We start from the raw sequence: 69,315 nt of genomic DNA, 5'->3' as shown, positions 1-69,315 counted from the left end.
CCCTACTGCAGTACCTGCACCCACCCCACCCCCCCTCCTTTTTTTTTTTTTTTTTTTTTTGCAATTTAAATCTCTGTGGTTGGCCCTGACAAATGTCAGTAATGATTTTTGCTCAGAGAACTAGAAATAAAGTGGCACCTGGGAAAAAGAAACATCCTAAGGGCGTATAGCCATGAGATACCCTGGAGCCCCACATGTTCTCTGACCAAGCCTGGCTGAATTGTCTTTCTTAAATTTTTTAAATTAAAAAAAGTTTTTAAATGCTTGAAAAAAAATTGGAAAAAAAAAACACCCAGAAAAATTAACATCCATATACTGCTCTCCTAGATTTAAAGCTAGCAGCATCTTCACACACACACACACACACACACACACACACTCACTCACTCACACATTTCCTTTCATAAGCCATCTGAAAGTAGTATGCAGGCATCATGACACATCACTCCCATATAATGTTCTTATTCAACAATCACAATTGAATAGGGACATTTCACATCTAAGGAACATTAATTCAAAAATACCCAACACATAGTCAATAAATAAATTTCCTAAATTGTTTTCAGAATGTCATTAGAGTCAAGGTTAATGCATTACATTTGCCTGCTATGTTTCTTTCATAGCCTTTAGTCTAGAGCAGCTTTCCCTTCTCCCTCTGTTCTTTCTCATGGAACCTTTTAAGTGTCCAAGCCAGGTACCTTGCAAAGCACTCCGTGGATTCCAGTCACTGTTTCCTGGTTAGATTGCATTTCTGAGCCAGCTTTTCTACCTATGGTGCTGTGGGTCATGGGGTTGGCTTTGATGCTGTGGCCTGAGGATCTTGCTAGGTATTTGGGGTTAGACTTAGAGAACAAAGAGCAAATTTTGTATAGGTTTGAAGACTCAAACTTATTAATACGTCTCTGAAGGACTCTAGGTTTATTCAGTCCTTACTCACCACCACCTTAACTTATACAAAATCAGTCAGACTCACTACAGAATGACCTCTGAGATCATTTCTAAAATTCACAGCAGAAAAGGAACTGAAGTGTTTGATTCATTTTTCTTCTGCACTGATGATGTGGGCTAACTCTCAAGGCACCAAAAGTAAAATAGAGGTTGATCGTAGACTTGGAAGAAGAGGATTTGTTGTTTCTGTCTTGAGTATTTATGAAGAAATCTCCTCAGCCTCCAGCTTCCCCATAACAGACTGACCAGGCTATAAATTGGGCTAAGACTTTGAAGTGTGAAATGTTGGGGGGTGGGTAGACAGAAAAATGGGCTATCATTGCCACAAGCCACCCAGCACTCAGACAGCTCCTCTCATTTCTCAAGAAATCTATAATCATGGAGCGAGAAGAGATCATTTTGGAGATGATGAAATGGAGGCTCAGAGAGACAGAGATTTGTTCAATGCCACCCAGTTCGTTGGTGGGCATGACATTAAAGCCTGTGTCTTAAATTCAGCCTGGTGATTTGTCTATGATCCACAATGATGGAATCTTTAGATTTTGTATTTAAATGCCTAAAGAAACAGTTTTGAAATGACTAGTGCTGAGGAAGAAAAGAACACAATCAATCCAGGAGATACAAGAGACTCGTAAAACAGTTAAAATCAGAACAGAGTGTTCCATTGTCATATTCTTGAATCTGAAGGAATGGCAATGTGCTGTTCTGTGTGAAAGGGCAGAACACTTTGCTTCTTGAAAACTCTTTCCTTTCTGACCTGACAAAAATCAGTTTATTCTGACCTTCAGAGTTTGAGTCAAGATACCATGTGTGGGGATGAGTAACATTTTCTTGGTTTTTCATAATGGATTGTTTATCTTTTAAGTTGCAAACAGTTCATTTTTTGAACTATATCTGTTTTACTGGCATTTTCCTTCTGAAGCAATTTTGCAAAAATCTCTTTCTTCCTCCTCCACAGGCATATAAATACCCTTTGCAATTACCAGGTGTCTGACTTTACCTGTTTATTACAGAGGGAGCTTTCAGAAGTTCCAATTATACATCAAATTCATGGCCTAGATTGTACTTTGATTCTAAAAGTATAATTTAAGATAATTTTTGTCAAACAGTTACACAAATTATTGTGGTCTTAATTATTATTTTTTGTACATAAAATATATTTGTTTAGCTAGGTCCCCTTTTTAAGAAAATGTATTATTGGTGCCCCATAGAAGAAAGAAAAGAAAGAAAGGAAGAAGAAAGGAAAAGAAAACTTACCATCAGCCACCACCTGCTCTTAGTTAGAGTTCAGTTTTTTTGTCTGGGTTGTGAATTTCTCAATATTTTTTGAATGTTTATAAAAATCTCCAGAAGCAGTATAGGAAGGAAGAGTCAGTGAGATGCACACCTGTATCAGTCAGATGTTTTGGCTGTAAGTAGCAGAAACAGACAAAAAAGAGACCCCTAGTTTGCTTCAAATAATAAAGAAATTTATTGGTCTACATAATGAGAAGTCTAAAAATGGGGTGGCCTTCAGGGTGCATTGATCTTGCAACTCAGCATCATTAAGAACTCAGGTTTTTTCCATCTCTCCATTCTGTTAATCACAGTATAATCTTTGTTCTGAGACTGGTTGTTTTGGGGGTCAAAATATGTTTGTCAGCAGCTATGGAAGCTGCAGGAGTTCTTGTTCAGATTTAACTTCAAGGAGAGATGATCTCTTCCTATGGTTTTCTCTAGTGTCAGGAAAATTTCCCAGAAGATCCCAGAACAAACCTCTGCATACTGTATTTACCTAAATCAAGTTACTTGCCCATTACTGAACCCATTCCTGTCACAAATACCATGCTTAGACCTAGTATATAAGGTTGTCCCCAGGAAGCAAACTCTGGGACAATTTGTGTGCAGGAGGTTAATTGGCCAGTACCCTCCTATCAACACTTGTGGAGGAATAAAGGAAGTGGGATTGGACAAAGGAAGGCGTTAAACTAAAGACTTAGTCAGTTCCACAGGGAATCCTGGCCTTTCAGAGTGGTCCTTCCTTGCATTAATTCTGCCCCAGCTTTATGCTCGGCTTTGAACAGTCACTGAATGTGAGCTGACTCCAGGGATACGGTGTGGTCTTGGGTAAGGTAGCCTTTGGCTTGGCTCTCCAGGGTAATGCCTAGAGAGGGGCTCAGCTGAGACCCATTAGTTACCAACACTTTTAGCATGGAGGCATTGTTGGGGAATGAGTATTTCAGACCTAAGGTGAAGGCATCTGAGAAGTACACCACAGCATACATTACATTTCACCTCTTGAGTCATTTGGATCTGCAGTCTTTGTATGTTTTCTGGGAATAGCTCCTCTAGAATTCTTAGTGATCTGTGTTCCTGGAGCTTACAAAAGTAAGGTTAGCAGTCAGGATGAATGACTGCCCCTGTGAGGGTTGAAGGATGAAACAAAGTCAACCTGCTATCAAGTGGCTGGTTCCTCTCTTCAGAGGATGGTGCTACTGCCCCTCTACCTGCGGTCATAGGCAGATGCGGAAGAATAGAAAAATTTCAAGTAGCACCAAACTAGCAGTTAGTTTACAATATTTTTCCTCCAGGATCTCCAGCTGGCTCTCAACATGGTCAAAATCTAGAAGTACCACTGTGGAACAGAAAGGAAGCCAAGGAAATACATTTAGCTCTGGCTTGAGGAACTCTTAAAAGAGAACTCTTGGCTGGGCACGGTGGTTCATGCCCGTAATCTCAGCATTTTGGGAAGTCAAGGTGGGTGCATCACTTGAGGCCAGGAGTTCAAGACCAGCCTGGGCAACATGGTAAAACTCTGTCTATACTAAAAATACAAAAACTTAGCTGGGCCTGGTGGTGGCACATGCCTATAATCCAAGCTAGTTGGGAGGCTGAGGCAAGAGAATCACTTGAACTCAGGATGTGGAGGTTGCAGTGAGTCAAGATTGTGCCACTGCACTCCAGCCTGGGCAACAGAGCAAGACTCTGTCTCAAAAAAAAAAAAAAAAAAAAGAACTCTAAAGATCAGAAAGAGTAGAGAGGGATTTACCTGAGTTTCCCCCCCCCACCCCTCCTTTTTCTCCATTCTCTTTTATCCCAGCCCTACACAACCTTATGGGGATGGCAGTGTTCATCATGGAAAACTACATGAATTAAAACTCTAAGGGAGGGGAGCCTTCATTTTTCATTTGGTGGAGCTGCAGTTCCAACCTCCAACCCTCTTTATAATGTCCCCTCTCTCCCTAGTCATTTGGTCCCCAAATGTAGCTCAACCACAGAAGTGGGTGGATTTTTGCTGATGGACTGAACACAAGAAGACCCAGGGAACTAGAAACTACTAGGAAGATAGCAGAGAGGGAAGTGCACAGGAAATGGATCACATAAAACTGTTTATTAACATGTGTACTGATCTCCAACCTGCCTATAGGTGGATCTGCTTCTAATTAGCATTCCAAAAATGATGAGAACTGAGCCACCAGATAGACTTCTTCCTAGGGCCCAGACAGATCCCTGGGTAACATTCTCCACAAAATTGATCTCTATAGCACTTAAAGCCTTTGAAACCTGAACTGACATTGTAATCACAGCACCCAGAAAGTGGGCTGGAACCTAACCAGGCAAGTGCCTGCTAAAACCCAAATATCAACATTCTCTTCTGGGATTTAAACATGATTCACAGTCTTATAAAGTAATATTCAAAATATCCAGGATACATACTCTTGTTTCTCTTCCAATTATATAAATCTTTTGCTTTTTACAAAAGATCCAGGTTACAATCCAAAATTACTTGGCATACAAAGACATACTCTTGTTTCTCTTCCAATTGTATAAATCTTTTGCTTTTTACAAAAGATCCAGGATACAATCCAAAATTACTTGGCATACAAAGAACCATGAAATTCTCAACTTGTGCAAGAATGGATGCTAATGATGAGACAATACAAATGTTAGACTTATTTGACAAAGAGTTTAAAATGACTATCATACAAATGGCCAAAGAAGCAATTGTGAACACTTTTGGAATGAAGTTACAATAGAAATAGAAAATATAAAAATAATCAAATGGAAAGTTTAGAACTGAAAAACATAGTACCTAAAATTAAAAATTCACTGGAAAGACTCACTAGCAGGATGAAGACAACATAGGAAAGAAATAGTGAACTTGATAGATCAATGAAAGGTCATCCAATCTCAACAACAGAGAGAAAAAAATATGTAAAAAAAGAACAGAATCTCATGGTCCTGTGGAATAACAACAAAAGGTCTAATATTTGTGTCATGAGTTTTCTGTAAGGAAAGAAGAAAGAATGTGGTACTGAAAAGAAGATTTGAAGAAATAGTGGCTAAAAACTTCATTCATTTTGAGAAAGACGTATATGTACATATTCAAGAAGTGGAGTAAACTCCAAATAGGATAAAATCAAGGAAATGCATGCCCAACACACCATACTCAAGTTTCTGAAACACTAAAGACAAGGAAAAATTCTTGACACATCCAGAGAGAAACAATACAAAATCTACAGGAGAACAATGATTTGATGACAAGTAACACAACATTTTCAAGTGCTGAAAAAAAAAACTGTTACCTCAGAATTTCATATAAGGGAAAATAGCTTTCAGAAATGAAAGTTAAATAAAATATGGGTAAAGAAGCATGAAGACCCAATTTTAACCCAGCAGTCCTGCTCTAAAAGCAGTGCTAAAGTTGGTACCAATGTTATTAAAAGAAAATAAGAAAAGAATTGCTAAAGGGAGATCTTTAGACAGAAGTGAAATAATTCTAGAAAGAAATGGGAACTTCAAGAATGAAGAGGGTGACAGAATGGGGAATGTTCAAGTAAATATAACAGACTATTCTTTTCCTCTCTAGTGCTTAAAATGTTTTATGGAGCAAAAGTATAACATTGATGAAGTTTTCAGTACATATAGATGTGATATTTAAGACAACTCTAACATAAAGAAGGAAAGGTGAGACTTTATGGTGTTAAGGTTTCTGTTTTTAGATAGATGTGAAAAGTTAAGTATATATTTTGTAATTCCTAGAGCAACCATTAAAAAAAATTATGTGAACATATACTGTTAAAATCACAATAGATATATGAGAATAGGATAGGCATGCTGGCTCAAGCCTGTAATCCTAGCACTTTGGGAAGCCAAGGTGGGAGGATCGCTGGAGCCCAGGAGTTTGAGACCAGCCTGGGCAACATAGTGAGACTCCATCTCTACAAAAAATAAAATAAAATAAATTAGCTAGGTGTTGGCGTGCACATGTAGTCCCAGCTACTCAGGAGGCTGAGGTGGGAGGATCACTTGAGCCCAGGAGTTCAAGGCTGCAGTGATCCATGATCACACCACCATACTCCAGCATGGGTTACAGAGCAAGATCCTGTTTCCAAGCCCCGGTCTCCAACCCAAAAAAGTTGAAACAACACAAACAAGCAAAAAGAATAGGATGAAAGAGATACCCAATAATCCCTTCAAAAAGGCAGAAAAGGGTGAAGAGAATGAAAGAAATGAAAAACAGAAGAAACAAACAGAAAACAATAATCAAATGGTAAACATAAATCCAAACATATAAAAATTTTACTAAATGTAAGTCATTTTAATACACCAATTAATAAACAGAGATTGTTAGAAGGAATAAAAAACACATCTTAACCATATGCTGTTTGCAAGAAACTTACTTCAAATGTAATAAAATAGTTAAAAGTTAAAGAATGAGAAAAGATATGCCATGCAAAAACTAATAAAAAGGAAGCTGGAGTGATTTTATTATTGTCAAAGTATACTTCAGAGGAAAGAGATGAAAAGGGACATTACATATTGATTACATAAAGATAAAATGGTCAATTCACCTAGAAGACATAAAAATTATAAATGTGTATGTCCTAATAGCAGGGCTTCGAAATACCTGAAACAAAAACTGACAGAGGTAAAGAAAAGAAACAGAAACAGACAAATCTGAAATTATAGTTGGAGAGATGAACACTCCTCATCCAGGAATAGATTGAACCAACAGGTAGAGAATCAGCAAGAATATAGAACTAAATATCACCATCAACCAACTGAATCTAATTGACATTTATAAACACTCTATCCAACAGCAGAACATGGATTATTTTTAAGCGCATATAGAATATTCTGCAAGGAAGACCATATTCTGGGTCATAAATATTAACAATTTAATTAAAATTATGCTAAACATATTCTTTTACAAAATAAAGTGGATGCCGGGTGCGGTGGCTCATGCCTGTAATCCCAGCACTTTGGGAGGCCAAGGTGGGTTGATCACAAGGTCAGGAGTTCGAGGCCAGCCTGGCCAAGATGGTGAAACCTCGACTCTACTAAAAATACAAAAATTAGCCAGGTGCAGTGGCAGGCATCTGTAATCCCAGCTACTAGGGAGGCTGAGGCAGGAGAATCACTTGAACCTGGGAGGCGGAGGGTGCAGTGAGCCGAGATCATGCCACTGTACTCCAGCCTGGGCAACAGAGTGAGACTCCATCTCAAAAAAAAAAAAAAAAAAAAAGTGGAGAGACATACTGTGCTCATGGATTGGAAGATTCAACACAGAAAAAGTATCAATTCTCTCCTAATTGATCTATAGGCACTATACCAAAGAGAGTACAAAGATAGAAATAAGCACATGGAAAGATGTTCTGCCTCATTAGCCCTTGGGAAATGCAAATTAAACTACAATAGATACCACTATACACCTATTAGAATGGCTAAAATTAAAAATACTGATAATAGCAAGTGCCATAAAAAATGTGGAACAATTAGAACTCATACGCTGTGGGGCTGGGCGCAGTGGCTTATGCTTGTAATCCCAGCACTTTGGGAGGCCAAGGCGGGCGGATCACCTGAGGTCAGGAGTTCAAGACCAGCCTGGTCCACATGGTGAAACCCCGTCTCTACTAAAAATACAAAAATTAGCTGGGCGTGGTGGCAAGTAAAAAAAAAACAAAACAAACAAACAAAAAAAGAACTCATATGTTGTGGGAAGAAAATGGGTTTCACAATTTCTTATAAAGTTAAGCATACACTTAAAATTCAACAGTTCCTTTCCTGCGTATTTACTCTAGAGAAAAGTACACAAATATAAATAGCAGCTCTATTCATAATTGCTAAAATCTGAAAACAACTCAGATGTCCTTCAATGGGTGAATGGATAAACTTCAGTACATTTAGACAATGGAAACTACCCAGCAATATTAAAGAATAGACTATTGATCCAATGAACGATTTCGGTGGCTCTCAAAGGCATTACACTGAGTTAAAGGTACTGGTCTCAAAAATGTTACATACCACACTTTGGGAGGCCGAGGCAGGCGGATCACGAGGTCAGGAGATCGAGACCACAGTGAAACCCCACCTCTACTAAAAATACAAAAAATTAGCCGGGCGCGGTGGCGGGCGCCTGTAGTCCCAGCTACTCGGGAGGCTGAGGCAGTAGAATGGCGTGAACCCAGGAGGCGGAGCTTGAAGTGAGGGGAGATCACGCCACTGCACTCCAGCCTGGGCGACAGAGCGAGACTCCGTCTCAAAAAAAAAAAAAAAAGTTACATACCAGATGGTTCCATTTATATGACATTCTCGAAATGACAAAACTAGCTGGACACGGTGGCTCATGCCTGTAATCCCAGCACTTTGGGAGGCCAAGGTAGGCAGATTGCTTGAGCTAAGGAGTTTGAGACCAGCCTGGGGAACATGGTGAAACCCAGTTTCTACTAAAAAATACAAAAAAAATTAGCCAGGCCTGGTGGCATGTGCCTGTATTCTCATTTACTGGGGAGGCTGAGATGGGAGGATCACCTGAGGCTGAGAGAGGTCGAGGTTGCAGTGAGCCGTGATTGTACCACAGCCTGGTTGACAGAGCGAGACCCTGTCTCAAAAAAAGATCAGAAAAGAAAAGAGAAAACCATGGTGATGGAGAATAGATTCATGATTGTTAAGGGAAAAAGGTTGGGAAAGGGTGTGACTATAAAGAGATAGTATGAGGGCATTTTGGTGCTGATGGAACTGTCTTGTATAGTGATTGAGATGGTGGCAACATCTTGGAATCTACTTGGAATCTACTTGGAATATGGAAGGGTAGGGAAGGAGATGGTTTTTTTTTTTTTTTTTTTTTTTGCTGTTGTTATAATCATTTGCAAGGAAAAAACCTTGTAAAGTCAGTTTATTAAGTTCAATGATGAAAGTTATCAGAAGAATATTCTCCTGAAAATTATTTTTTCTAAGGAAAAAATAAAACCCCAGCTCCCTCAGAGTAGCCACAGATGCTGAGGCATTCAGTCTCTGCAGACCTTCTTTCTCATACCTGCATCTCTCCCCTTAAAACCTGCCTCAACAGAGGTTGCAGTGAGCCATGATTGTGCCATTGCACTCCAGCCTGGGCAACAAGAGCAAAACTCTTGTCTCAAAACAAAAACAAAACAAAACAAAATGGAAAAAAAAAAAAAGCCTGCCTCGTAAGTTCCCTAAAGCCTCTCCCAAGACCTGGAGCAAGTTCCCAAACTTGTTGGGGACTAGGGATGACAGGGGATAATTGGTATAAGAGATATGAGTTGAGTGAATCCTCAAAGAATAAGTGGATCTGAGAGAGATGAAAAGAACAGGGAAGGGTGGGAAGGGGACCGTGTGAGCCGTATCAGGGAATGAGGGACACAGGATATGTGGGAGAAGCAACAGCTCCTCAGTGCTCTGGAGGATAAAATGTGAGCCCAGGAGTGGTGAAAGATGACACCAGCATGGCAAGCAGGGGCCAGAGCAAGGACCTTCCCCTGCCCTGTTAAGAGGTTTGCATTTTAAGAGGTAGCATTTCCACCATTGCCAGTTAGAAGCCCAGGAGCATTTGAAACTTCTGAGAAGCAAAATGATGTGGTCTGATTTGAACTTGAGTATCTAACCCAAATTTCCCTGGCCTCTCCAGCCTGGAGCACAGATGACTTAGTCATTGTATGAAGAGTTAGGAGACTTTCCTTCTGCCTTCATTTAGGCAACATTCATCGAACCACTATGTTTCTGAAAGTGTTCTAAGTGCTATAAATAAATAAATGATAGACCCTGCTCTAGTGGGGAAAGCATACAATAAACAAGCAAACAAATCCATGAAGCATTTTCAGGTAGAGAGGAGTTGCCCCAGTATGTAGCAAATGACGGTGGGCTTGAGAACCAGGGTGCTGGTTGTAGCGATGCAGCAGAGCCAACTGGGTCACTTGTCTTCTGCCCTGGGAACATGTCATGTCAACCTGTGCTGGCTAGGGGCAAAACCTCACACCTATCATGGTTATTTCTGGAAGACTCTGTGCCCACAAGAGCAGCATTAGCCAATGTAGGTGATCTGTAGGAGAGGGCTCAACTTGCAAGAGAAACATAAAATCCTCCCTCTATAAATATTTCTTCTCTTTTAAGTTCCTCCTCAGCCTCACCCACCAGGATGAGGTGATGACAGACTGGAATTGTATGGTCAAATGGGAAGTCACCAAAGCAGGGAGAGAAAAGAACACCATGGGCAGGAGAACACAGGAGCCACAGTTGCTGAAGCCTCAGGGATCATGTCAAGTTTGAAGAAGGGGAGCGAGTTCAAGATGTTTATGCTTTGCTAAGATTTTGGGGAGCAGTATGAGCAGAGGTAATTTTAGATACATCCTCTGATGGCAGGGTGGAGAATGATTTGAATTTCAGAGACACTGAAAACAGGGAGACCAATTAGGAAACTGGGGCAGTAGCAAGGAATGGAGGAGATCCAGGAGGGAAAAGATGAATGGAAATAAATGGAGGATTGAAGTCCCCATGTCTGTATGGGGTGGAAGGGAAGGTCCTATGGGAGTGAGGAAATGAGATGGATGAAAGTTAGGAGTTTGCCAGAGTGGGATATTGGGTATCTTACAGAAAACTCATGAGGAGGAAGAGTCCTGAGTAGTGGAAGATGAAAGATGTGGTTTTCAAGGTGGGAACCAAAGATGATGATGATGATGATGATGATGATGTGTGTGTCTGTGTGTGAGAGAGAGACACTTGCTTTTAGTACCACCAAGACGAAAGGCATGCTGGAAAATGAGATCATCACTTAGAACATGATCTGGCACGTAGAGGATAGTAAATCAACAAATATTCAACAAACATTTGTCAAATGAATAAATGAAGTGCTGGATCTCATATACCTACCTTTGGTAGAAGTTGTTGTGTTGCCAGAACAGGCTGCAAGTCGCAGGCTGTGTCTGATCTTGTTTAATATGGGCAGGGAGGCTCTCTGATCCAGGTGCGGGCTGTCTCACTCCACTGAAATGTTTCCTACCCTCAGGGATGTGGCCTCAGGGGGTCCATCTCCTGTGGAATCCATTAGCTGCCCCTGTCCTTCCCATGTGCTTGTAGAGCACATCATTTGTCCCATCCACACAGCGTGTATCATGGGCTGACACATTCTCTAACTTGTTTTTCTAGGACTCAAAGGACTGGAAAAAAGCAAAATGGTCTGTGAAACCTGGGGCTTGCCCTGCTTGTAGGTGTATAGTCCTGCTATAATTAAAGGGGCATTTGCATTTGCACATTTTTGCTGTGTCAGTTAGGGCCCCAGACAGAAACAGAATAGGATAACTTAAGAAGGGTTTAATCACTCCTTGCCTTTTCCTACAATGGCTAAAACCGCAAATCACAGGCAATAATGGGTAATGCATAAATGAACATATCACAGTCAGTGTCAGGGGGACTCTTAAGGTATTTCTATGCAAGGGAATATTATGCTGTCATTATGTTTCAAAAAAGTTTTTAATGTCATGGGAAAGTAAGTATGATCTATTACACAAAAAAGCCCAAAGTTTCTATTTAATTTTGATCCCAAATTAAAAAGAGGTAGGCTAGGCTTTGCACAATAAACAGGCATTGTTTTAGAATTAAAAAGGAACAACATAGAAAAAAAGGTCTGAGCAAGAAGGGCCCGGGCTTGGGTTTTCCCCTTAGTACATTTTTATCAGCATTCTAGCCAGGATGAGATTAGGAAGTTGTCACCGGGGCTCTTTGGAAGTGATGAAGCTCCAGATGACATGGGACATGCTGAAGGTGGTTCCTAAGCTGGGATTCGATCTAGAGTAGGGGGAGAATGAGGATGGGGCATGGGTCATGTGTGTGTAGCCTGTAACCCTCTGAGGGGAGAGGAGCCCTACCTGGCTCGCTACAGGGTGCTCCCTGCCTCTCAGAGGCACCCTGGGTCAGTGGTGCTGTGAGGTGCATTTTCATATTCCCCACAAAGGGGCTGAATGGGCTGGTGGTTTCTCTGTGAAGGAGTTTCTTGCTGAAGAGAACAAGTGGATAAAGTTGTGTTGGAGTGGGCAGTTCAGGTGGAGAAAGGCCAGAAAGCAGGAGGGATTTTGGAGGTTGTCTGCAGAGAGCAGGGCTTCCCCAGCCCCCAGATTTCCCCAAGTCAGAATCAGGGTTGGGCCACAGAGGAGACATTGTCTGGTTAGAGTTGGGGCAGCTGTCCATCCTGGACTTTGCACAGGCATATCAAGTATTAACTTATTAAAACAAACGCACCCTTAGAAAAAGGAAGTTTTCAAACGTTAAACCACTTGGCTTTTAGCCTCACCTTTCTTCTGATTTGAGGCAAAGATGTGTGTGGTTTTTCCCTTAACAATAACTGATGTTTGTTTTTCTCTGCAAAGCTTTGTGGCTCCCCAGATCAGCTCTGTTTATTTTGAATTCATAGCCACAAGCTTGAATTGGACTGAAAAAACATTGAGTGCAATGACATTTTATAAATTAGCATCTGGAGGGATGTATTGTTTTATCTTAGAGAAACAAAATGAAATTTCCTCTTGTAACTTGGTGTGAGTTTTCTCTGTACCCAATCAGGACTGACACCTGTGATTCCCTTCCATCAACTTGGAAGCACAAACGAGCTCCTGTCTTCTGGTTTCTGAGAGCCCTTCAGCTAGGTTTGCAGTAAGATCTCTCCGGGCTGATACAAGCAAAAGACAGAGTGAAGTACCTGAGTTTATAGGATTCACTCAGATTATACTGTGACTCAGCTTCATTGCCCATGATTTTTAGGTCTAAGATTCATACAAATTCCGGAAGATTGAATGAAAATCCTGCCTCCGTCTGGGAGTATTATTTATTTGCATAGCATAGACAGGCCTCACACCCGATTTCCTGAAGCACTGCCAGCCAGCTTGACTCACCGCCCCCACAGTGATGCCCGATTCTTCCATCAAGGCTGGAACACAGGAGCAAATAGCTTGAACATACAAGGATTATATTGTTCCTTCTCTTAAAGTTACCTCTGTCATGCACGTCCGTGTGAAGAGACCACCAAACAGGCTTTGTGTGAGCAACAAGACTGTTTATTTCACTTGGGTGCAGGCGGGCTGAGTCCGAAAAGAGAGTCAGCCAAGTGTGGGATTATCATCAGTTCTTACATGTTTTGGGATAGGCGGTGGAGTTAGGAGCAATGTTTTGCAGGCAGGGGGTGGATCTCACAAAGTACATTCTCAAGCATGGGGAGAATTACAAAGAACTTTCTTAAGGGTGGGGGAGATTACAAAGTACATTGGTCAGTTAGGGTGGGGCAGAAAAAAATCACAATGGTGGAATGTCATCAGTTAAGGCTATTTTCACTTCTTTTGTAGATCTTCAGTTGCTTCAGGCCATCTGGATGTATACGTCAGGTCACAGGGGATATGATGGCTTAGCTTGGGCTCAGAGGCCTGACAACCTCCAGATTCAGAGTTCTTAACCTCTTTTTCCTGGTACGTTGATAAAAGGTGCTCTAAGAACACACAGCCTCTCTTTGTTAGGTCCCTATTATCTTTCTTTTAAAACAAAAGTGGTTTAAGGGTAACATAAGCCATGCTATTTCCTAAAGCTGGGTCCCCACCTGCTTTGACTTCTTTGACTTCATTCACCAGCCTTAGAAGTGGTCCGCAAGATTCATTCATTTAGGCAACAGCACGTGTGTCAAAACCGTGGAGTAAGGGCTTTACATTAAGCTGATTTGCCTTTTACCTGGACAAACACCTGAGCACCAACATTACCCACCTTGAATTAGTAACAGGTCATACCTGTTTAAAGGCTTTAAATGCTCATTTCAAAGCCACATACAACCAGGGAGTCAGCTGAACTAACTTCATGTCTTAAGACATTCCAGAGTGCTAATTTACATACCCAGTCGTATTTCCTGAGGATATGATTCACTCATACCCAGCAGAGAGGGAAAGAGTAACATTTGAAAACATACTTAATGAAGGGTGGGTAAAACTCTATTCTTTCTGGCAAACAGTCTTATGGTGTGAAGTGGATATTTTTACCATTTCTCTTTGTGCCAAGAGATAGAGATGATGTTTTAGGGGCTGCAACTGGAGGTGTGAGAATAGCTTGTTCCTGCCCAGGCTGAGACTTTGAGGAAAGCAGAGACTTGCTGTTCAGTGAAGTCAGGGAGGCAGGCTCTTTTTGGAGTTGGAGATGTACATTCCTTGAATGTGACGATTCACAGCTAAAGCCACGTCTCTGTGCCTTGTTACAAGGCTGGCCATGGGGGTCTAGTGAAGCAGGAAGGGGACTTGCTTCAGTGACAGGCATCTGGTCTGCTGGCCTTCTCTTTCCTTGTCAAAGGCATGACACTCTAGTCTTCTTTACCAAGGACCCTTCCCTGGCTCCTGGCTCTAGCTTTGCTTTTCCTTCACAGGCATGGTGTTTTATTCTTTTGTTTAGAAAACATTCCAGCCTGTAGGTAACCTCTGTGCCATATAACCTTTTATTTCCTATGATTAGGAAGTTTGCTGAGGAGCCAGATGCCTTGTGCTGACTTGTCTATTTTGAAAGAGGCTGCAGAAACACTTGATTCCACCTCAACCCGGAATTCAGCTTTCTTAGGTAATACACATGACGAGGCTCCAATTGTTCATGTATTCATTCTCTCCCTTGCATATTCCACCAATATTTGGTAAGTGCCAGCTACGTGCCAGGTGCTTACTGAATTATTCATTTGTGTGGAGACATCTTATTCACTAGAATTCTGGAAAGGACTGGAAAGGACAAGGGCTGGCCCATGGGAGAGAAGCAGGCTGAGGAGGACAGGGCTGGACAGGCCTTCCCAAAGTTGCTGTGCAGTGGACAGGGTGATGGCTGGGCTAGGGCTTTTGGAGACCAGGGCCCGGGTATGGGGCTGGCTCTGCAAGAAAAATAGCAGAGCTGGGTCCTGGGTTGTCCTGTGGGAAGTACCCTTACCCCCAAAGTCACTCATCTTCAACCCAACAACCATGATTATGATGTGCTCACGAGACTGGCTTTCTTCTTGTGGAAAATGAGGGGTAGATCTTGCTTCTGGGTTGGCCTACAGTGGAACCCCTGTACAGAAGCTAGAGCAAATGAAGGTATCTTGATGTTACATCTTTCACAGGGAGAATACAAGGCTCATTCAAGATGGTGCAATTGGGAGACTTGAGCCAGGTTCACCTAATTCTCTGTGCCTTCTCAGGACAGAGGAACTAGAGAAAGTTTCCTCCTGTAAGCAGCACAGCCCCCTGGACCATGGCCTTGGCCCCTAGAGGCTTTTTCATGCAAAGAAAACTGAGGCTGTGGTGGTAGTCACAGAAGCAGGGTTTTGTCCTGGGGCAAGATGGGGCCTGGGTTTCAGCCTGTGTTGTCCCCTCCTCTGGGTGACTTTGAGCACATGTTGCCTATTTCACCAGTCTGGTTCCTATTAACCATTGGTAGACACTAATAATCAAGGATGTGGCTCCAAATGTTTCCTGTTTGTCTGCCAACCAGCTGTAAAGTTGACCTTGTCAGGAATTCTGGTTTCAGTGTCTCAAAGAACATTATCTGTTATAGTTGTAGTCTGATGGCAAATAATAACATTTAATTAGTATTCAGTATCCCCTAAGTTCTATTTACAACAGTAGGAAAGTGGATTTCAGTTCCAGGTGGGAGTCACAGGGCATTTTCCTAACCTCCAGGAAGTTCTTCCTCTAGGAAGATACTGCTAATGAAGGAAGCAAATACAAATAGTAATGACAATGAATAAAAGCAGTTGTTTATTTAGCACTTACACTGCACTGTCAAAAGAAAACTCTCATGACACGCACACTAGGGTCCTCATTGGTAGAGAAATGGTTCTCAGTTAACTGGCAATTAAGGGGAGTCAGGCTCCCTCAGAGACTGGAAAGTCTGGGTGAGCAACTGACTCAGCCCCTTCCCTCTAGGTGTATCTAGTCTGAAAGTCCTCCAGGCTGGGATTGTTTGGAGGGGTTCACTTTCTTTTCCTGTATGTTTCAGTTCAGTCCCCAGCTAGGCTGTAACCACTTTGAGAGCAAGGACAGAAATGACTTCCTGTTTGCCCCCGAGGAAATAGAAAAGGACCCACAAGGTGAAAGTCTGCTGTGTGTAAGGGTCTGAGTCTATTCAGTGCAATATATACTATTTTATTCCTGAAGCAGCTGTGAACATATTTTTTTTAGTGGCCACAATTTATATTTTTAAACCTTTCAAAGGTCCTCACAGTTGCTGAGGATCACTCAAAACTCCCACTTGGATAGCGCTCAGGCCTTCCTGAGTCTGCATCTGGTACTAAACTTTGTTTTTGTTTTACTCTCTTTGTGCTCTCAGGTCCTCCTCCCTCTCTCTTCTGCTTCTTAAAAATGTACACAACCAAAAGGCCTGAGCTTGCTGGTTTCATGTGGCTTCAAAAATTCTGTTCTTGGAAGGTAGCTGTAAAACTTGGGTACTGAGAATATTTGGCGCTACTCAGGCTGTTTTATATTTGTGAATAAAATTGGTAGGAGATCACAGTTTACCTAAATAAAGCTTAGTGCCCTAATCCAGTTTTTTTTTTTGAAAGAAACATTTTAGGCAGGAACAATTAAAAATTTTAATCCCAAGGAAACTTCAGACCTTTATTTTGTCCTGGAACAGTTGCTCATTGGAGATTGTCATTTTTGGTTTAGTTGTCAGTCTTGAGAATATACACAATCTTCCCAGAGTTGTTCCTATTTATTAAGCCCTCTTTCTGAGTAGGGCTCTGCACTAAGCTCTGGTCAAATTTTAATGCTTCATTGAAGATTCTGAGCCTGATCTGGGAAAGTTTGCTCTAATTTAAGGTGTTAAAGACATTGCAAAACAACATGACTGGAATTGATAAGAATTAATAAGCAATTCTGGCTTCTATTACTGCTCTTACCTTTTTTATTAGTTGATTTTAGGCTAATCTTATCATTATTAATGTGGAAAAATGTAAGATGCAAAGGTTGCCATTCCCCCAAGAAATTCCTGTGTGAATTCTGTAGCCTGATTAAAAATATTACATGTTGGCATTAAAATTATGGGCCTTTACTTTTACCACCCACGGTGTTTGGGAAGAGCAGTGAGGGAAAAAGAGAAGTTATTTAGAATCACAGAGTTGTTTGTACTACCCGTGGTTCTCCTGGAATAACAGCTCTGTGGAAACATAAAGTCATGGTATTTGCAGGAGTAAAGAAAACACGATAGAAGCACAGATGGAATGGTAAGTTAGGTGGAGGGTCCCGGATGTGGGCTGTGTGAGTGGTTAATTACCTGCCTTTCTTGATTGGGCTTTTGGAAAACTTGACAAATTCCAAGTTGTTTTTCCAGCCTGAGGACTGACTTACTATTTAAACCTGGACAAGTCACTCTATGTTTTGTAAAGAATATTTGAGAAATGTTTGAGAAAGCTTCTTGATAGCTATTTGCTACATTGCCTTTTGTCTTTTACAGCAATACCCAGGGATTTCGACAGTCTCCCAAACAGAACCAGGGAGCAAAATAGCCATGATCTGTATTCTAGAACATTCCAGAATTGGTCCTTAAACACTGTGTAGTAAACGGGTTAAATAGAATAGTGGTATAAAAAGAAACAGGTGTAACTCTTCCAGATATGTGACTTTGTGTTGAGAAATAAGCAGTGTTTCTGAAATATTTATTTTTTCCAGTCATTCAATACTAACTAGATTTTTATTGAACTCTACAGTAGATGGCATGGATAACCAACCCTAAGTTCACCTGCAGCTACAGCAGAGAGCTCTAGGGTGCACTGGTAGATTCCCCTCTTACCTGTCCATGGCTCTCTGTTTCTCTCCCTGCAACAAAAAGAGCTCCCTCAGCCATGTTCAGGGCTGCTGGCAATGCTGGAAATGGATGCTCCAGGGGCAACACTTAATCAATGAGGTATGAGAGTTTGTGAATAAATACTGCAGCTTCTGTATCCCTTGGTGGAACAGTTCTGAAGGATGCTTCCCATAGGGTCCTCATCTGCCCACAGTGGCCATCGACTCACTGATGCACACACTATTGGCCTTCCTCCCTTCTTTGCCTTGATCTCCCCACTTGCACTTCCTGGGATCATGTTCCCAATAAACTGCCTAATCCAGGGTTGCCTTGGGGTTCACTTTCAGAGGAACTCAGAGGCAGGCAAACTGTGACTAAGGCACCATGCTAGACCAGTGAAACTCTCAAAGATCTAGTAGTAGAGACAGAAGAGACTAAGAAAAATGGACCGCTAGCAGAACATGGCGTGTACTGTGAATGGTACGAAAATGACAGCTATAGAGGGATTCAAAGAAAGGGGAGATAGTTTCAGTTTGGAAAAAAACAGGACAATGGAATAAGAAAATTATGTGAGTCCATTGAAATTATCAGGCCCAGAGAGGCATTAAAATGAAACAGCAATCATGTCCTACTCTCCTCTTTTTTGGGCTATGTTTTCAGCTTTTGAAACTGCTTGTTATTGCCACAAGTAACTAAAAATTAACCTAATAATGCCACCCAGTACACTATAACCGACGTTCTACAGCTTAACAATGCGTAGCCAATCAATAATGTCATTATAATGTGAATTTTTGGTAAACAACTCTGGAACTGCCTCTTCTTTCCCTTTAAAAATCCACTTGTAACTGCTGCTAATCAGAGTGTATACTCAGGGCAATTTGAAACTGTGCTCCTGGATTGCAGTCCTCAAGCTTGGCCCAGATAAACTCTCTACATTTTTTTTCCCCTTTCCTTTCCTTTTCTTTCTTTCTTTTTTTTTTTTTTTAACTTTTATTTCTGTTTAGGGGTACATGTGCGGGTTTGTTATATGGGTAAATTGTGTGTCACAGGGGTTTGGTGTACAGACTATTTCATCACTCAGGTGATAAGCATAGTACCTGACAGGTGGTTTTTTAATCTTCTCCCTCCTCTCACCCTTCACCCTCCACCCTCAGGTAGGCCTCAGTGTCTGTTGTGCTCTTCTTTGTGTCCATGTTCTCAATGTTTAGATCCCATTTATAAGTGAAAACCTGTGGTATTTGGTTTTCTGTTCCTGCATTAGTTTGCTTAGGATAACAGCTTGCAGCTCTATTCATGTTGCTCTAAAGGACATGATCTTGTCTCTATTTATGGCTGTATAGTATTCCATAGTTTATTTGTACCACATTTTCTTTATCTAATCTGCCATTGATAAGCACTTAAGTTGATTTCACATCTTTGCTATTGTGAATAGTGCTGCGATGAACATTTGCATGCATGTATCTTTATGGTAGAATTATTTATATTTCTTTGGGTATATACTCAGTAACGGAATTGCTGAGTTGAATGGTACTTCTGTTTTAAGTTCTTTGGGAAACTGCCACACTGCTTTTCACAATGGCTGAACCAATTTACATTCCCACCAGCAGTGTATAAGAATTCCCTCTTCTCTACAACCTTGCCAGTACCTGTTTTTTTTTTTATTTTTTAATAATAGCCGTTCTGACTAATGTGAGATGGTATCTCATTGTAGTTTTGATTTGCATTCTCCAATATTTAGTTATTTTGAGCATCTTTTTCATGGCTGCATATATGTCTTTCTTTGAAAACCATTCATATTCTTTGCCCACTTTTTAATGGGGTTGTTTTCTGCTTGTAAATTCATTTATATTCCTTATATATTCTGGATATTAGACCTTTGTCAAATGCATAGTTTGCAAATATTTTCTTCCACTCTGTAGGTTGTCTGTTTACTCCATTGATAGTTTCTTTTGCTTTGTAGAAGCTCTTTAGTTAGGCCTCGTTTGTCAATTTTTGTTTCTGTTGGAATTACTTTTTGTATCTTTGTTATGAAATCTTTGCCAGGGCCTATGTCCAGAATGATATTGCCTAGGTTATCTTCTAGGATTTTATAGTTTTGGGTTTTACATATAATTCTTTAATCCATCTTGAATTGATTTTTGTATATGATGTAAGGAAGGGGTTCCAGTTTTAATCTTCTGCATATGACTAGCCAGTTATCCCAGCACCATTTATTAAATAGGGACTGCTTTCCCCATTGCTTGTTTTTGTTGACTGTTGAAGATAAGATGGTTGTAGGTGTGTAGCATTATTTTTGCAGTCTCTATTCTGTTCCATTGGTCTATGTGTCTGTTTTTGTACCAGTACCATGCTGTTTTGATTATTATAGCCTTGTAGTATAGTTTGAAGTTGGATAACGTGATGCTTCCAACTTTGTTCTTTTTGCTGAAGATTGCTTTGGCTATTTGGGCCCTTTTTTGGTTCCATACAAATTTTAAAATTGCTTTTTCTGGCTGGGTATGGTGGCTCATGCCCTTAATCCCAACACTTTGGGAGGCTGAGGTGGGCGGATCACTTGAACCCAGGAGTTTGAGACCAGACTGGGCAACATGGTAAAACCCCATCTCTACAAAAAATACAAAAATTAGCCATGCATAGTGGTGTGTGCTTGTAGTCTAAGCTATTCAGGAGGCTGAGGTGGGAGGATTGATTTAGCTTGGGAGGTCGAGGCTGTAGCGAGCCAATTGCACCACTGTACTTCAGCCTAGGTGACAGAGTGAGAGCCTATCTCAAAAAAAATTGCTTTTGCTAATTCTGTGAAGAATGTCGTTGGTAGTTGATAGGAATCGCACTGAATCTATAAATTGCTTTGGGTAGTCTGGCCATTTTAACAATGTTGATTCTTTCTATTCATGAGCACGGCATGTTTTTTCATTTGTTTGTGTCATCTCTGATTTATTTGAGAAGTGTTTTGTAATTCTTGTAGAGATCTTTCATCTCCCTGGTTAGCTGTATTCCTAGGTATTTTATTCTTTTTGTGGCTATTGTGAATGTGATTGTATTCTTGATTTGGCTCTCAGCTTGGATGTTGTTGGGGTATAGAAATGCTACTGATTTTAAACTCTGTATATTAATTTTGCCTTAGCTTCTTCCTTTTAGGTTGACAGGAAGAAGTAGGATAAAGTGAGGATCCGAAGAATGAGTTGGAATTAAATTATTTTTCTACAGAGTTGGGAAGATAGCATTGGATCTGTGGTCTGGGGCTGACAAATAGAGCCTTTATCTGGAGGGGGAGGTAGAGGGAAGGGAAACAATGTTTGCTGAAGTGAGGCTATGAGTCATACAGGTTATATAGGACTAAAGTGGGCACAATGATTGGGAACACAGTTTACACACACTATCATATTTAATCCCCCAAATAATAACCATCTGAGAAAGGTATCATCATCCATAGTTTATAGAATAGAAATCTGAGGCCAGAGAGCTTAATTGGTTGGCTCAAATTGACATAGTTAGTAAATGGCAGATATAGGATCGAAATCTCTATGGGGCCAATCCTAGAAAGTGAATGTAAACACAGCTGGCTGAAAAGTGAAAGATTAAACAGTCTTCTGTTGGACTATAGCACCAAAAATGATATTCATTATTCATCTGCTGCACCCTTTTGCCGTGATCTGACTTATTATTTACCCATATCAAATCTGGGGACAATTTTAATCATGATTAAGTCTAGGATGCTGCATTATTTTGAGATGGAAAGACAGTTCATTTCTGTCTCAGTAGACACTATAAAAGGCATTAGAACTTTGATTTATATTTAGCTTAAACAAAGATAAATAGTTTGCATTTGATCAATCAATGTAGATCTTTAAAAATACTCTACCTAATATGCTAGTTTATCAATTGTTAGAGTTGATTTGATTAGGGTGATTTATTTAACTGAACTTTGCCCCCAGATCTGATCTTAGCCTAGTAACAGAAAAGAATGATGACTGTTACACATTTGGAGAGCAATTAGAGTAACTCTCCTGCTGGGGATGTGGTTGGTTCTTAAAAGCCATGTAAATTGTTAAATAAGTATTAAATAGACATGAAAGGCTAAGCCTTTCTCTTTTAATTCAGAAACTGCCAATAAAAGAAAAAGATAAAGAGGGAAAACAATAAGTATTAAACAGGGATAATAACCAGAGGCCTTCTCTCTACTGCAATTTGGAATTTCATGCTTCTTTAGGTTTTCAAATTATTTCCCTTTGCTTTTAAATGAATTTAATCTGGATAATAATTTGTCTACAGACCTTGCAATTCAAATGATTCTACTTAGTTTAAAAAATGAAAGAGACTTGAAACAATTCTCCAATCTCCATTGGCAAAATGGAGATGAAGGTGAAAAAAATAAAATAATAGCCAACACTTATTAAATTCTTATGTGGGCTAGCAATTCTTCTAAACAACTTTACTTAGAGGAAGCTAAGGAACAGGAAAAGTGATTTTGCCAAAAGTGGATCTGGGATGAAAGCCAGGCATTTGGGTTCAGAGTGTATGCACCAAACTTCTTTACTTTCTTGCTTCAATTGTAGTAATAAGAGCACTTAACGACTCTTCAGTTGTGCTCTCTGTGGAAGATATTATCTCCCTATTATAGACAAGGACATTGAGTCTTGGAAAAATTAACCAACCAATTAGCTCAAGATCAGACAACACAGATGAAGTAGTCTGGAATTTAGCAGAGGTCTGTGTAATTTCAAAGTCTGTGCTTTGAGTGTTTTGATGCTTAATGTTCAAGGTCAAAGGGTTTACCAAATGGGTTTACAGAAAGAAGTTTCACCTTTCTGTCCCAAGAGTTGGCCTTAAAGCACAGTGCCATGGCCAGGAGACCTGGCTAACAGAGCACCTGCAGTCCCAGCGGGCAGCTTCTGTGCATTCCTGTTCAGAGGGTAGGCCAGTCTCAAAGAGATGCTGATGAGTATGGTGTTCCAGGAGGACTGGACTGCCTTGCCACTATTAAGGTCAAGTGCTAAATAAACATCTTGTGAGTTTTACACCTGAGAAATACAAATAAAATCCTAAACCCTCCAACTGACTGAATCCACCCCCTCTTAGCCAAGGAGACCCCAGAGAAGCCATAAAAACTGAGTTTTGGCCCATTATGGGGGAGGTTGGATATGCTTCATTATACTTTCTCCCTCAGTAGCTGCCATTAAACCTTCTTTCCTAAGGATTTAACAGAAACCAGCCATTTCAAAAGACTCAGTGGACTCCCCTCCATTTTTGCAGTTTTGACCCAACAATCAACCAGCATGTTTTCCTGATAAGAGACCACTAACCATGAACTGGTTTTGGCCAGTTTATGGAGTCTATGTACTGGATGCCTCTGTGTCCTCCATTTCACCTTATAATGTGTATAGCCTAATTTTAATGCATTTAAATGTTAAGTATCCACCAAAAAGTGAACCTCGGATGTATGTGACATGCATGTTAGTTTACTATGCATGCATACATGCATGCCCTCTTTCATGAATATTTATTGCTCCTCCTGTAATCTGATGAATATGTATGCTTAGCCAACCCATTTGGCCTAAATTCCTGTGTCACCATTTCCTCTCTGCTTCTACTGGAGGTTATGCTTCCCAGGCTGTGGATTGTTACCCTGGAGGCTGCAACCTTTTATAAGAAATAAAGTTCTCCTGTCCAAATGTGGAAACCTCATGATTCTTTGGTTGACACAACTCAAGAATATTTCCTCATGGACTTGTGGCAACATTGGTTGACACGCTTCCTCATGTTGCTCATCTTCTCGAAATGTAATCGCCAAAAAAGATAAGGCCTCATCTCTCAGTTTCCTGGGAGAAAATGGGCCTAATTTCAACTCTCCCCGACTTGAAATGGCAAACCCCTACCTCTAGTTATAATGATACAATAAACTTAGGGATTTTTTTCTTGAAAACATGGGTGTAATGGATTATATCCACTTTGCTCTATGAAAGATTTCTTTTCACCATTGCAATCTCTCCAGTGAATTGTTTGTGATACGCGTTACGTTCTGGTTTAATGTTTATTCAATAGTAAAATTGTTTTCTTTCTTGATTATGTTTGTGGAGAGGTTTTCTGGGCTGGGAGGGGGTTTTGCTTTTAATTATATTTCCTCAACACTACCTTAGGAAGCTTCTTCTGGGAGATTCCAAAAAGGCAAAGCTGCTTCTGGGAAAGGTCTAGGGAGCAGGGGAGGGGAAGGTACCAGACTCACCAGGAGGGCTTCTAGGATTGATAGATTTGATTAAGGCATTAATTAATTCCAAAAATATTTATTGAGTACTTACTATGTGCCTGGCCCTGTGCTAGAGTCAAAATGTCAGAGAGGTACTTTTCCTAATTATAGCCCGAAGAGAGCATAGTAATTGGAAACACACCTGCCTCCTGGGTGCTTAGGAACAGGAATTGGCTGTGGATTTCCTGCCTGGGAACCTGGGGGCTGTATAAAGAGATAAAGAATTGAAGAACCTAAGATCTCTAAAGGAGGTTTAAGTGTGTCTTGGGATTGGACCTTTAGGGAGGCTTTTAAAGAGAACTCCTTTTTCTAGACTGACATTCTTAGATAGCACAGCTCCTGTGTTGATCATCTTTGCACAGCCAGGCTGTAGCCTAGTGTCTAAGATGTAGGAGGCAGCCTATAAATGGTTGTTGATGAAATAAGTGAAAGAAAGAAAACTTTTCCCTCTGGCAAGGAAAGACTCAGATAAAATTCCCCATGACTTCTAAAGGTGCTCCTGGGCATTACTTTTCATTGTTTTTCCTGGGGATGCTGTGTCCTCAGAATGTCGTTGTATTATAGTACATTCCTTAAGGGATATGGTTTTCATTTTCCTGAATGTTGCTCCTTTCTCTCATTTTACCAGCAACTTGTTACTCCCTTTCACTTTCAGACTCTTTTCTCTCTTTCCCTTCTCCTTCAGCAACTTCTCTCCCCATTGAAGTTAGAAGTAAAATGTAACAATTAATCAACCATTTTAATAGGGACTATTTTCCCTTTGGGATATAAGATAATGTCTCTTTATCACACAGGTCATCCTTCACAATGTTTTCTTGCTTTTCAGATGTGCCAGTTAACTGTATTAGTCTATTCTCACATTGCTATGAAGAAATACCATAGACTGGGTAATCTGTAAAGGAAAGAGGTTTGATTGACTCACAGTTCTGCATTGCTGGATAGGCCCCAGGAAACTTACGATCATGGCGGAAGGCAAAGGAGAAACAGGCACCTTCTTCACAGGGCATCAGGATGGAGTGAGTGCAAGCAGGGAAAATGCCAGATGCTTATAAAACCATCAGATCTCGTGATAATTCACTCACTATCAGGAGAACAGCATGGGGGAAACCTCCCCTATGATCCAATCACCTCCACGTGGTCCCGCCATTGACATGTGGGGATTATGGGGATTACAATTCATGGTGAGATTTGGGTAGGGACACAGAACAAAACTATATCATTAACCATGGAGGTACATGTATTAGTCTGCCAGGACTGCCATAACAAAGTACTGCAGACTGAGTGGCTTAAACAACAGAATTTTACTTTCTGAGTTCTGGAGGTTGGAAGCCCATTATCAAGAGTCCGGCAGGGTTGGTCTCTTCTGAGGCTTTTCTTCTTGGCTTGCAGATGGCCACCTTCTCCCTGTTTTCATACAACCTTCCCACTGTATCGCTCTGTGTCCTAATTTTCTCTTTTTATAAGGTCACCAGTCATATTGGATTAGGGCCCACTTTAATCGCCTCATTTTAACTTAATTAGCTCTTTAGAACCCTGTCTCCAAACACAGTCACATTCTGAGGTATTGGAGGTTAGAATTTCAACATATGAATTTTAGGGCAACACAATTCAGCCCCTATCAGTATATCTTACAATTTTTTTTTCTTTTTAAAAATCACTGGTATTTGCTAAGTGGCTGATCACTAGAATTACCTGGAGATATTTTAAAATACAGATTCCTGGCCCCTCCTTAGTAGACTCTCATTTAGTGGGTCTGAAATGGGGCTGGAAATCTTTACGTTTAAAAAATATTTTAAGACCTGGGTATGGTAGTTCACACCAATAGTCCCAGTGATTTGGGAGACTGAGATGGGAGGGTCACTTGAGCCCAGGGGTTGGAGGCTACAGTGAGCTATGATCACACCACTATACTCCAACCTGGGCAACAGAGTAAGACCATGACTCAAAATAAAAAACCTTAGATAATTGAGATAATTAGTGAGGTTTGAGAACGACCCTTATAAGGAACTCCTGGCATTATTTATTACCATACCAGGGAAGATCAAATTGAATGAAACAATGGTAGTTGCTCAGAGGAACCTCAGAAAGATTACACCTAGTAAGCACCACTTTGAAACTTTACTGTTTCCTTTTATTTGGTTCCATGTGGTTTTCTGTCTTCTTCATTGCTTTTCATTTCTGCATGTATATATAAGCTCTTAAAGCATCCGACACACTTTGCTCCACATTTATAATTTAATTAGCTGTGTCTATTGGACTTAGGTTCCAAATAATTTCTGACACACATGCTCCTATCTGAAATACAAATATTTATCAGGCATTGAATGTTGTATGAGTGCAGCTGTCATGTTTGATGATGATGACATAAAGAAGAGTGCAATAAGGTCTCTCCCAAGGAGTTCAGGGACTTTCTTTGTTAGATTGTCAAAAGCATTAGCTCTTCATGCTACCATATTATTATTTGAAAGAAAATCTGATCGTTGGAAATTTGTAGTGGGATTGTTGTTCCCCTTTGCTCCATGGAAATTTATCATATTTTTTGGTTGTTTTGACTGTTATGACCGATTTACTAGTGATAACTGAACTCGGGGTCAGTTACCTCAGTTCTATGGCTCTAATGCCTGCTTTGTGGCTGCCATCTTGAGAGACTGGCATAAGTTCCCCAGCATTCTTTCCCTTAGCACAACTTAACCATGACTTAGCACATTCCAAAGGTTTAGCTAAGCATAACTGCCCCTAGATAAGTTTTAATACTTGATTGTAAACAACTTCATCAGTGTGCTTGCAGAATTACAATGAAAGTATGTTTCATTTCAATTGAAGTAAACCCAATGGCAATTGTCAAAATGGGAGATAATATTGCTGTGTGTCCTAAGAAGAGATAATTTAGGCATTTGAACATGAAATGTAATCTCTTGTTTTTTTTTTAAAAGAGATTATGCAAAGGTAAGAATGGGGAGCTTTCTTTTTCTAGAAAGTCATTGATCTATGATCCCTTGAGGGTAATATAAAAAAAGTTAATTATAGATTTTAAAATTTGCTTCAGATCTGTTAGAATAAGAAAGTGAGGGAGGCAGAAACAAAGTGGAATGGATTCAGTCATTGAGAGGAGAGGCAGAGTTCAGTTTGCACTGTAAGCTTCAAAGTGTTAGCGTAAGCTGTCTACTGCTCTTTGGCTTGTTATTCATTTACTTTTTCTTCCAGTCATTTCTTAAATCATTTATCAAACTGATGGAGAATTTATCTAGAGTTATAGAGATAAATACAAAGCTATATCTATTCTCAGTCGCAGGGGCTCAAAGTCCTGGGAGAGATGGACACATCAACCAATAGTAATAGCAGGTGTGATGGGTGTATATGGAGATATGCCCAGGGTTACGAAGAGCCTGGAAAATAGATGACCAACCAGCAGGCTGGGTTAGGGTGTGGTTTCAGAGAGGAAGCACTGGACTAAGACTTGAAGAATGCATTGGAAGAGCAAATCAGGCAGAAAAGAGGACAGAGTCATTTTGCTCAGAAGAAATAGCATGTGCAAATGTGCCACAACCATTCAAAGCAAGTTGCTGCTTAAGTCTTGCCCACAACTTTTCATCTGAAAAGTGGAGTAGCTGAAGCAGCCAATGCTGGTGGTTATAATTCTTGAGGATGCAACAGTAAGAACGGTAAGAAATATTCTGCATGTCAAGGGTATAATGAAGCCTCCTGGGTTGGGCTGGGCCAGGCACGGGGAAAGAGGTACACACCTTTTTTCAGTGTAATTTTTATTTTCAGGGACTATGTTCCTGGCACCAAATAGACATTATATACATATTTATTGAATTGATTTGACAGATTTTTTTGTTTACTTATGAAGATAAGAAAGTAACAATCTCACCTCTAGTATTTCTCTTATAGAGACGTAACTGTCATTTTAAAGATGTTATTATGGGGTCGACATTCCATGTCAGTATGTTTTATATCCATGGAGCAAAGGAGAATGACAGAGCTACTGCAAAACAAAAGCAAACCCTGCCGCCCGCGCACACCCTCCCTGGTGTACCAGAATTTGTACTCAATGGTGACTCAATTGATTTTCCATTAGTAAGACCTTTGATCTGTGTCATTGTTCCTCTCTTCTAGGAGAGGAAATAACCCCCGAAGCCTTTGCAACTAAGGACATGTATCCTTCAGACAAGTGTTTACTGGGCAACTTCTTCGTGCTGTAATTGAGTGTGGCCGATTGCTCACAAAGATGTTTGCAAAATCCCTCCTGTCCCCTAACTCACTTCTCCTTGCAGTGTCACTCTGCCAACTTCTCCTGTCGATTGGTGAAGACTGTTTCTCCTCCCCCTTGAATATGGGCTGGGCTTGTAACTTGCTTGACCAATAGAATGCAGAGAAATGAAATGCAGCCTTCAACATTCAAGGCTATGCTCAAGGAGTCTAACCCTGTGGATATGCTGTTGTCAAATGAGGGAGCTTCGATTAGCCTGTTGAAGACACACAGACGACCCGACAGGCAATACCAACATTCGGATATGCAAGTTATGCTGTCTTAGACCATGCTGCCCAGGTGAACTTTTAGACGACTGCAATTTGTGAGTGACTCTAGGCAAGACCAGAAGAAACTTCTAGCTAAATCTAAACCAAATGTCAACTCAGAATTGTCAGCAAATAAAACGGTTGTTGTTTAAAGACACTAACTTTTGGGGTGTTTTGCCACACCTCAATACATAACTGTTACACTAATTATTTTTCATTGTGAAATCTTCAGCGTCTTATTCTGTAATCAAACCAGAATGTCCTTGCCTTCTTAGCACTTTGCCACAGTCCAGTGGGGTGAATAGACAGCAGCTGCTCATTTATGCTCATGCTCATGTTCATAATTTGCATTTGGACTAAAAGGAGCTCTGTTCTCCAGGACAGAACTATTCTAAAGCTCTTCAGGAACAGGAACAGGAGTCCATCACAGACAGCGAAATCAAAAGCGCCCTACATAGAGGCATCCAGACTGAGAGCTGAAAGGGATCTGGGAAATCATTTAGTCTCACTCCCTCATTTTCCATTCAGACCACAGAGATGAAAGAACTTGCTGAAGTTCTCACAGCTCTGTAGTGGCACAGTCAGAACAAGGATCCCAATCTCCTAACTACTAACATAAAATGCTTTCAGCATGCAAGTTGAGCATACAATGGGACAGTTTAAATTTAAATGGTGTTTTGAGCAAGGGGAGAGTCTAATTAATTACTTCAAAGTATAATTTTGGAGTCACCAGAAAGGCGTTAAAGACAAAAAAATGCTTTGGAACCTAGGTGCTTCATATCTGAAATTGGGGCAGGTACAGGTGTATTCCTACCACTAAAGGGTCATTAGTTGGTTGGGTAGTCCTTTAGTGTTCTTGGTACTAAGCACAAAACATGGGTAAGATGGTTCAAGGCTGGTTGTGGTGGCTCATGCCTATAGCCCCAGCATTTTAGGAGGCCAAGGCTGGAGGATAGCTTGAACCCAGGAATTCGAGACTAGCCTGGGCAATATTGCAAGACCTTGTCTCTACAAATAATAATTTCTTAAGAATTGGCTGGGCATGGTGGCACACACCTGTAGGCCCAGCTATTTGAGAGGTTGAGGTGGGAGGATTGCTTTAGTGTGGGAGGCTGAGGCTGCAATGAGGTGATCACACTATGGTACTACAGCCTGAGAAACAGTGTAAGATCCTGCCTCAAAAAAAAAAAAGTTTATGTTCTCAAAGTGCTCATAATCTAGTGGTAGTACAGTATTTGAGATATTAGAGCAGTTTCTCCTCCTTTTGCAACTAAGGACATGTATCCTTAAAGCAGAAGGAATGGCAGAGTCGTGTAATAAACCCTCAAGTACCATTACTTAGCTTCAACAACTATCGACACTCTACTGTTCTTGTTTCATTTATGCCTCACCTCCTTCCCATCCTCCACTTGAATATTCTCATCCTTTTTTTTACAGTTTTTAAGATAACATTTACATAACTGAAATGCACAAATCTTAGCTGTACAGTTTTGACATATGGATACACCTGTGTAACCAATGACTGTATCACAACATAGAGCATTTCATCTCCCCAGCAAGATCCATGTGTCTTTTCCTAGTTAATGCCTCTTTATTTCTGAGGTGGTTATTGCTCTGCTTTTGTTTTTCATGTTAGGCTAGTCTTGCCTGTTCTAGAATTTCATATAACTGAGAACATACAGAATGTACTCACTAGTAGTGTCTGACTTTTTCACAAAGGATAATGTCTGTGGTATTCATTCATGCTGTTGTGTGCATCAGTAGTTTATTTTCTTTTTACTATTAAGTAGTGTTCTAAGGACTATTTTAATAGCATCCCACAAATTATGATATGTTCTATTTACATTTATTTGGTTTGTAATATTTTATATTTTCTCTTGTGATTTCTCCTTTCACTCATGAATTATTATAATAAAATTTTTAAAGTGTATTATAATATATTTAGTGAAACTGTATTATTTGATTTACTAATGTCTGGTGCTTTTGTATCTGGTGTTGTTGGTTTCTAATTTAATTACATGGTTTTCAGAGAATATACTCTGAAAGATTTTAATCTTTTGAAATTTATATATATACTTTATAGCCTAGCATATGGTATAGCTTGGTGAATGCTCTATGTGTTCATGAAAGGAATTCTGAAGCTACTGGGTATAGTTTTCTACAAATGTCAATTAGGCCAAGTTGCTTGATAATTTTTTTCAAATATTTTATATCTGTATTGATGGTTTTTCTGGATGGTCTTTCAGCTACTGAGTGAAAAATGTTAAAATCTCTAGTTTTGATTGTGGACATGTCTAATTTTTCCTTTAGTTTTATCTGTTTTTGTTTTACGTATTTTGAAGCTATTATTAGATTAATAACATTCATAATTGTTATACTTTCTTTTTTATTTCTCTTTTGTTATTCCCATTTTTTCATTCTCTCTTATCATTAAGAAATGTCCCTGCTTATCTCTAGTGATAGTTTTTGCTTTGAAGTCTATTGTGTTCCATTGCAATATAACCATACTAGCTTCTTTGTGATTGGCGTTTTTTGAGAAATCTCCATTCTGTTTTCCATAAGGGTTACATTCCCATAAACAGTGCATAAGAGTTCCTTTTTCTTTACATTGTCACCAAAATTTGTTACTATTTGACTCTTTAGTAATTGACATTCTGACTGGAGTAAGATGATACCTCATTGTGGTTTTAATTTTCATTTCTCTGATTAGTGATGTTGAACATTTTTTTATATACCTGTTGGCCATTTGTAAGTTTTCTCTTGAAAAATGGCTATTTGTGTTCTTTGCTCACTTTTTAATAGGATTATTATTATTATTATTGTTATTGAGTTGTTTGAGTTCCTTGCATACTCTGAATATTAGTCCACTGTCAAATAGATAGTTTGCAAATATTTTATCCCATTCAGCAGGTTGTCTGTTCATTCTATTGATCATTTGCTGTGCAAAAGCTTTTGAGTTTAATTGAGTCCCATTTGCCTATTTTTGTTTTTCTTTGCCTGTGCCTTACTCATTTCCTTTTCGTGGAAGTATGTCCTTCAGTAGGTTTTGTTCAGTGAGGGTCTGTGGACAGTTATGTCATTGTCTTTGTATGTCCTAAAATGCCTTTTTCCCTTTACTTTAACTTCTTGGAGTATAATTAAGCTAGATATAGAATTCTAGACTGACAATTATTTTCCCTCCTTCCTTTAAGATACTCACCTGTTGTCTCTGGCATACATTGTTGATGATGAGAAGCATTCTGTCAGTCTTCTTGTTGCTCCTTTTTAGGTAACCTGCCTTTCCTCACTGATAGCTTCCAAGGTTTCCTGTTTATTCTGGATGGTTCTCTAGTTTTAGTTTCATAATGAGGTGTATACGCAAGCCTTTGTTACTCTGTTACTATGTCGTTTAATTTTGGGTATTTTCTTTTCTTTTTGTTTTTTGAGATGGGATCTCACTCTGTCACCCAGCCTGGAGTGCAGTGGCATGATCTCGACTCACTGCAACCTCTGCTGCCCAGGTTCAAGCAATTCTCCTGCCTCAGACTCCTGAGGGATTACAGATGCCTGCCACCGCTCCCAGCTAATTTTTGTATTTTTAGTAGAGGTGGGTTTTCACCATCTTAGCCAGGCTGGTCTTGAACTCCTGACCTCGTGATCCACCCACCTCGGCCTCCCAAAATGCTGGGATTAACAGGCATGAGTCACCATGCCTGGCCAATTTTGTGTATTTTCATATGACATCTCATAGCTTTCTTCAAATCTGAAAAATTCTCCACTATTGCCTCAAAGTTCCGTCTTCCCAATTCTCTTTAGTTTTTTCTTCTAGGGCACCTACTAAACATGTCAGGGCCTTTCATTCCAGCTGCCATGCATCTAACTTCTCTTTCATATTTTCCGTTTCTTTACTGATCTGAGCTGTGTTCTGAGTGATTTCCTCAGATCCATATTCCCATTCATGAATTATTTTTTTATCTGAGTCTATTGTTTAACCTGTTTATTGTTCTTTCTATTTTGGCTACATGTTTCACTTCTGGATGTTTCCACTTGGTTCATTTTGAAATCAATCTGTTCTTATTTATTTTGTATCTTATAAAAATTAGATTGTACATTTTCTTTTCTTTTTGTACAGTTAAAATATTCATTAAAAAATCTATTTAACAATACTCATATTTTTGGTTTCCCAGACATAAATTCTTTGTCCAAATTTCCCTTTTTGTTTTGTATTTCTTCATGTGTTTCATAGTTTAGGTCTACAAGCTTATCTTCAGGAGGAATTACCTTTAGAGGGAGTCTTGTCCATGTCCAGATATTGCGGAGGCCTCTTCATGGCAGAGGTTCACCATTGCCCTTGCCCAAGTCCTACTGAGTTAGTTCACTGATTCCAAACCATTGTTTATACTAGGCTCTCAGCTCCTGATTCCCATGGTGCATGGGCAATAAAAAGGTGGTTGATTTTGTGATAGTGCATGATGCGGGTTCAAGATTCAAGCTTCTCAGTGTGTGGTAGGACAGCTGTTGGAATCTCTGCTTCTGAGAGCCCCAGGAAGTCAGCTTACTTTTTCCTGTAACTCTTGGCCTGCTGGAGAAAATTTCCAGGTGATGTTCATAAGATTTTCAGCACATTTTTGGGCAATTAGTGCTAAGCAGGATTCCCCTTTTCTACTTCTTGATGTATTTGGGGCCTGAGGAATCAATTCCTTTTCCACAAAGGTATGAACACACCAGCCCTTAAAATTATGTCTGGTCCAATTTCTCTCAAGGTCTGGGTGGTTTCGAAAACTGCTTATCTTTGTAATTTTGAGTCCCTCATTAATTCTTGGCATATAGAGATGTCCTTTTTTTTTTGAGCGCAACTGTGCCTTAATGTGGAACAATATATGTATCTCCATGGGAGTGGAGATTCTCGCACCTAATCAGCTGCCTTCTTGAAAGAAGTGCCATGGGACCTTTGTTTATACTGTTTAGTTTCCCTGAAATGTCCTTCTTGTCCTTTGTGTATAACCATTCCCCAGTTATATCTCTTCTTGTGATTTCAATTCAAACAAAACTGCCTCCAGGCTCCCTAAGATCAGAGATGTGTCAGTTGTTCACCATAGCATCCTACTACTATCAGAATGGCTGTCACACAGTAGGTGCTCAAAAAATATTTGTTGAGTGAATCAATGAACAAATGAGTATTTTGCTATTGTAATCAGAAGAAAATGCATGTAGAAAAAATTCAGTTCTAATTTATCACAGTCCTACTTCTTGTTGTATGTTCCTACATACAACTCCTAGGAGAAGAAATAGTCCAAATGTCAAGGGCTGAGATAAACGAATAAAACTCAATGTCAGTAAATCTAAGCCCCCATTTAGAGTTTTTGTTTTTAAGTCTTTACAACTATAAAATAACTTTGTAATGTTTATGACATGGTGTTATCAACATATTTTTATAATTAGATTTAATTGTGGTACTTAGGAGAATTACATGTAATTAAAATCTTACAGTTTCTAGCTCTCAAACCTGAAATCAAAGAGTGGAAACCCATTCTAGCTTGAAGCTAGGTGCCCACTAGGAAATGTGAAAGAATGAGGGAAGAGGGATTAGTCCAGATCTAGCTCATATAATAAAAACATTAACAAGTCTGTGAACATTCTTATGTGGTTCCAAAAGCCTTTTTAAAAATTAAACAGCAGGGTCAACGGGCCTAGATAAGGCACTGGTAGAGTAGATTAGTTGAAATTTAGATTTAGAGTTGCACAAAAGCAACCCGAGTTGACAAACACGTTTTACATGGAGTCATAAAAAGTTATTTTAGCTTTGTAGCAAGGAAAGATGCTGCAACCATCTCCTGGGATATACTTGAGTAGTCTAATTAGGTTGTTAAGTACCCATTGCTCCAATTAAGCAATTTTGCTGAGGTAATTGGACTGAACCTTCAGGACTGCTATTCCCACCTTCTCCACTAAAATGCCCTTTTACCTTCTTCGACTGCAGTTTCTCTCAATAAGCATCGATTGAGCAGCTATTCAACCCTTAACAGAGGACTGCATCTATCTAGTGCTATGGAAGGGCAGGATGAGAGCAGAGCTCAATTCCAGCCCTCAAAGACTTATAAGGTAGTCTGGAGATAAGCCACAGGCAGAAGCAGGATGAAAAGGTATACATTATGAACATGACAAGCACAGAGAAGCAATACAAGAGAAGCTGCAAGGCTGCTTGTGGTTAAGAGCCAAGTATTTCAGATAGTGTTATGGATTTTATTACCTTGGGAGTCATACATTTCTTCCACCTTGAGATGAGACACCATTTTCTTTTCTACGTTGCATAGCACTAAGCTTAATGCCCCATCCTACAAGGATATGTTTTTCATTTCTTTAATTCTCTACCGAGAGTTTGAGATAATACGTGGAAGTGCATGGCCTCCTGGCTGGCACATAATATATCCTTAGTATATATTCGTTCATGTCTCTGAAACCTCCTTTCTTTGCATTCTTTCAAAAGTGAGGTCACTACAACTGGTGGCCCATAGCAAGGAATTTCCTGGGTAGATGAGTTGAGTTGATGTCTACAGTCCAAGAGAGAGAGAAAGGTTGAAACCCAGAAAGGAGAGGCGGTAGAACTGAGGGTCAAGTAGCAGAAAGAAAGTGAGTTTGGCGTGCAAATAACTAACTGGCAAACTGATCAGTAAACTAGTGCAATTTTGTTTGTTTGTTTGTTTTGAGACAGGTTCTTGCTCTGTTGCTGAGGCTGGAGTGCAGTAGTGTGATCATGGCTCACTGTAGCCTTGACCTCCTGGGCTCAGGCAATCCTCCCACCTCAGCCTCCTGAGTAGCTGGGACTAAAGGTGCTAGCCACCACACCTGGCTAATTTTTGTATTTTTTGTAGAGACAGGGTTTTGCCATGTTGCCAAGGATGGTCTCAAACTCCTGGACTCAAGCAATCTGCCCATCTTGGCTTCCCAAATTATTGGGATTACAGGCGTGAACCACCGCGCCTGGCCACCTAGTGCAAATTTATAAACATCAATCACATGAGGACTATGGCATAAGTTTAAAGCCAGTGAATTAAGTTAATGGCTAGATTATGTGAAAATCAGGCTAGGATGCTTTTAGGCTACAAGTTTGTCACTGAGATTGAACCAATTAAAATAAAATCTTACCTTTAAACAAGTCTGTTGACTAAGTATGTAAATTGGAGCTTGGAGGCTTAAATGTAGAGAATTCATTTACTAATATTTCAAGGTCATGCCCAAAATAACGGTAATGTTGCTCTTTTAATTTTGTCTTTGATGTCAGTTCTCACTTACATAAAAATATTTCTAGGTAGGCCAGAACTAGAGGTCTAATGACTGTCTACCTTTGAGGAGTTTCCTCTTCCTTTTCTTTTATTCTAAATTCAGGCAAAAAAATCATTTTTTCAACATATTTTAATTTCTCAAGTACCAGTTTTCTTGAATTGTTTGAAGCAATCTAAGAGTAAATGAATGAACCCAGTAAAATACAAGAAGTACAAAAATAAGTTACTTCAGTCAAGTTACTTTGTCTTTCTGGGCCTTGATTCAAACATTGATAAAAAGAAGAGATTGGATTAGATGATACCCAAGTTTCATTCTCTTTCTTTTTTTTTTTTTTTACCTAGTCACTTTTTTTTTTCCAAACACACTTCTTTTTTTAATTTTTTAATTTTCTTTTTTTAAGTTTTGGGATACACATGCAGAACATGCGGGTTTGTTACATAGGTATAGATGTGCCATAGTGGTTTGCTGCACCTGTCAACCCATTATCTAGGTTTTAAGCCCCACATGCATTATGTATCTGTCCTAATGTTCTCCCTCCCCTTACTCCCAACCCCTGACAGGCCCTGGTGTGTGTTGTTCCCCTCCCTGTGTCCATATGTTCTCATTGTTCAGCTCCCACTTATGAGTGAGAACATGCGGTGTTTGGTTTTCTGTTCCTGTGGTTTTCTTTTTTTTTTTTTTTTATACTTTAAGTTCTAGGGTACACGTACACAACGTGCAGGTTTGTTACATATGTATAAATGTGCCATGTTGGTGTGCTGCACCCATTAACTCGTCATTTACATTAGGTGTATCTCCTAATGCTATCCCTCCACCCTCACCCCACCCCATGACAGGCCCCAGTGTATGATGTTCCCTTTCCTGTGTCCAAGTGTTCTCATTGTTCAATTCCCACCTATGAGTGAGAACATGCAGTGTTTGGTTTTCTGTCCTTGCAATAGTTTGCTGAGAATGATGGTTTCCTGCTGCATCCATGTCCCTACAAAGGACATGAACTCATCCTTTGTTATGGCTGCATAGTATTCCATGGTGTATATGTGCCACATTTTCTTAATCCAGTCTATCATTGATGGACATTTGGGTTGGTTCCAAGTCTTTGCTATTGTGAATAGTGCTGCAAAAAACATACGTGTGCACTTGTTTTTATAGCAGCATGATTTATAATCCCTTGGGTATATACCCAGTAACGGGATGGCTGGGTCAAATGGTATTTCTGGTTCTAGATCCTTGAGGAATTGCCACACTGTCTTCCACAATGGTTGAACTAGTTTACAGTCCCACCAACAGTGTAAAAGTGTTCCTATTTCTCCACATCCTCTCCAGCACCTGTTGTTTCCTGACTTTTTAATGATCGCCATTTGAACTGCTGTGAGATGGTATCTCACTGTGGTTTTGATTTGCATTTCTCTGATGACCAGTTATGATGAGCATTTTTTCATGTGTCTGTTGGCTGCATAAATGTCTTGAGAAGTGTTTGAGTTCTTTGTAGATTCTGGATATTATATCTGGATATAAAAACTGGAGCAGTTTTGAGTGAGTTTCTTAATCCTGAGTTCTAGTTTGATTGCACTGTGGTCTGAAAGACAGTTTGTTATAATTTCTGTTCTTTTACATTTGCTGAGGAGTGCTTTACTTCCAACTATGTGGTCAATTTTGGAATAAGTGTGATGCGGTGCTGAGAAGAATGTATATTCTGTTGATTTGGGGTGGAGAGTTCTGTAGATGTCTATCAGGTCTGCTTGGTGCAGAGCTGAGTTCAATTCCTGGATATCCTTTTTAACTTTCTGTCTCATTGATCTGTCTAATGTTGACAATGGGGTGTTAAAGTCTCCTATTATTATTGTGTGGGAGTCTAAGTCTCTTTGTAAGTCTCTAAGGACTTGCTTTATGAATCTGGGTGCTCTTGTATTGGGTGCATATATATTTAGGATAGTTAGCTCTTCTTGTTGAATTTATCCCTTTACCATTATGTAATGCCTTCTTTGTCTCTTTTGATCTTTGTTGGTTTAAAGTCTGTTTTATCAGAGACTAGGATTGCAACCCCTGCCTTGTTTTGTTTTCCATTTGCTTGGTAGATCTTCCTCCATCCCTTTATTTTGAGCCTATGTGTGTCTCTGCATGTGAGATGGGTCTCCTGAATACAGCACACTGATGGGTCTTGACTCTTTATCCAATTTGCCAGTCTGTGTCTTTTAATTGGAGCATTTAGCCTATTTACATTTAAGGTTAATATTGTTATGTGTGAATTTGATCCTGTCATTATGATGTTAGCTGGTTATTTTGCTTGTTAGTTGATGCAGTTTCTTCCTAGCATCGATGGTCTTTACAATTTGGCATGTTTTTGCAGTGGCTGGTAGCTGTCGTTCCTTTCCATGTTTAGTGCTTCCTTCAGGAGCTCTTTTAGGGCAGGCCTGGTGGTGACAAAATCTCTCAGCATTTGCTTGTCTGTAAAGGATTTTATTTCTCCTTCACTTATGAAGCTTAGTTTGGTTGGATATGAAATTCTGGGTTGAAAATTCTTTTCTTTAAGAATGTTGAATATTGGCCCCCACTCTCTTCTGGCTTGTAGAGTTTCTGCCGAGAGATCAGCTGTTAGTCTGATGGGCTTCCCTTTGTGGGTAACCCAACCTTTCTCTCTGACTGCCCTTAACATTTTTTCCTTCATTTCAACTTTGGTGAATCTGACAATTATGTGTCTTGGAGTTGCTCTTCTCGAGGAGTATCTTTGTGGTGTTCTCTGTATTTCCTGAATTTGAATGTTGGCCTGCCTTGCTAGTTTGGGAAAGTTCTCCTGGATAATCTCCTGAAGAGTGTTTTCCATCTTGGTTCCATTCTACCCGTCACTTTCAGGTACACCAATCAGATGTAGATTTGGTCTTTTCACATAGTCCCATATTTCTTGGAGGCTTTGTTCATTTGTTTTTATTCTTTTTTCTCTAAACTTCTCTTCTCACTTCATTTCATTAATTTGATCTTCAATCACTGATACCCTTTCTTGTAGTTGATCAAATTGGCTACTGAAGCTTGTGCATTTATCATGTAATTCTTGTGCCATAGTTTTCAGCTCCATCAGATCATTTAAGGACTTCTCTACACTGATTATTCTAGTTAGCCATTCGTCTAATCTTTTTTCATGTATTTTAGCTTCTTTGCGATGGGTTCGAACTTCCTCCTTTAGCTCGGAGAAGTTTGCTCTTCTGAAGTCTTCTTCTTTCAACTTGTCAAAGTCATTCTCCATCCAGCTTTGTTGCGTTGCTGGTGAGGAGCTGCATTCCTTTGGAGGGGGAGAGGTGCTCTGATTTTTAGAATTTTCAGCTTTTCTGCTCTGTTTTTTCCCCATCTTTGTGGTTTTATCTTCCTTTGGTCTTTGATGATGGTGATGTACAGATGGGGTTTTGGTGTGGATGTCCTTTCTGTTTGTTAGTTTTCCTTCTAACAGTCAGCACCCTCAGCTGCAGGTCTGTTGGAGTTTGCTGGAGGTTCACTCCAGACCCTGTTTGCCTGGGTATCAGCAGCGGAGGCTGCAGAACAGCAAATATTCCTGAACAGCAAATGTTGCTGCCTGATCGTTCCTCTGGAAGCTTTGTCTCAGAGGGGTACCCAGCCGTGTGAGGTGTCTGTCTGCCTCACACTGTGAGGTGCCTCCCAGTTAGGCTACTCTGAGGTCAGGGACCCACTTGAGGAGGCAGTCTGTCTATTCTCAGATCTCAAACTCTGTGCTTGGAGAACCACTACTCTCTTCAAAGCTGTCAGACAGGGACATTTAAGTCTGCAGAGGTTTCTGCTGCCGTTTGTTCGGCTATGCCCTGCCCGCAGAGGTGGAGTCTACAGTGGCAGGCAGGCCTCCTTGAGCTGTGGTGGGCTCCATCCAGTTCGAGCTTCCTGGCTGCTTTGTTTGCCTACTCAAACCTCAGCAATGGTGGGCACCCATCCCCCAGCCTCGCTGCCACTTTGCAGTTCTATCTCAGAGTGCTGTGCTAGCAATGAGCGAGGCTCCATGGGTGTGGGACCCTCCGAGCCAGGCGTGGGATATAATCTCCTTGTGTGCCATTTGCTAAGACCATTGGAAAAGCGCAGTATTAGGGTGGGAGTGACCCGAGTTTCCAGATGGTGTCTGTCACAGCTTCCCTTGGCTAGAAAAGGGAATTCCCTGACCCCTTGCGCTTCCCAGGTGAGGCAATGCCTCGCCCTGCTTCAGCTCATGCTCGGTGGGCTGCACCCACTGTCCTGCACCCACTGTCCGAGAAGGCCCAGTGAGATGAACCTGGAACCTCAGTGGGAAATGCAGAAATCACCCATTTTCTGTGTCACGCTGGGAGCTGGAGACTGGAGCTGTTCCTATTCGGCTCAGGTTCATTCATCTTTAATCTTCTGCTTCAAAGAATATTTGCAGTTTGAATATAATATTTTGAGTAATAATATGTGTCATTCTTTTTTTTTTTTTTTTTTTTTGAGACAGAGTCTTGCTCTGTCGCCCAGGCTGGAATGCATTGGCTCTATCTAGGCTCACTGCAAGCTCTGCCTCCTGGGTTCATGCCATTCTCCTGCCTCAGCCTCCTGAGTAGCTGGGACTACAGGTGCCCGCCACCATGCCCGGCTAATTTTTTTTTTTCTGTTTTTAGTAGAGATGGGGTTTCATTGTGTTAGCCAGATGGTCTCGAACTCCTGACCTTGTGATCCACCCACCTCATCCTCCCAAAGTGCTGGGATTACAGGCATGAATATGTGTCATTCTTAAAGTGATGGTCAGAACTGCATGGCTTTTGAAACTGTGATGCAGGCTGATCTCACCCATAAGCATTAATAGACAGTGGCAGTGTGATTATTAACAGCTTTGAGAACTTTATAAAAAATATCTATGATGTCTGAAATTTCTACCATTGACCTTGCCTTCATTAAGAAACATGGAAAAACTCAAACCCTGTTCCAGTAGGGCAGTGTAAATAGAGAGGAGAGTTGGAGTGAAGCAGATGATGGGCCTGGATAAATAGAGGAGGGCAGTGTCTTTCCAAGAAGAAAATTGCTGCTCACCTCCAGCCAGTTTTTTTCATGCAGAAATAGTGGTTTACAGATTTCAGTGGTCTAAGTTTTCAAGAGATGTGGGATGTCCTGATTCTCTGTAAAGTATCCTAATTTTAAAGCACTAGATCAACATTACTTGGGCCAATAAATATGTCTTCAACTTAAGTTGTCTCATGGACTGTCAGTTTGTCATGTCTATTTAGGAGTAATCGGTTAAGATACTAGCTATGGACTGAAAGTTTGTGTTCCCCAAAATTCATTTGTTAAAGGCTAATCTCTAGCATGATGGTATTTAGAGGTAGTAGGGCCTTTGGGAGGTGGTTAGGTCATAAAGGTGAGGCCCTCACAAATGGGATTAGCCCCCTTACCAGAAACAGATAAAAGCTTCCTTTCCCTCTCTCTCTGCTCTCCCTTAAGTGAGGATACTAGGAGAAGGTTGTCATTGGCACACTCAGAAGTGGACCCTCAGCAGACATGGGATCTGCGAGCACCTCAGTCTGGACTTCCCAGTCTTTAGAATTGTTAGAAATAATTGTTGTTTAAACCACCCAATCTATGGTACATGTCTATACATATATACACTTATACACATACACATAGTGAGACCCTGTCTCTTAAAAATTATGTATCTAGGCCGGGTGGGGTGGCTTATGCCCATAATCCCAGCACTTTGGGAGGCCGAGGTGGGTGGATCACCTGAGGTTAGGAGTTTGAGACCAGCCTAGGCAACATGGTGAAACCCCATCTCTACTAAAAATACAAAATTAGCCAGGTGTGGTGGCGCATGCCTGTAATCCCAGCTAGTTGGGAGGCTGAGGCAAGAGAATCACTTGAACCTGGGAGGCAGAGGTTGTGGTGAGCCATGATCATGCCACTGCACTCCAGCCTGGGCAACAGAGTGAGACTCCATCTCAAAAAAAATTATGTATCCGTAGTGTGCAGTGTTACATGCAATGCAGTGTTACACACACTACACGCTATAGATAATAAAATTTTTAAGAGATAGGGTCTCACTATGTTGCTCATACTGGACTCAAATTCCCAGGCTCAAGCCATCCTCTGCCACAGCCTCCTGAGTAGCTGGGACCAGAGTTGTGAGCCACTACGCCCAGCTGTCTATGGTATATTTGTTATAGCATTCTGAACTGACCAAGACAATGCTCAAACCCTCGAGAGTGACCACATATTAACACTTTTTTGGCAATGTCAACATTATGAGATTATGAGAGGACCATTCCCATTTGTATGTGGACAGGACAGCTTGGAAGCAAAAGTCAGGGGTGGTAGTGAATGGAAGGCCTGGGCTCTGGGTGTGGAAAAGCAGGTAATTAGGGACCTTCGGAGCATGCAGGGAGTAGGTCCTTCTGTTATCTGCATGATTTCAGTGTTGTGATCCTCCAGCACAGATTTGCAGAATCCATCAGATAACTTTTCCAAACCTAAGACAGCCTGATAGATGGGAAACATATTATTATGAATATCGAATCAAGTAGATGAGCAATCTGGGTGGGGAGTTGTCAGATACCAGCATGAAATTCCCCTTGTTAAAGAGTTGCAAAAGGGTCTCAGTCTGTCCGTCTGGCTACAGAAAAATTAGTAGAAAAATCTGGGCCAGGCAGTGGTGGCTCACACATGTAATTGCAGCACTTTGGGAGGCCAAGGTGAGAGGATTGCTTGAGGTCAAGAGTTCAAGACCAACCTGGGCAACATAGTGAGAACCCCCTCATCTCTACAAAAAATTTTAAAAAAATTAGCTGGGTGTGGAGTCCTAGCTATGTGGGAGGCTGAGGCAGGGGGATTGCTTGAGCTTAGGAGTCTGAGGCTGCACTGAGTTATGATTGCACCATTGCACTCCAGCCTGGGCAACAGAATAATACCACACCTTTAAAAACTAAGAAAGAGAGAAAAATAAAAATCTGTGTATGTTTGGTATTTAAAATGTGTTAATGTTTACAATAATTTAGTATACAAGTGTATCTATCCGATTAACTTTCTAATCCAACTTTTAAATATTAGTTGATTTTGGATTTATAATTTTTCTAGAAAAATGTTTTATTTTAACTTTTTTGGTACATCATAGGTGTATATATTTATTGGTTACTTAAGATGTTTTTAGATAGGCATGCAGTGCATAATAATCACATCAGGGTAAATGGGGTAGTTATCACCTCAAGTATTTATCCTTTGTATTTCAAACAATTGAATTGTACTCTTTATTTTTAAATGAACAATTAAATTATTTTTTTTACTATAGTCACCGTGTTGTGCTAGCAAATAATAGGTCTTGTTTATTCCTTCTAACATTATTTTGTACCCATTAACCATCCCTCCTCCCTATTCCCCCTCTCCCCCAATACCATTCCCAGCCTCTGGTAACCATCTTTCTATTCTCTATCTCCATGAGTTCAATTGTTTTAATTTTTATCCCCCACAGATGAGTGAGAATATGTGAGGTTTGTCTTTCTGTGCCTGGCTGGATTTATCATTTTTCATTCAGAATTTTACTGTTTACAAATAGCATGGCAATGTTTAAAAGAACATAAGATTAACTACATTCATACATTTAATTTTATTAGACTTTACTAAAATTGAATACTTGCGAAGCATTTGCTTGGTAGACATTTGAAGAACGCAGAAATTTGAATATATTTCTTTTGTAAATTCAGTTTAAAATATTAAAGGGAGTTAATAAATTGTGTTTACAAATGGGACCAAATGTAGATCAAAGTTTCTTTTTGTGAAAATTAAAATTTACCAAATTATAAATAGAATAATAGGGTTTTAATTTGAAAGCTTAAGAAAAAACTTTTTGAATTTGTAGTTTTAGTAAACTTAATATTAATTCTTAATAAAGGTAGACTCTAGAAAAGTCTTTTTTTTTTTTTGAGATGGAGTTTACTCTTCTTGCCCAGGCTGGAGTGCAATGGCGCAGTCTTGGCTCACTGCAACCTCTGCCTCCCAGGTTCAAGTGATTCTCCTGCCTCAGCCTCCTGAGTAGCTGGGATTACAGGCACCCACCACCACGCCTGGCTAATTTTTGTATTTTTAGTAGAGATGGGATTTCACCATGTTGTCCAGGCTGGTCTTGAACTCCTGACCTCAGGTGATCCACCCACCTCAGCCTCCCAAAATGCTGGGATTACAGGCTTGAGCCACCGCACTTGGCCTAGAAAAATATTTTATGTGCTCAAAAGCTGGCCTCATTCTAAAATAAAAGTTGAAAAAAAGAAAATAAGGAAAAAAATAAATAAAATAGATTTCTATTTCTTTGAAGATAAATGAAAAAAGCTGGTCTCAAGGATATAAAAGCTCACACCAACACTCTTACCTTTGCATCCTCAGAGCCTGGAACAGTGTCTGGCTCTCATAGGCAGCTTAATTAATGTTTGCTGAGAACTGCAGCTTAGTACTGTTAAGAAACAAAATTTTAACACATTTAGTTTAAAGATCTAATTGGCCTTTACTACTGATTCATGAATCGGGCAGCATCTCATCTAAAGAACAGATGAGCATGCCATCGGATGGCAGAACAGTTGAATTTCATCAGTTAGCTTGAGCAGCAGCAAAGAATCAGCATAATACAAAGAGGATTGGTTTACAAGTTATTTCAGGTTACTTTTCTTGTAAGAGTTAAAGCAGAGGGGACTTCCTTATCATGTTGGCTAAAACTGGACCGTTTGGAGATTTGGCTATTATCTTTCTCCTGATTATTTGAAAGCCAGATAAGCAACTTAGTTTCAGTTCGGTGACTGGGAACTTTAGCATGAGTGACTCCATTTTGGGTTGATCTATTGAGGCGTAAGGCAGGAACTCAGTCCAAATCAATGGTCTCCCATAAACTTTACTTAGGAGTACTTAGAACAGCAAAGAGGGATGCCCAAAGGTGGGGTGGGAAGATGCCTTTGGCTTGAGACTCGTGCCTGGTGTTGTCTGTGTAGCGCTTACCTAATCAGAATAATTTGGAATAAAATGAAGGACCCATTAGTCGTTTTGGTCAAAGAAAGTAACATATATCTTAAGGGAGTTATTTCAAGTGTCAGTACTTTTTCTTGACTTCTAGAGCAACTCTTTTACCTTGTGATTCTGATGCAAATATTTGAATCGAGGTACGTGGAAGTATGTCCTAGCCAACCCAGAAGGCTGTGTGATCACTTCCCTCTAGTGGAGTCCCTGATACAGGGCCATAAAGATCATTTGATTCATGGCTTGAGAGTTTGTCTTGTTTCTTATTTTTCTTTCCTTTCCTTTCCTTTTTTTTTTTTTTTTCTGAGACAGAGTTTCACTTTTATTTCCCAGGCTGGAGTGCAATGGCATGATCTCGGCTCACTGCAACCTCCGCCTCCCAGATTCAAGCAGTTCTCCTGCCTCAGCCTCCCTAGTAGCTGGGATTACAGGGCCTACCACCACGCCTGGCTAATTTTTGTATTTTTAGTAGAGACGGGATTTCATCATGTTGGCCAGGCGGGTCTTGAACTCCTGACCTCAGGTGATCCACCCACTTTGGCCTCCCAAAGTGCTGGGATTACAGGCATAAGCCACCGTGCCCAGCCTTCTTATTTTTCCTTAAGGTAGAACTGTTTCCCGTTTTTTTTTGTTTGTTTGTTTTTGTTTTTGAGGTTGGGGAGTGTCTTTTACAATATTAACATTTTTGAAGAGCTTATCCCTTCACTTCCATCCTATTCGTTGTTTGAATCTTACCTTACAATCATTACCAGGTGATGCTAGTCTTTGTTTAAACACCTTTAGTGACTGGAAACTATTAAGATGGCTCTGGAGACAAACTGCTGTGTTCTAATCCTATCTCCCACGAGGGACCTTGGGTGACCCAATTACTCATTATCAATCTTAGCAAATATAACATTGATATATTTCTGTTATCTAATGTGAACTGTAAGTCTACATTCAAATTTCTCTAATTGTCCCAATAATGCCCTTTATAGCATTTTTTTAAAAAGCCAGGATTCAGGCCGGGCGCGGTGGCTCACGCCTGTAATCCCAGCACTTTGGGAGGCCGAGGCGGGTGGATCACGAGGTCAGGAGATCGAGACCATCCTGGCTAACACGGTGAAACCCCGTCTCTACTAAAAATACAAAAAATTAGCCGGGCGTGGTAGCGGGCGCCTGTAGTCCCAGCTACTCGGGAGGCTGAGGCAGGAGAATGGCGTGAACCCGGGAGGCGGAGCTTGCAGTGAGCCGAGATCGCGCCACTGCACTCCAGCCTGGGCGACAGAGCGAGACTCCGTCTCAAAAAAAAAAAAAAAAAAAAAAAGCCAGGATTCAGTAAAATATTTTGTGCTGTAGTTCCTTTAATCTAGTCTGTAGTTAACCTAGCTATTGTAGTTTCCTTTAATATAGAACATTTTCTCTGCTTATTTATTTTTTTCTTTCCTGACATTGATTTTTTTTTTTTTTTGAGATGGAGTCTCGTACTCTTGCCCAGGCTGGAGTGCAGTGGCGCCAACTCAGCTCACTGCAAGCTCCGCCTCCCGGGTTCAGGCCATTCTCCTGCCTCAGCCTCCCAAGTAGCTGGGACTACAGGCACCCCCCACCACACCCCGCTAATTTTTTGTATTTTTAGTAGAGACGGGGTTTCACCATGTTAGCCAGGATGGTCTCCATCTCCTGACCTTGTGATCCGCCTGCCTTGGCCTCCCAAAGTGCTGGGATTGCAGGCGTGAGCCACTGTGCCTGGCTGACATTGATCTTTTGAAGGGTCAGATTGGTGGTTTGCAGAATAACCCTCTATTTGGTTGTGTCTGAATATGAACATTTGATTTTTTTGATACCTCTGAATTCTGGGAAGTTCTTATTTCTATAGAGCTAAAATTTTGTGTCATTTTTACCTGCTGATGCTACTTTTAACTCTAAAATGAGAATAAAAGCATTCTGCAAAGTAATTATTTGTTGAAAAACGGACTGAATGAATGAATGAAAATAATGAGCTTTCAGTCAAAAAGTGAAGGTATCAGGCAAAGGACTCTTGGTGTCTGGGAACATGGAGACTTGGTCCTTTTTTGGTCCAGAGTACTCACTAGGTGTCTGGCCCAGCAATCCATGTTGTTAGAAGGCAGCAATTGCATTCATAATGGGGGGGGAAAAAAGCAATAAACAAACTCTTTAAAAAGTGTTAGCATTTGGGATTGGGTGTGGTGGCTCAGGTCTGAAATTTCAGCTCTTTGGGAGGCCAAGGCAGGCAGATCATTTGAGGTTTGGAGTTCAAGATCAGCCTGACCAACATGGTGAAACCCTGTCTCTACTCAAAATACAAAAAAATTAGCTGGGCATGGTGGCTCACGCCTGTAGTCCCAGCTACTTGGGAGGCTGAGGCAGGAGAACTGCTTGAACCTGGGAGGGGGGAGTTGCAGTGGGCCGAGATAGTGCCACTGCCCTCCAGCCTGGGTGAACAGAGTGAGACTCCATCTCAGAAAAACAAAAAAGTGTTAGCATTGACATGTGTCATAATTCCCTTCCAGTTGAGACACATCCTAGCTTTGCTTGAATAAAGGGAAGAATTTTGTGTGCTACAGAAGTGAGGTGGAAAGCAACCCCTATGTATGAACAAAATTTGTAATTTTAGCAACTACTAATAGTGTCATAAAGATTTAAAAAATATTTGGTCTATTAGATGTTTAGTCTTATTAAAATCAAATATGATGCATCCAAATTTACATTTACATTAAACACATAATTGCAAAGTAGTTTAGTGACTCATACTAATAGGAATATATCTGAGGATCTGGAATTCTGAATAAACGTTCTTGATAAAAATCAAATGCTTCTCACTGTGGTTTTGATTTGCATTTCTCTGATGGCCAGTGATGATGAGCATTTTTTCATGTGTCTTTTGGCTGCATAAATGTCTTCTTTTGGGAAGTGTCTGTTCATATCCTTTGCCCACTTTTTGATGGGGTTGTTTGTTTTTTTCTTGTAAATTTGTTTGAGTTCATTGTAGATTCTGGATATTAGCCCTTTGTCAGATGAGTAGGTTGTGAAAATTTTCTCCCATTTTGTAGGTTTTCTGTTCACTCTGTTGGTAGTTTCTTTTGCTGTGCAGAAGCTATTTAATTAGATCCCATTTGTCAATTTTGGCTTTTGTTGCCATTGCTTTTGAAACCAAAATGAGATGTCATCTCACACCAGTTAGAATGTCAATCATTAAAAAGTCAGGAAACAACAGGTGCTGGAGAGGATGTGGAGAAATAGGAACACTTTTACACTGTTGGTGGGACTGTAAACTAGTTCAACCATTGTGGAAGACAGTGTGGCAATTCTTCAGGGATCTAGAACTAGAAATACCATTTGACCCAGCCATCCCATTACTGGGTATATACCCAAAGGACTCTAAATCATGCTGCTATAAAGACACATGCACACATATGTTTATTGCAGCACTATTCACAATAGCAAAGACTTGGAACCAAGCCAAATGTCCAACAATGATAGACTGGATTAAGAAAATGTGGCACATATACACCATGGAATACTATGCAGCCATAAAAAATGATGAGTTCATGTCCTTTGTAGGGACATGGATGAAATTGGAAATCATCATTCTCAGTAAACTATCACAAGGACAAAAAAACCAAACACTGCATGTTCTCACTCATAGGTGGGAATTGAACAATGAGAACACATGGACACAGGAAGGGGAACATCACACTCTGGGGACTGTTTTGGGGTGGGGGGAGGGGGGAAGGATAGCATTAGGAGATATACCTAATGCTAAATGATGAGTTAATGGGTGCAGCACACCAGCATGGCACATGTATACATATGTAACCAACCTGCACATTGTGCACATGTACCCTAAAACTTAAAGTATAATAATAATAATAAAAAAAATCAAATGCTTCATAAGCTTGGTGGTGTCCCTCAGGAGCTGGGAATTAAATCAGGTTAGTACACAGTTATTTGATGCTCTGAACAAAGCTGTTAGAAAACTTAACCTCGATGTTGAGAATAAGAGTTAACCACACAGGATGACATGAAAGCAGAAGACCTAAACACCTGCTTGTTAGAAAAGGCGTCACAAAGCAGAATGTGAGCAATTTCCTAGTGAACTGTAAAGACCACAGATTTAGAAGAATGCAGAGGAAGGAGAGTTATGTGGAAGTCCAGCCCTGCCTTTAACTCTGAGAAGGTTCATTTTAACTCTTTCCACGTCTGTTAAAACAAGGGCATTGGAGTCAATAACGTCTAACATTCCTTTCAGTGTTAATGATATTTAATTCTATTATTCTGTGAGAAGTCCTTGTGAAGAAAGTATTTGATGTGAATAAGATTTGGATGGGGTGAGGAGGACTTGTAATAGGTGAAAATAATTGAGCCATCCACTTTTATCCCTCTTTAAATAAATGACACCACCACCACCATCATCTCATCATTTATTGATTACCTATAAGGTGCCTGTCTTCCTGACAAGAAAAGATGTTTTTGTCCCATCAATACCTAATTTATTGACAGTTTTTAGCATGAAGCATTGCTGAATTTTGTCAAAGGCCTTTTCTGCATCTATGGAGATAATCATGTGGTTTTTGTCTTTGGTTCTGTTTATATGCTGGATTACATTTATCGATTTGCATATATTGAACCAGCCTTGCATCCCAGGGATGAAGCCCACTTGATCATGGTGGATAAGCTTTTTGATGTGCTGCTGGATTCGGTTTGCCAGTATTTTCTTGAGGATTTTTGCATCAATGTTCATCAAGGATATTGGTCTAAAATTCTCTTTTTTGGTTGTGTCTCTGCCTGGCTTTGGTATCAGGAAGATGCTGGCCTCATAAAATGAGTTAGGGAGGATTCCCTCTTTTTCTATTGATTGGAATAGTTTCAGAAGGAATGGTACCAGTTCCTCCTTGTACCTCTGGTAGAATTCGGCTGTGAATCCATCTGGTCCTGGACTCTTTTTGGTTGGTAAGCTATTGATTATTGCCACAATTTCAGAGCCTGTTAATGGTCTATTCAGAGATTCAATTTCTTCCTGGTTTAGTCTTGGGATGGTGTATGTGTCCAGGAATTTATCCATTTCTTCTAGATTTTCTAGTTTATTTGTGTAGAGGTGTTTGTGGTATTCTCTGATGGTAGTTTGTATTTCTGTGGGATCAGTGGTGACATCCCCTTTATCATTTTTTATTGTATCTATTTGATTCTTCTCTCTTTTCTTCTTTATTAGTCTTGCTACTGGTCTATCAATTTTGTTGATCCTTTCAAAAAACCAGCTCCTGGATTCATTAATTTTTTGCAGGGTTTTTTGTGTCTCTATTTCCTTCAGTTCTGCTCTGATTTTAGTTATTTCTCGCCTTCTGCTAGCTTTTGAATGTGTTTGCTCTTGCTTTTCTAGTTCTTTTAATTGTGATGTTAGGATCTCAATTTTGGATCTTTCCTGCTTTCTCTTGTGGGCATTTAGTGCTATAAATTTCCCTCTACACACTGCTTTGAATGTGTCTCAGAGATTCTGGTATGTTATCTCTTTGTTCTCATTGGTTTCAAAGAACATCTTTATTTCTGCCTTCATTTCATTATGTACCCAGTAGTCATTCAGGAGCAGGTTGTTGAGTTTCCATGTAGTTGAGTGGTTTTGAGTGAGTTTCTTAAGACTGAGTTCTAGTTTGATTGCACTGCGGTCTGAGAGACAGTTTGTTATAATTTCTGTTCTTTTACATTTGCTGAGGAGGCTTTACTTCCAACTATGTTGTCAATTTTGGAATAGGTGTGGTGCGGTGCTGAAAAAAATATATATTCTGTTGATTTGGGGTGGAGAGTTCTGTAGATGTCTATTAGGTCCGCTTGGTGCAGAGCTGAGTTCAATTCCTGGGTATCCTTGTTAACTTTCTGTCTCATTGATCTGTCTAATGTTGACAGTGGGGTGTTAAAGATGGGACGTATCTCAAAATAATAAGAGCTATCTATGACAAACCCACAGCCAATATCATACTGAATGGGCAAAAACTGGAAGCATTCTCTTTGAAAACTGGCACAAGACAGGGATGCTCTCTCTCACCACTCCTATTCAACATAGTGTTGGAAGTTCTGGCCAGGGCAATTAGGCAGGAGAAGAAAATAAAGGGTATTCAATTAGGAAAAGAGGAAGTCAAATTGTCCCTGTTTGCAGATGACATGATTGTATATCTAGAAAACCCCATTGCCTCGGCCCAAAATCTCCTTAAGCTGATAAGCAACTTCAGCAAAGTCTCAGGATGCAAAATCAATGTACAAAAATCACAAGCATTCTCATACACCAATAACAGACAAACAGAGAGCCAAATCATGAGTGAACTCCCATTCACAATTGCTTCAAAGAGAATAAAATACCTAGGAATCCAACTTACAAGGGACGTGAAGGACCTCTTCAAGGAGAACTACAAACCACTGCTCAAGGAAATAAAAGAGGATACAAACAAATGGAAGAACATTCCATGCTCATGGGTAGGAAGAATCAATATCGTGAAAATGGCCCAAGGTAATTTATAGATTCAATGCCATCCCCATCAAGCTACCGATGACTTTCTTCACAGAACTGGAAAAAACTAATTTAAAGTTCATATGGAACCAAAAAAGAGCCTGCATCGCCAAGTCAATCCTAAGCCAAAAGAACAAAGCCGGAGGCATCACGCTACCTGACTTCAAACTATAGTACAAGGCTACAGTAACCAAAACAGCATGGTACTGGTACCAAAACAGAGATATAGATCAATGGAGCAGAACAGAGCCCTCAGAAATAATGCCACATATCTACAACTATCTGATCTTTGACAAACCTGACAAAAACAAGCAATGGGGAAAGGATTCCCTATTTAATAAATGGTGCTGGGAAAACTGGCTAGCCATATGTAGAAAGCTGAAACTGGATCCCTTCCTTACACCTTATACAAAAATTAATTCAAGATGGATTAAAGACTTAAACATTAGACCTAAAACCATAAAAACCCTAGAAGAAAACCTAGGCATTACCATTCAGGACATAGGCATGGGCAAGGACTTCATGTGTAAAACACCAAAAGCAATGGCAACAAAAGCCAAAATTGACAAATGGGATCTCATTAAACTAAAGAGCTTCTGCACAGCAAAAGAAACTACCATCAGAGTGAACAGGCAACCTACAAAATGGGAGAAAATATTTGCAACCTACTCATCTGACAAAGGGCTAATATCCAGAATCTACAATGAACTCAAACAAATTTACAAGAAAAAAACAACCCCATCAAAAAGTGGGCGAAGGACGTGAGCAGACACTTCTCGAAAGAAGACATTTATGCAGCCAAAAAACTCATGAAAAAATGCTCACCATCACTGGCCATCAGACAAATGCAAATCAAAGCCACAATGAGATACCATCTCACACCAGTTAGAATGGCAATCATTAAAAAGTCAGGAAACAACAGGTGCTGGAGAGGATGTGGAGAAATAGAAACACTTTTACACTGTTGGTGGGACTGTAAACTAGTTCAACCATTGTGGAAGTCAGTGTGGCGATTCCTCAGGGATCTAGAACTAGAAATACCATTTGACCCAGCCATCCCATTACTGGGTATATACCCAAAGGACTCTAAATCATGCTGCTATAAAGACACATGCACATATATGTTTATTGTGGCACTATTCACAATAGCAAAGACTTGGAACCAACCCAAATGTCCAACAATGATAGACTGGATTAAGAAAATGTGGCACATATACACCATGGAATACTATGCAGCCATAAAAAATGATGAGTTCATGTCCTTTGTAGGGACATGGATGAAATTGGAAATCATCATTCTCAGTAAACTATCACAAGGACAAAAAACCAAACACTGCATGTTCTCACTCATAGGTGGGAGTTGAACAATGAGAACACATGGACACAAGAAGGGGAACATCACACTCTGGGGACTGTTTTGGGGAGGGGGGAGGGGGGAGGGATAGCATTAGGAGATATACCTAATGTTAAATGACGGGTTAATGGGTGCAGCACATCAGCATGGCACATGTATACATATGTAACCAACCTGCACATTGTGCACATGTATCCTAAAACTTAAAATATAATAATAATAAAATAAAATAAAATAAAAAAAGAGAAAAGATGTTTTCATTTACGTCCATGTGGCTGCAGAAAAAAGCCAGTCTTCTTGAGGTACCTGATATCTTGAAAGAAAATGACCAAGAAATTGGCCTATTGGACAGATCACATGGCAGCATCACAGACACAGCCACACACCAGTATGGGGGCTTGAGGTGGCCTCTCTTCTGTAGAGTGGAGCAATGATGCATCACTATATGATTCATTTCTGTAATTCAACTCCTTCTTTCCCCTTCAAAGTGAGATGGCCTGAGGGGTGTGGTTGTCTAACTGGATTTTTTGTAAGGCTGAATCCAGATTCTCACTTACAAAGTGCACATTAGAATCCTTTTGAAAATTCACCTGGTTTAAATCACTGTCAGGGCTTTCATTCTTTTCTACAATGGGGATCTCGAGATTCTACTTATCAGCACCTTAATTTGTACAGATCTTATCATCATGAACTGGGTCCCTAATGTGGTCCTTACCGAAATCTCTGCTATAGGTAGACCTCTCTGGATTAGCTGAGATCCCACTCTCTGGGCAGTTCGACACTGGATAACTAGTTGATAAAATGCTACAAATGAGCCACCAAACACTGTTTTCTCACATTCACAGTATCGTCTCTCTCTGGTTATCTCAATTCTTGAAAACACTGAGTCCCCTTGTTAATATTGTATTATTAATTAAAATATTTTATTAATATTTTATTATTAATTAAATATTTTAATATTTTATTATTAATTAAAATATTTTAATATTTTATTATTAATTAAAATATTTTAATATTTTATTATTAATTAAAATATTTTAATATTTTATTATTAATTAAAATATTTTAATATTTTATTATTAATTAAAATATTTTAATATTTTATTATTAATTAAAATATTTTAATATTTTATTATTAATATTTCTTGGAGATGATGGTTCACTGCCACTATCATGAAGGATTTTTACCCTTTTGCATTCTGAGCTCCTTTGAAAGAATCTGTTGATATCTATGAAATATCTTCATAACAAAAAAGTATACATATGTGCTTATTCCAGTAATTTTTATATTTCAGGGATTTCTACAGGGAAAAGTTGGTTAATGTGTATAAAACTATAGTTAGACAAAAGAAATAAGTTCTAGTATTTGATAGTATAATAGGGTGAATATAATTACAATAATTTATTATATATTTCAAATTTGCAAGAAGAGAGGATTTTGAAAGTTCCTGACACAAAAAACATCTGACGTGACAGATATGCCAATGATCCTGATTTGATCATTACATATCATATACATGTATTTAAATATCACATGTATCCCACAAATATGTAAAATTATGTGTCAATTAAAAATTTTAAAAATTCAAGGACTTATTATAAACCTTTACTGAAAACTGCCTATGAAATTAATTTTTTTGTTAAGTCTATGTCAAAAAATAATAAAATTGCATTACTATATGATTTATTTCATTAATTCAAACCCTTCCTTGCCCCTTCAAAATGAGATGGTCTCAGGGATGTAGTTGTCTAACTGGAATTTTTGTAAGGCTGAATCTAGGTTCTCACTTATAAAACACACATTAAAATCCTTTTGAAAATTCAGCCTCGATAATATAAGACACATATTATCTGAAGCAGGCTATGGTTTCTATTCTGTGTTCCATAGACTTTCAGGCATTAGGTTTTATTTTTTTTCCCATAATGTTTGTAATTGCTACTTTTACTTGCATAACTTTATCTGCCAAGTGTGTTCCAGCAGTAGGACAGGGGCCTGATATACCCATCTTTGCTCCACTCTACAGAGGAGAGGCCACCTCCAGCCCCTTCACTGGGGTGTGGCTGTGTCAGTGATGCTGCTGTGTGATCTATCCAAAAGGCCAATTTCTTGGTCATTGTCTTTCAAGACAGCAGGTAGCTCAAGAACCTCCCAACTACGTTTTGAACTCTTGTACACAGTTCTTTAACTACCATGTCTAGCTTTTGCTTTATGTTGATAAAAAACAGATTAGGTTATTCATTCATGAATCTAAGCAAAGATTATTTTGATTGGCCTCTTTCCTACCATCTCTAGTTACTATGTTCTCAGCCAAATGAGTAGCACTTAAACCAGTCCTTCTTGTCTGTCTTCCAGTTTAGCCAAAGACAGAGTCCAGGCTTGGCCACTCTGTCTGCTCCATCCTCAGCGAATGTGTCCTGCAGTGAGATGGGGTGGGCTCCGATGTTAAGATGCTGAATCAAATCAGTCAGGAGTTCTGAATTTTCTGCAGTCAGAGTCTATTTCATTTGAGTGGATGCTTTGGGAAGGGCTTTCCATCCCTCTTTTCCATTTCTCCCTAGGCTGTCATCACTTCCTACCTATTAATACAAATTTCTCTCAGCCAGTTTGGCAATATTCTATATCTACCTCTTCCAAAGTCCAGCAATACATTTTTCAATAGCCTCCAGCCATTACAAAGATCAATCTAAATTCTATGAGGCTTCATATGAGAATCCATTCTCATCTGTCAATGAAAATTATAGACTCAGGATTTGAATGGTTGTTTCAAATGTGATGTGGACTTTGTCAAAAGTTCTGAGCTTCAAAGAGTAGAAATTCTAGAATTCCAGAAACAAAGAGACTTAAGATAGCACCTACAAAAACCTTTTTAGGTTACAGATGAATAATTTGAAATCTAGAGTTGTTAAGATTACATACCTAAGATTTGAAAATGGAAAACAGTTTCCAAAAATGATACAGCTTTGGCTGGCATTTTTTTAAGCTTAAAATTAAAGCATAATGAACCTTGTAGAAAACAGTTTTTTTCCAGGAAAAAAATAACTTTTTCCAGGAATTAAAAAGCTTTAAAATGTATTTACTGAGATGTGAAGTGCTAAATGGCAACCCCTAAAAAGTCCTGTAGAAGTTGCTAACTGATTTGTGATGATTTACAGGGTATCCTTTCCTTTCCCAGGTTTGAGTCTGGGGAGGACAATCAGGACAGGGTAAAAATCACAGGGATATCAGAAACCCCTTAAGTCCTACCCAAAGAATCTGTGGGGCCACACACCATCTCTGGTCCTCTGGCAGGCTTCCTGAGTGGTCAACCCTGGGCAGCTGCCAGCTTTACTACTGCCTTCACTGTTAAAGCTGTTCACTACTGTGGCCCACATGGGCAGTTGCGACTTCTGCTTGCGCTGCTGGACACAGTATTTTCTTCATAAATGCAGAATGTGCTAGTTATGTAATGGCCACATATAAAGGGATATTGACCCTTCTTTTAGTTTTCTCCCCTAGCATCTTGATGAAGTCAGAGTATGTTTGAATGGTATTAATTAGGTAAACTCAAAATAATGTCTCCCTATTGGTCACCAGCAGCATCCATGTTCCTCATACCAGGGAATTGAATCATTGAAGTTAGTGACTCACTTCACTGTCCTTGCCTCCAAGCTGCTCCTTCCAAACAACCACCCTGAGGGAGGGTGTGCTCAAGAGCTTGACACACAGGCCCTTGATAACTTGTTTTCTGGCCTGTCTGGCTTTATACCCTAAAGCAGTTGTGCACACTGGCACCTACTCTTTGCTCCAGCTATAGTTGATCCTTACTATTCATGGATTTGAAATTTGCAAATCTGCCTACTCACTAAAATTTATTTATTTAACCCTCAAATCAATATTCATGGTGCTTTGGCTGTCATTCATGAACACGTGCCTGCATATGTGAAACATCTGAGTCATCTGATGTTCATGTTTCCACTGAGGTCAAACAAGCTGACACTCTGCCTTCTTATTTTCAGCTCTTATGCTATAAAAATGTCTTTTTTGAGGTCTGCTTAGTACCATGTTTTCCATATTTTGTGCTTTTTGTTAGTGACTTGGCTGTTTAAAATGGCCTGCAAATACAGTGCCAAAGTTCTGTCTAGAGTTTTTAAGTGCAGGAAGGCTGTGATGTGCCTTATGGAAATATATACATGTTAGATAAGCTTCATTCAGGCATGAGCTATAGTGCTGTTGGCTGTGAGTTCAAAGTTCATGGATCAACTATATATATTAAATAAGGTGTTTTTAGACAGAAATATAAATAAAAGAAGGGCATGGATTGACCAGTTAATGAAAATGTTGTGACCAGTCACTCTCAGGAATCTAAACTTGTATTTCCCCTAGAAGCAATGGTTCAGTATTTACTCATTCAGTGTTTTTGAGACTTTACAGAATAAAACTACTGAATATAACAAGAATTAACTGTCTGTGAAATGACTTATAATAATTTTGTTGGGGGGACAGTGTTTCTCTTTTTTTGAGACAGGCTGGAGTGCAGTGACATGGCCATAGCTCACTGCAGCCTTGACCTTCTGGACTCAAGCAATCCTCCCATCTCAGCCTCCTGAGTAGCTGAGACTATAGAACGAACCACCACACCCTACTAATTTTAAAATTTTTTTTGTAGAGACAGGGTTTTGCTATGTGCCCAGGCTGATCTCAAACTTCTGGACTTAAGCAATTCTCCTACCTTGGCCTCCCAAAGTGCTAGGATTACAGGCATGAACCACCACACCCGGCCTTATAATTCCTTAAACACACAAAGTGCCAATGTGTACTTGTGTCTAAGAGTATCCTATACCTAAGAGTTTCACCTGTCTGTCTGGGCAACTTCTCTCCAGCTCCTCAGCCTGCCAGCCCCTTTTCCTTCATTAAGGCATAATTTATAAATTCATTTGTCCCTTAGCTTAGAGTGTGCTTCACCCACAACTCATTTCGTATATTTATATGCTTACTTTCGTATGACAGTGAAGGCTAATTTCAAGGGGAAGCAAGATCTCAGAAGTGCAGGTGGTGCTACTGTGGAAAGGAGGGACAGTCCTCTGATTTGCTTTGGTGATGAGGCAGTTCCCTGCAGGAGGAGAGGGACAGTTTGACAAGGTTGCTTTATTTTCTGCTTCCTGCATTTTGCATACATTCTCACATACTCCCATAGTTTCTTCTGTCTCTTTTGGTGATGACTCTGATGGGAATTTGAATGATTTGGGATGGAAAACACTTGAAGATGAACTATGTTACAATAAATATATGTAGAAAAGCTGACAGCAACACATAACCTGCTGAGCGTTTCCAGGGGAGAAGAAAAGGAGAAACTTCGAGAGCAGAGACATAAGTGGGCTCACAGAGAGAGGTCTCATGCCCATCCTCCTCCCTGAGTCCCAGATGGCAGCAAAGCCCTCAGTTTGAACTGTAGAATTCAAGAACATGAAGGAGGGAGCTGTACCCAGTTTTCCCGCTAGAGGCTATGAAGGCGGCAGAACTTCAGAGTAAATCACCACAGAGACTGTTCGGCCCGAAGGGGCTTAGCAGCCCCACAGTCAGTTAAACTCCGTAACGTGGGGGAGCTGCAGAAAGATTTCACCAGGTAGAGAGGCCACCAAGCCATGCATTGTCCCAAAGGGACCACGAGGTTGGTTTTCTTCAACAAGCAGACAGGCTGACAGAATACAATCCTAATGGATGCTGGTGTGTACAAATGCCATCAATGGACAGACTATTTCCCTCTTTCAGGTGTCTGCCCACCTCTTGGATTTAGGCACAGATCTAGAGAACTACAAATCACTGACATGAAGTTTCTGCTACTTCAGCAGAATGGAAGATTTACATAGAAAAGTAGCAAAAGCTCTAGTATATTACTTACACAGCTGAGTCACTGAGGTTTGTACCTATTAGAAGATTTAAAAATATCACCCAGAAGAACTATATATATATATATATATTTTTTTTTTTTTGAGATGGAGTTTTGCTCTTGTTGCCCAGGCTGGCCAGGCTGGCATGCAGTGGTGCCATCTTGCCTCACTGCAACCTCCGCCTCCCAGGTTCAAGTGATTCTCCTCCCTCAGCCTCCCGAGTAGCTGGGACTACAGGCACGTACCACCATGCCCGGCTAATGTTTTTTTTGTTTGTTTGTTTGTTTTTTTTTTTTTTAGTAGAGACGGGGTTTCACTAGATTGGTCAGGATGGTCTTGATCTCTTGACCTCGTGATCCACCCACCTCAGCCTCCCAAAGTGCTGGGATTACAGGCATGAGCCACCGCACCTGGCCCCAGAAGAACTATATTTTTGAATCTGCAATAAATGTCATAGTAAGCTAAGTCACTCATGAAGAGCTTGCAGGTGTAATGTACTGAAACTCTCAAGTAAAAATGTAAATTTGTGGCATATTGGGCATAAGTCTTTATGATACTTCATAAAACCTTCCATTTATACTTTTACATAGACCCTGCATATTCTAGATATCATTTCCAGCCTCATCATCTGCCCCTTCCTGACACCTTGTCCAATGCCTGACATCCAATAGGTATCAGAAAATAATCATTGAATTAAGGAATGGATGCAAAGAACACATACCTATTCATGAGACCCTAGAAAACTAACATCAAAGGATAGTCTTTTTCTTAAGATGCTATAATTGGCTAACATGATTAGTTGTTTACTCAATATTTATTCCCACCTTTATGGGGGCAGTGTGCCCAGCCCTAGGTGACAACCACTATTGGAAAGTGGTTTCCTGCTTTCCCAGACTATTTTACGTCTCTGGTGGTCATACGACTCAGTGCTGGTTGTTCCCAGATACCAATAAGGTAAGGCTTTATATCCGGAGTGTCTTCTAGGAAATCTTTTTCTTTCCTTATAAAAGAGACAGACGTGTTTAGTAAAATGCCTAGTCCCACTTCTTTCTGCCTTAAATGTGGCAGCAGCCATTTTATAACCACGACAGAAAGTTCAGGAGAATTGTAGAGATACCAGCTCTGACATTGTTGAACTGCTGAACTGATGCCAGAAGTTGTCTACTTCCAAATTTCTTGTTATATGAAAAAAACAATCCCTGATTGTTTAGGCCATTGTTCTGTTACTTGCAGTCAAAGTATTCCTAAGTGATACATGAATACTGGTTAGAAGAGATAAATGGAAGACAAAGAAATGAAGGACAACTTTACATGGTGGGTAGTGCTTTCTCTGATTTTTCCTTAAAAGAATTTTTGAGTTATGGTCTTTCTGAAGGAAGCGGGGAGCTGTAGAAATGTATGAGTCAGGATAGGGTAGTTTATGTTGAAGTCACAAAGAAAGCCCAACATCGCAGTATCAACACTATAAAGCAAGGGTCAATGAAATACTGCCCTTAGGCAAATCTGCCCCGCAGCCTGTTTTTGTAAAAAAACAGTGTGGGATGCCAAGAGATTAATGAATGCCATTAGGCTATTAGTTCCTCAAAGCTCCTGTTTTTTAATTGATTTAAATGTAAATTAATTGAAATTAAAAATTCTGTTCCTTAGTTGCTATTCAATATTAAGGAATGAATACAAAGAACACATACCTATTTATGAAATCCTAGTAAACCAATATCAGAGGATAATCTTGGAGCTTAAGACATACAATAATTGGCAAACATGGTTAGTTGTTTACTCACTATCCATTCCCACTTTGGTAACTGCTAGTCATATTTCAAGTGCTCAATAGCCATATGTGGCTAGTGACTACCGTATTGGACTGTATAGATATAGAACATTTTTGTCACCATAGAAAGTTTTATCGGACAGCATTGCATTATAGAAGGGATTGGCAAACTTTTTCTTTCTTTTAATTTTATTTTATTATTATTATACTTTAAGTTTTAGGGTACATGTGCACAATGTGCAGGTTAGTTACATATGTATACATGTGCCATGCTGGTGTGCTGCACCCATTAACTCGTCATTTAGCATTAGGTATATCTCCTAATGCTATCCCTCCCCCCTCCCCCCACCCCAAAACAGTCCCCAGAGTATGATGTTCCCCTTCTTGTGTCCATGTGTTCTCATTGTTCAATTCCCACCTGTGAGTGAGAACATGTGGTGCTTGGTTTTTTGTCCTTGTGATAGTTTACTGAGAATGATGATTTCCAATTTCATCCATGTCCCTACAAAGGACATGAACTCATCATTTTTTATGGCTGCATAGTATTCCATGGTGCATATGTGCCACATTTTCTTAATCCAGTCTATCATTGTTGGACATTTGGGTTGGTTCCAAGTCTTTGCTATTGTGAATAGTGCCGCAGTAAATATACGTATGCATGTGTCTTTATAGCAGCATGATTTAGAGTCCTTTGCATATATACCCAGTAATGGGATGGCTGGATCAAATGGTATTTCTAGTTCTAGATCCCTGAGGAATCGCCACACTAACTTCCACAATGGTTGAACTAGTTTACAGTCCCACCAACAGTGTAAAAGTGTTTCTATTTCTCCACATCCTCTCCAGCACCTGTTGTTTCCTGACTTTTTAATGATTGCCATTCTAACTGGTGTGAGATGGTATCTCATTGTGGTTTTGATTTGCATTTGTCTGATGGCCAGTGATGGTGAGCATTTTTTCATGTGTTTTTTGGCTGCATAAATGTCTTCTTTTGAGAAGTGTCCGTTCATGTCCGGCAAACTTTTTCTATAAAAGATCAGTACTATGGTTTGCATGTTTGTCCCTCTCCAAACTCATGTTGAAATTTAACTGCCATTGCAACTGTATTGTGAAGTGGGATCTTTAAGAGGCAATTAGGCCATGAAGGTGCCACCCGCATGGGTGAGATTAATGCTGTGATAAAAACGCAAGTTTGGCCCCCTTTTGGTGTCTTTGCCTTTCTGTCATGTGAAGCCAAGCATTCTCCCTCCAGAGGATGCAGTGTTCCATGTGTCATCATAGAGTCAGAATGGCCAAACCTGTCATGCCTTGATATTGGAGTTCCCAATATCAAGATCCAGTTCCTCCAGAACTGTGGGTCAATACATTTCTGTTTATAAATTATCCAATCTGTGGTATTCTATTACAGCAGCACAAATGGACTAAGACAGACAAGTAGTGTACATTTTAGGCTTTGCAGGTCAAGAGGCCATTGACACTGAAGATATGCGTGGCAACTATTCAACTGCTATTGATACTCAAAGGCAGCCTCAGATAATATGCAAACAAATGGGTGTATCTGTGTTTCAGTAAAACTTTGCAAAAAAGCAGGTTCTGGCCTTGTTTTCTGACTCCTGCTTTATCGTTTTGGCTATGAGATGGTGAGCTTTCTTTGTAACTTCAGCATAAACTGTCCTAATCTGACTAATATTTCTATCCCAACTGGGTAGTCAATAGAATGTACACTTGATATCATTCTAAAAATGTCATATAAAACATTATCAACATATGCTTAGAATAAATGTAAAGAATTAGAACTTAAAGTTTGTTTTTTGGGTTAAAAATATTCCTGCTTCAGTATGATTTTATAATTTTTAAATAATTTTATCCACTTGCAAATTCTTTGTTTCTTGTTGTTTCCTCAAACTCTGAAATCATCTTGATGGTGACTAAAGTGCCCTGTTGAGTATGTTGCAGGCTTAAAACTGGCACCAAAAAATCATAACACATTTAATAAAAAGTACAAATATTATGGGTGATTTGATTTAGACCAATTTGATTTCTTATATCTGTTGAATGTTTGCAGGGCAGCCGACAGACCTACCAGAGCACTGGACTGGAAGGCAGAAGTAGTAAATATTAACTAGCTTTGTCACCTTGGGCAAATAATTCATGTGATCAGGCTTGTGTTTTCTAAGAATATTATCTTCTAGAACTTAAAATGTTATCTTAAAAGTATACAGTGGCTCAATTATTCGAAGCAACCACCCAGGCGTGTGCACTTTTATTAGATGATATCGCCCTCTGCTGGACACCTGCTGCATCTGCACCGGGCGCTCTTTCCCACTGCAACCCTCTTGCTTTGCTTCCTTTAATTTAGCACAGCACAGCTGGGCGGGGTGGCTTATGCCTGTAATCCCAGCTACTCATGAGGCTAAGGCAGCAGTTATCTCTTGAGCCCAGAAGTTTGAGGCAGCAGTGAGCTATGATTGTGCCACCGCAGTCCAACCTGGGTGACAGAGTGAGACCCCATCTCTTAATAATTTTTTTTTTTTTTTAAGGATAGACAGACCTCTGTATATCACTCCATGAGCTGTAGTATTTCATGATCAGTGAGGCAAAAGTGTAGAGAGAGGGAATTGGAAAAGTCCCTTCACTTTTATTATTTTACTAAAATAAAAAAAGTCACACTATATCATAGAATTATAGTTAGAAAGGACTATAGATATCATGCTAAAAATTTCCAGCACGTACTATATACTGTTTTCAAATACATAATTACATTGGAAGAATATAAAGACACAGGCAGGAACTGTACACACCAACTTTAGAATAGAGGTTGCACCTGGGAAGGGAGGGAGGTAAGTGGTAATGGGAAGGAGGGACTGTTACTGTATCTGTAATGCCTTATATTTTTTAAAAAGGAGGATCTAAGCCAATATGGCAAAATATTTATGTAATATTTGGCCTTCGTGTGGCAGATGTCATTAAAAATAATTTTATGTTCTCATGCCACTTCTTTCACATATGCCATGTGGAAATCTCACTTCCCAATCCTTTATTGATTTTTTGAGCAGATCCCATAGATTTTGATGTCACTTTTAGGTATTAATTTATAGCCTCCTTTAAAAGCCTTTAAAATGTCCAGAGTGATCTAAACAAAAGCTTTAATCGCTCATTCAAATGAAAACATCCCTGCCCTTGCCTGGCTTGGACTGGAAAGGCTCAGACATCAGCGTCTTCTACACTTCTCTGACTTGCTCTGTGGTGTCCTTGATCTGCAAGGTACATGACTGGCTCAGTTTGCAGTTTGGGATGATGCCCTCTTGCAGTGGCAGATGACTGTGTGATGTGGGAACACATCTGGAGCTATTTGGAGACCTCTACTCCCTGAGGGAACCTGTCTCTGTACCTTTCTCTGACACCATCTACCACTCCTGCCTCTGGTGGTACACCCCACACAGACCCTCTCTGCTGGGTCATCTAGCATGGCAGATAGACCTTTTGGGTAGAGTTGTTTCTGGATGTTGCAAGCTTGCTATCTTCCATGGGGTCCCTTCTGGCTTTAGGAACTGTATCTCCCTATGGTCAGAAGTACTGCAGCCCTATCTTGAAACCTCCTCCCCTCCTGGCACCTCCAGGCATTATCAGCCACTGTGTCCTCCAGGCTCCAGGGAATCTTGTCAAGTGGCCCTCACATGGGAATAGGTTGGAGGGGACCTACCACCCATGGCAAGTGGAGGAGGCTTAGCACTCTAACAGTGCTCTCCAAAGGGATCCTCTCTACCAATCTTAGGGAATATTTAGCCTTTTCTTTTAAAGCCTGGACATTGTTGGGCATAAGGTGGTGAAACATATTTCGGATAACCTTTAGCAAGTTTTACCTCAGTAACTTTGTATCTCTTTTAGAATGGACCAGCACATACATCTTTTATTTTACCTCTTGGGTAAGTGTCTATGCCCTTGCAAAAATGTAATTCCACATGGGAGATCTCTGTCTAGAATCCTGTATCTGCAATTTCCAGCCATAGGTATGTGTGCCTTTACTCTGCAGGGCAGGCTTCATCCTGGGCCTCCCTTTATAATTCTGAGCCTTTTCTAATGAGTCAGGTTCACAGGGGTACCAGTACATTTATAAAATTTGGGCTTTAGGCACATGGTGTTTGTTATATTACTTTTTTGCTATATGGAAATATTTCTTAATATTATTTAAGAAGTTATTCTAATCCACTCCACAGGATTCTACTTGCGAGGACACTACGATCAAGATAGGCTAAGCCATCTGCCCCAACTCACACATCCAGAAGTAGAACCGAAACCCCCAGGTGCCCAGCATTGGCTACATTGCCTTGAAATCTGTTGTATCATTTACCCAGAGTACAGAAGTGTAGTGCTCAGTGTCTTTTTGAATTTATATGATTGTAAGGTTAAAAATATTCCTAGCTTAATTAATAGCAAAGGGACCAGCTATAAAAGTATTCTTAAAGGCCATCAAGTTAGAGGTAACTTTCTGAAATATGCTGGTAGCTTAATCATCTTCCAAGGAGTAACAAATATACTTTCAAACAAATCCAGGAATAGTACTATATAATCATGTGATGCATAATGAAATTTTGGTTAATAATGGACAGCATATATGAGGTGGTCCCATAAGATTACTATACTCTACTTTTTAATCATTATTTTAGAGTGTACTCCTTCTACTTATAATAAAAGTTAACTGTAAACAGCCTTGGGCAGGTCCTTCAGGAGGTATTCCAGAAGAAGGTATTGTTATCATAGGAGAAAACAGCTCCTTGCATATTATTGCCCCTGAAGACCTTCCAGTGGGACAAGATGGGAGGTGGAGACAGTGATACTGATGATCCCAACCTCGTGTTGGCCTACGTTGATGTGTGTGTGTGTGTCTTAGTTTTTAGCAAAAAGTTTAAAGAGTAAAAACAAAAGAAACTAAAAACAGAAAAACGCTTATAAAATAGGCTTATAAAGAAAGAAAATATTTTTGAATAGTTGTACGATATATTTGTGTTTGAAGCTAAGTGTTATTATAAGAGTCCAAAAGTCAAAAAAATTAAAAAGCTTATAAAGTAAAAAACTTACAGCAAGCTAAGATTAATTTATTATTGAAGAAATTTTAAAAAGACGAATTTGGTGTAGCCTAAGTGTATAGTGTTTATACAGTAGTCTACAGTAGTTTATAGTAATGCCCCCAGGCCTTCACATTCACTCACCACTCACCGACTTAGAGCAACTTCCAGTCCTTCAAGCTCCTTTTGTGATAAGTGCCCTATATAAATGTACCCTTTATTATCTCTTATATCCTATTTTTACTGCACCTTTTTGCTTAGATATGTTTAGATGCACAAATACTTGCCATTGTGTTATAATTGCCTACAGCATTAAGTGCAGTAACATGCTGCACAAGTTTGTAGCCTAGGACCAATAGGGTATGCCGTATAGCCACGTGTGTAGCAAGCGATAACATCTGAGTTTGTGCAGGTACACTCTGATGTTCACACAATGACAAAATCACCCAAAAATACATTTCTCAGGATATATTCTTGTTATTAAGTGACTTGTGACTATAATTACAAATCAATCCAGAAATAGCAATATATTTACATGCAGATCCAGATCATTAGCACATACACACATACACACATACACACACACACACACACACATAAACACATAATGACATGAAGTCATTGTGAGACTGAAGACACATTGTTCTAATTACCTGATAATTTTGGTAATGAACAGTTAAACCTATTGTAGTTTTTAAAAGGCAAACCTGTGTAAGTCATGGTCCAACACAGAGCTCATTAAACACTTTATTATGTCATTGAAAGCTTCAGCAGCCTTCTATCTTCCTGGGATTGTTTTCACAAGTCCCTCCATTTGTTTGTTAATCCATCGATCCATCCATTTTTCCATCCATCCATCCATCCAACAAACTTTTATTTAGTGCCTGACATGTCTGTCACACTTCTGCCCCCAAACCTGATGACCTTTTTTTTCTGAAACACATCCCACCCAGTTATCAGCTTTCTTGATAAAACTAACCACTTACGATAGTTTGCCTCTGCTGTAGTCTGCCAAAAGGGAATGGCCTCAAGTTGCCGGGGCCTTTAGGGTTAATGATGAGAATGGATCTAAATTGTGATGAAAGGTGAGAACACGCTTTAGAAATTTAAAGGTGCATCCAAATGTAATAGATTTTTATTAAGCAGTGGGGTTTTTGATCGTGTTTCCCTCATGCCCCACTTCTGTTGCTCTGTGCTTGCTCATTGGTTCATGGATTCTTACCCTTGTTCATTTGTTTCTATTCTGACACACTGTGTCTTCCTGCTTGAAAATAGGTATTCCTGGCAGTGAGGAGGTGAGTGTGGCACCTGTCGAGGACTATATGGTGTGTGTGCATGTGTGTGTAAGTATGCATGTGTGTGTGCACAAGAAGCCTGGAGTTTCAACTTTTAAGTGAGATATTCATATAAATCCCTTCTACTTTTAGTGAATATTCAAAGAGGTGGAAGTTCAGAATGCTTCAGATTAGGTCCACATTTTTTCAAAAATCATTTTTAGGACTTTTAAATTATTTAAGAAGTGCATTGTGTGATTTGAAGTATATGCTGCAATTTAACTATCTATGAGGATGAATACTATTCTCTTAGGAGAACAGCTTTCTTCAGTTCACTGAGTGGGAGAGACTAAACACTTTGAAATTTTCAATCTTTTGTTAAGAGTTTGCAAACATGTGAAACAAATGCACATTTTACAAGAGTAGAGAGCTGCAGCAAGAGTGTGGGATTGGGGAGAGAGCATGGCTGGTTGCTTAGAGCAGGCCCCCCAAACCACTATCCCTGTGATGAGGTCACATGGGCAGGACAGGCCCTCGGCATTGCTCCTCACAAATGCAGTTTTGCGACTGTTGAGCACAAGATTCCGTGTGTGTGTGTGTGTGTGTGTGTGTGCATGTGCCTGCATGTACCTATTAACATCTCATAGAATTAGTTTTCCATGAAAATCAGCTTGGGAGATTCTGGCCTAGGTAACTAATAATGGTAATTGTGATCAGAACATTCTTTTTCTTGGATAATACCAAAATTACCATGAGGTTTTCAGAATCTCCCTCCTCTGGTTTTCATGAACATCATTATCTTTGTTGATGCAACTCTAAATGTTATGAATAACTGCACAGCACAAATGTTACCAACTTACATTATGATTTCTCTGCTGAGAGTTAGAAGACATTCCTCTCCCTAAATGAGAGAGAAATAAGATGAGAAACATCTTATTCTCACTGGGAATAGTGAAGTACTCCTGTAGATGACTCATCTTATTTTCTTATCCACATTTGATTGAATTCACATTTGAAGGACGAGTGGGTAAAGTGTGTCTCCCTAAAATTCATTTCCATCTGAAACATCAGAATGTGACCTCATTTGGAAATAAGGTCTTTGCAGATGAAACTAATTAAGAATTTCAAGGTGAAATCATCCTGGATTTAGGTTGGACCTGAATCCAATAACTGGGACCTGAATCCAATAAAAGAGATAGGAGAGGGATATCAGACAAGGGATATTCACAGAGACAGCCGTGTGAAGATACAGGCAGAGGGTGGAGTGGTGCAGCTACAAGCCAAAGAATTCCAAGGATTCTGGGAGCTACCAGAAGCTGGAAGAAGTAAGGAAAAATTCTTCCCTAGAGCCTTCCGAGGGAGTGTGGCCCTGCCTACACCTTGGTTTTGAAGTTCTGGCCTCTAGAACTGTGAAATTTTTGTTGTTTTAAGCCACCAAATTTGTGATTTTTCCAGTAGCCTTAGGAAACTAATAAGAAGGTAATATTTTTGTTATTTTCCCCAAATTATTCTGTAGCTCATGACTCATTCATTACATTTGGTACAAGGGGTCTTACACTGATGAGTGAGTTGTATCCCAAATTTGTTTGGGAGTTAGCTTACATTTTCCAATAGATTACTAATAAAAATATGGTGACTATATTCTTAAGACAGTCATTCATTCACTTATTTATTCATTAAAAATATACACACATGCATAACATTCCTAAAGTTAATGAGTCAAGAAACATCTTCACAAGGACTTATTTACTCGTATGATAGCCCAAGTTATAGCAGTAGCCTGAATTCTGGAATAGAGTTATTTAGTGCAGGACAGAGGAAATTAAAAAAAGTTACTTCTTCTTTCTGGGACATAGAACCAATCAGACCTTCTTTTTTTAAGTAGATAAAGTTTGTATTCAACATCCTCCCCTTAGTCTATGTGGCACACGGTTTCCTCATGTGCCTTTACCTTATCCCTGCCCCTGCCCCACTCCACAGAGGACCCCGCACTCTAGACTCATCTCATTACTATCATTGCCCACATCACCTTCTAAAAGACAATCGCTCCCTATGAGGTTTGTCTTTTCTAGAATTTGGTTAATCAATCAGATTACTTCCAGTTTATATTAATGGATGCATGCTTGACTTTCTTATAATCTAGGGACACTGGCATTTTAAAAGAATACTTGTGTATTTGTTACTTGCTGTACTTCCATTCAGTAAAAGTTGGACTAATCTTTAATGCTTTATATTTAAAAACAAAGTAGTTTCATCAGAATTCTGCTGCATGTTTGCAGTGCTTGGTTTGGTCTGTGGGGGCCAGTGTTGCACTATCCCTGCGATGAGGGGCAACAGCGAATGGCCTGAGGGTCTCATCTGGGAGACCAAGGCTAAGGGGAGTGGGGTCTAGTTTCAAGGCATTGAGGCACCTGGAGGAGAGTGGGCCCTGGTCCACTGGTACTGACTGAGGTGACACCCATGATCACAGAGTTCTGTCTGATCCTGG

At 39.9% G+C, this 69,315-nt stretch overlaps 1 long non-coding RNA gene across 1 annotated transcript; it reads left to right on the top strand.

The window, feature by feature from the left end:
- The first annotated feature begins 27,720 nt into the window (after nt 1-27,720).
- Nucleotides 27,721-30,689, top strand: LOC130541601 (uncharacterized). The gene is made up of 2 exons (XR_010112332.1): nt 27,721-27,894; nt 28,352-30,689. It is a non-coding gene; the product is annotated as an uncharacterized LOC130541601 (long non-coding RNA).
- The last annotated feature ends 38,626 nt before the right edge of the window (nt 30,690-69,315 follow it).

Source organism: Pan paniscus, chromosome 5 (genome assembly GCF_029289425.2).
Source record: "Pan paniscus chromosome 5, NHGRI_mPanPan1-v2.0_pri, whole genome shotgun sequence".
NCBI lineage: Eukaryota > Metazoa > Chordata > Mammalia > Primates > Hominidae > Pan > Pan paniscus.
The sequence above is the reverse complement of the archived record's forward strand: the minus strand, read 5'-3'. Positions and strand labels throughout refer to the sequence as shown.